Source organism: Homo sapiens, chromosome 18 (assembly GCF_000001405.40).
Source record: "Homo sapiens chromosome 18, GRCh38.p14 Primary Assembly".
Taxonomy (NCBI): domain Eukaryota; kingdom Metazoa; phylum Chordata; class Mammalia; order Primates; family Hominidae; genus Homo; species Homo sapiens.
Genome location: NC_000018.10, coordinates 76640726 through 76711490, shown reverse-complemented (window position 1 = coordinate 76711490; position 70765 = coordinate 76640726). Strand labels below are relative to the sequence as shown.

General features: G+C 45.9%; 3 long non-coding RNA genes and 1 pseudogene across 3 annotated transcripts, besides 3 other annotated features; 3 read left to right on the top strand and 1 right to left on the bottom strand.

Moving 5' to 3' along the window:
* On the top strand, positions 7237 to 7628 carry ARL2BPP1 (ARF like GTPase 2 binding protein pseudogene 1; annotated as a pseudogene).
* Positions 17855 to 21462, bottom strand: LINC01879 (long intergenic non-protein coding RNA 1879). Its single transcript, NR_122073.1, has 2 exons — positions 19518 to 21462; positions 17855 to 18247 (listed from the first exon to the last, which is right to left on the bottom strand). It is a non-coding gene; the product is annotated as a long intergenic non-protein coding RNA 1879 (long non-coding RNA).
* Positions 23079 to 24055: an enhancer, noted in NCBI's record as "H3K27ac-H3K4me1 hESC enhancer chr18:74399393-74400369 (GRCh37/hg19 assembly coordinates)". NCBI's record gives its function as "activates a minimal SCP1, AML or CMV promoter by ChIP-STARR-seq in naive and primed H9 embryonic stem cells {active_cell/tissue: H9 hESC(naive and primed)}" and the evidence as "EXISTENCE:reporter gene assay evidence [ECO:0000049][PMID:30033119]".
* Positions 24067 to 25023: an enhancer, noted in NCBI's record as "H3K27ac-H3K4me1 hESC enhancer chr18:74398425-74399381 (GRCh37/hg19 assembly coordinates)". NCBI's record gives its function as "activates a minimal SCP1, AML or CMV promoter by ChIP-STARR-seq in primed H9 embryonic stem cells {active_cell/tissue: H9 hESC(primed)}" and the evidence as "EXISTENCE:reporter gene assay evidence [ECO:0000049][PMID:30033119]".
* Positions 24068 to 27945, top strand: LOC105372212 (uncharacterized). The gene is made up of 3 exons (XR_935657.4): positions 24068 to 24622; positions 25012 to 25124; positions 26829 to 27945. It is a non-coding gene; the product is annotated as an uncharacterized LOC105372212 (long non-coding RNA).
* Positions 27946 to 50122: 22177 nt separating this feature from the next.
* LOC107985151 (uncharacterized) lies at positions 50123 to 55174 on the top strand. The gene is made up of 3 exons (XR_001753506.1): positions 50123 to 50527; positions 53700 to 53820; positions 55012 to 55174. It is a non-coding gene; the product is annotated as an uncharacterized LOC107985151 (long non-coding RNA).
* Positions 52283 to 52784: an enhancer, noted in NCBI's record as "NANOG hESC enhancer chr18:74370664-74371165 (GRCh37/hg19 assembly coordinates)". NCBI's record gives its function as "activates a minimal SCP1, AML or CMV promoter by ChIP-STARR-seq in primed H9 embryonic stem cells {active_cell/tissue: H9 hESC(primed)}" and the evidence as "EXISTENCE:reporter gene assay evidence [ECO:0000049][PMID:30033119]".
* Positions 55175 to 70765: the final 15591 nt, after the last annotated feature.

Sequence of the window (70765 nt, the reverse complement as noted above, 5' to 3'; positions counted from 1 at the left end):
TGTCAAGAGGAGGAGAGTCAAGAGGCAACCTCACAGAGCACGTCCTGTGTGCCAGCCATGGAGCCACGGGCAGGACGAGAAAAGTCAGTCTGCTGCCCTTCCCAGGGCACTGACCTGAGACAGAAAGATGATCTCGATGAACTCTCCTGGGCTGCGGAGGGCTGGGATGTTTGGGGAACTGTCGGGATAGGCAGAGCCTATAAATCTAATGCAGAGGCCTTACTTACACTGAGCCAGTTACAAGAAGCAACTCTTGCTAACTCCCAACTTAAAAGGCCAACAGTCTGGATTTCCCATGGCCGCACCTGCCCCACCCCACCCAGCTAGGCTGCTAGCATCAGGAATTGGCCAACATTTTGGGGAGTGAAATGACTCTGACAAGTGGGGCCCTCTGGAGAGCCTGAGGCCTTCAATAAGTCCTCAGAGTCCTGATTCTGGATGATCAAAGGAGTCCTGGGTCTGCCTGAAATCACCCAGGAAATGGTTGTTTGGTGTCGTTTCCTGCTGGCCAGGACAGGCCCTGCAGGCTGCCCAGAGCCGCTCCCCTGCCAAGAGCAGGCATCTGTCAGTGGCCCTGGGGTCATGGCTGGAGATGAACATTTTTGAACTTGTTTTAATGATGTTCAGAAGAGAGGAGCAAGAGAGCAGGTGGTGGCCCTGATGCACACACTCTCAAACCAGGTGGGACGGCCACCTGGTCACCCTGCCCAGGACACAGGCCCTCAGGTAGCCCCGCCTGGTGGGTTTCCTTCAGGGTATGTTCACCTGCTGGCACTCACCTGTTGGCGCCCTGCAGCTTGGCACCACCTCCCTCTAGTACCCCACACTGTACCCCACACTGTATTGCAAATGATGAGCGCTTGCTCTCGCTAGGGAGCTCAACTTCCATCTCTTTTTGCCAAAAAGGCAAATCAGTCACAAGTGCAGAACTCGCTCGTGATGAGGATACGCCAACATGCTGGACAGAGGTGTGGAGGATTATTTTCTGGAGGGGCCAGTATTATATTCTTTGCGGGTTCTACTCAAAGCCAGGGTCCCTTGGGTCTTGTCCAGGGCAAGGGCCGGGGGTTAAGTGTCGAATCCAGTCAGCAGCAGTTGTCTCAATTTCAGTTTAGACATCATTAAAAGGGTTCCTTGAAAGCAACTTGACATTCGAATGGAGAAAAAAAGAGTAAAGTAGACAATCCCAAATGTTAGATAATACAAATAATTGGTATTCTGTGTGTTTGGCATACGTGTGGTTCTTTCATTTTAGGTGGGCCTAATACTCTAGGAATTCAAAATCTTTCAAAGAAGTAAACATGCAGTTCTACAAAGACCCTGGAAATTGTCCACATTCCATATCCTGCCTGCTCCTCACCTATTTCCCTTCCCCTGTCATGTGTTTTGACTTTTCTTAACTTTTTCAGGCTCACGTGTTCAACTTTTAAAAGGGTTTTCCCTCATCCCTCAAAACAATAATAATTTAAAAAACCTAATAAACCCTGGAGCTGTAATTCGAGCGTAGGGCCACCAGATGGCAGCGGAGCATAAGTCACAGGCTCCGCGCTGCACCGGAAAGAAGCGCCTTGCTAGATCCTGCCGTGGGGAAGAAGGGCCCGGAGTCTATACACGCGGGTATAGACTGCACAACAGATTGAGGAGGAGGCTCAGCTCAGACGGCTAAGCCGTTTATTCTCAATCACGTGAGTCGTCAGTAGCAGGAGGCGGACCTGACTCAGGCCTGCTGAGCGCTCAGGCTACCTCCAGGGATGTGGAACCAGACAGCTCCTTGTTCCTGACCCAAAGACGGCTCATCTGGATGTTTAAATGTCAACAATATTGGCCTCTACCCAAAGCTTTAAGTGGAAAATCTCGAATATTTCTAACTGATTCCTCTTTCTTCTGCCGCCGGGCCCTAAGCCCGCAGGGCCCGTCCGCTGTCCTTGGAAATGCCTCTACAAAAATCCCCGCCGCCCTTTCTGTTCAATAACGTGACGTTAGCCACATGCTCGCTAGTCTCAGGGATTCAGAAATGTCAACTATTCTCTCCTCCTTTAAAGATTTTTTAAAGGGTAAACCAAGTCCCAGGTAAAATTTTATCTGAAGGAATTCTTAACTTACAGCAACTTCTAAAGCTGGTTTTATACCCAAGTTAGAGTTAGAAAGTTCCCTGGATGTCCTCCCTGTTTGACCTGGCAGGGGAGAAGTTTCTAGCACGCTTGTCTTTCCTTGCTTCTAGCCTAGCTGGGTTATTTTTAACTCAGGGACTGGCCCCGAGGCCCCAGCTGCTCGGAGTGGTCGAGGCCCCACAGGTGTGAGGGCTGGGGGCCTTGAGAGGCTCGGGCACCTGGCCCAGCAAGCACCTGGGCCTGGAGTCCACCCCAGGCCTTGGGGTTCTTTACAGACTCTTGCTCCGGGTTACCCCAGATTGCTTCATCCCGCCCCAGGGGAGGTGCAGAGGTGAGGCCTGTGAGACCTCCGCCACCCCCTCCTCTGCAGCTGTGACCCCGGAATCCGGTTTTCCTAAACTTGGTGTAACAAGGCCCTGGCAATGGCCTGGGCGCCAAGGCCTCAGTGTGGACTCCGTGGATCTAGGAGGGTACCTGGGCAGAGACAGCCATTTCCCCTTCACGTGACCATCACTTCCGGGTCACGTGACGACCGCTCTCTAAGCCACGTGACACTGCGGGGCATGGCAGGTAGGCGTGGCACGTGGAAACCAAGCTCTATCTCTTATGGGAGTCCCGAGTCGTCAGCCTTTGTTTCACAGAACGTTCCTGCGGCTTCCCGGAGCAGCCTCGCCAGAGTCCAGACCAACAGGATGCTGCCCGCCCTTCTTAGTGTGTTGGGGGTGCTAGGCCAGGAAAAGGGCCCACGCGAGATCTGCGTAGACAGTGATGACCCAGCCTTGCAGGGGGCTCCCGCAGCAGCTGAGGACAGGCCTCGGGGTGGTCGCCCACAGGCGGCCTAACCCTGCCTGCAGCCTCGGGAGCAGCCACGGTTGGATGGGGCAGTGGGAGGCCTGTGGGGATGCGGAGAGTGTGGTGGGGGTGAGAGCCCTTCTTTGATCCGCGCCGGCAGGGGAAAGGGATTTGGATCCCGGGTATGACAGTTGTAAAACAGGAGGCTCCTGAGGCCTGGGTGGCCCCGAGCAGAGGGCCAGGCCCGGCCCATCCCTGCTGTCTGAGCTGGTTCTCAGGCCACCTCCCGGAAGCCAGAGTCCCTGGCAGTTGGGAGCACAGACGCTGTGGCTCTTGCTGTTAAGGCCACGGCACCCTGAGAGAACTAACACTTGTGTTAGGAAGGCAGCGGGTTCACAGCCGCTTCCTGAGCAGAGCGCGTCAGGCCCACCTGTGTGGCTGTTGGGCTGCAGTTGGCTCCTGGAGACATGTCAGGGACAGGCGCCTCAGAGAAGGATGATCTGGAGTCAGGCACTCGTGTGAGGCACTGCTGGAGTGAGGGGTCGAAAGAGGGAATGGATTTGTGATTTTTTTCTAAAGTGAAATTTCTCCTGGGCATTTCCACTTTCCTCCGAATTTGCCTATACTTTAACCCTTTGCTAAGCCTTGCCTCAAGCACATCCCCACCGCCACCGTCTGCATTTCACTGTTCTCAGGGCCGTAAATGTCCGGTATTAGCCACAACCTTTTACTGGATTTGCCTTTGCCATCTTACATTGAAAACAATGCCTTAAAAGGGAGACCGAGATTTCTGCAAGACGAGTTTCAGCTCAAATTTCTCGCCCATGAGGAATAGGGAAAACAGGTCCCTCTCCCCCTTAATGGGCAGGAGCTGACAGTGTGACTTATTGAGTGAGTCCACAGTGTTCTTTACTAAAATGTTATATACATCCTCCTCCTCCTCCTCCAGCCTGGAGCACTGCTATCCTAAGACCACAGCTTGAGTTTTAGAAGGGAAGAGAAAAGAGAGACAGCTACAGTGAATGGCTGTGATAACTGGTGTTTTCTAAACATTTGTGCTCCTGTTCTTAGCAGCTCCAGACCTGGATTCACCGTGCTGCAGGGACTGTTCTTTAAACAGTTTAGCCTAGAGGATAGAATTTTCTTTGATGGCCCATTGAAGAGGACCCAGGCAGGGAAGGACATTGAAATTCCAGTCTACTAAGCAACCTTTTCCAAAGGAGCTCTCTTTCCCAGGCTGTCTTGTTTTCAGGAGCAGCCTCCTCAAATACTTTGAAAGCCAGCAAGGCCGTGATGGTGGTCGTAGGTCCCCCACAGGGGTCCCTTCCATGGCCCTGGGAGTCCCCTAACTGTGTTTTGAGGGTCACAAGCATTTGTAAAAGTTGTAAAAGTAAGGCTTTTTTTGGTGTTCTTTTTCTTAAAGAGTTTATTCTTCTCAGAAATTGTAAAAGTCCTATGCTCTACAAAACCTGGATCTGAGCCTGTTCTTGTTTTAAATGAGGCATATGAATCAGTGAATGCACCCCATAAATAACTGAGGTGCACGCAGGAAGAGCCAGTAAAACTTTATCTGGGCCGGCTGTGGTGGCTCACACCTGTAATCCCAGCACTTTGGGAGGCCGAGGCAGGCGGATGACGAAGTCAGGAGTTCGAGACCAGCCTGGCCAACATGGTGAAGCCCCATCTCTACTAAAAATACAAAACTTAGCCGGGTGTGGTGGCACACGCCTGTAGTCACAGCTACTCGGGAGGCTGAGGCAGAAGAATCACTTGAACCCGGGAGACAGAGGTTGCAGTGAGCCAAGATTGCACCACTGCACTCCAGCCTGGGCAACAGAGCGAGACTCTGTCTCAAAAAAAAACAAAACAAAAACCACAGAAAAACAACTTTATCTGTTCATTTTTTAAAATCAAATAAGAAAATCACGTTTTACGAATGTTACATAGACTGGTCTCTTATCCCCCAAATGCATGCATGTCAGAGGGGCACGGACATCCCTGAAGAGTGAATGAGGAGCCCCCACTGGAGGGCGGGGGCAGGGTGTGCTCACTGGCTCTTTCCTTTCAGCATTTGGTGTATGTATTCAACTGACATGGGAGCCGCATATTCAGTCTTGCTGCTTGCACTCAAAACACAAGTCGGAGTCACAGCAAAAACACTTTTAAAGTTAAGATAAAATATTGTTTATTTTTGTTATAACCTTTAAAGTGTGTGTGTTTATAACAAAGCATATTAGTGCAGTAGTTGTGCATATACGTGTAAAATCAGTAACTTACTTGGCGGGTGCTTTCTGAAAGTCTAATAGGGGTGCACCATTGGAAGTCTGGAAATTATAGTTTTAAAGTACTGCACAGGTTGAGCATCCCTAATCTGAAATCCAAAATGCTCCAAAATTTGAAACTTTGAGTTTCCAAATCCAAAAAGTTTGATATGATGCCACAAGTGGAAAATTTCATACCTGACCTTGTGACACATTGTGGCCAAAACTTTGTTTTATGTACAAAATTATTAAAAATATTATATAAAGTTATCTTCAGGCTATGTGTATAAGGTGTATATGAAACATAAATAAATTTCATGTTTTGACTTGGGTCTCATCCCCAAGATATCTCATTATGTGTATGCAAATATTTCAAAATCCAAAAAACATAATAGTTTTAGTTTTCTGGTCATGACAAGACAAGAGGTCAATTATACCTCAGTACACTTCTTTCTTCACTAACCTTCACGGGACCTTTTTTACTTAAGAAATAAGCAGAAACCAGTCCTGGAAAACAAAAAACCAAGACTCCTCTGCTGAATTCAAGCAACCTCCTGATGCTGCACCCAGACTCGCCTCTCCTTTCCCTGGTTTTGACGTGATAGCTGACCGGTTTACATGATCACAATCACAGACTGGTTCTGGCTGGTTTATGGAGGATGTGCACACAGCACCTTTGTGTTCTATCTTTCACCTTTTGACATAGAGCCTAATTTTACTGCATTTTAATATTACATCTTCATCCCAACTGAACATGGGACACATGTAACATATAAGTTTGCTTCCCACACAGGTGTATGACCTTTCTTCATGAATATTCATAGCTTCTCCTATAACCTGTTAAATATTTATATTTAGCTAACCTGTTTAACATAAAACTCCTATCCCACCCTCCTTCCCTCCAAGCACCTGCTTTCAGTCTCAACGGAAGGCTCCATTTCCCAGCCTGCAGGTTGCAGCCCTTCATAAAAAATAAAGTTCTCTAAACAAATTTACAAGAAAAAAAACCCCATCAAAAAGTGGGCAAAGGGTATGAACAAACACTTCTCAAAAGAAGACATTTATGCAGCCGACAGACATATGAAAAAATGCTCATCATCACTGGTCCTTAGAGAAATGCAAATCAAAACCACAATGAGATATTGTCTCATGCCAGTTATAATGGCGATTATTAAAAAGTCAGGAAACAACAGATGCTGGAGAGGATGTAGAGAAATAGGAATGCTTTTACACTGTTGGTGGGAGTGTAAGTTCAACCATTGTGGAAAACAGTGTGGCAATCCCTCAAGGATCTAGAACTAGAAATACCATTAGACCCATCAATCTCATTACTGGGTATATACCCAAAGGATTATAAATCATTCTACTATAAAGACACATGCACATGTACGTTAACTGCGGCACTATTCACAATAGCAAAGACTTGGAACCAACCCAAAAGTCCATCAATAATAGACTGGATAAACAAAATGTGGCACATATACACCACGGAATACTATGCAGCCATAAAAAAGGATGAGTTCATGTCCTTTGCAGGGACATGGATGAAGCTGGAAACCATCATTCTCAGCAAACTACCACAAGAACAGAAAACCAAACACCACAGGTTCTCACTCATAAGTGGCAGTCGAACAATGAGAATACATGGACATAGGGAGGGGAACATCACACACCAGGGCCTGTTGGGGGGCAGGGCAGGGATAGCATTAGGAGAAACACCTAATGTAGGTGACAGGTTGATGGGTGCAGCAAATCACCATGCCACGTGTATACCTATGTAACAAAACTGCACGTTGTGCACATGTACCCCAGAACTTAAAGTATAATAAAAAAAAAAGTAAATAAAGTTCTCAGTTGGGACCCACATGGGTGGTGGGCAGAGCGGCTGTGGCCACACCCGGGAGCCTGAGGCTGGCTTTCACCAGCAGGCACTGACCTGGTTGGGCAGCGAGTGGGCATGGCCTGGGAAGCGAGGCCTCCTCCCCACTGTGCCCTCCAAGCAGGTTGGTCCGCAAGCGGGCTAGGAGCCTTAGGGCTGCTGGCCTACTCTGGTGGGTAAGGCAGCAACAACAGATGCCTTAGAAGAAAAGAGCTTTATGCTGTCTCTCTCCTCCGCCTCTGATGCAGAATTTGAGGTTGTGGTGGGATATTTGGAGGACGCTATCATGGATGAGGAGTTCCAGCTACTACAGAGACGTTTCATGGACAGGTACTACCAGGAGTTTGAAGACACAGAAGCGGATAAGTTCACCTACATGCTATTTTTAATGAATTCATTTGATAGAAAAGTACATTGAAGAATCACTGCTGGAGTGGATTCCTGGATTTAACACGGCAGCTTTCACAGCAGCCTTGCAGCACCATAAAAATAAAGGCTGGTGACATATTTGACATGCTGCTCATATTTGTGGATTTTCTGGCTTTTGAATAAATGTTCCTGGACTGGAAAGCAGAAGAAGAAGGCTGGAAGCCGGGTGCGGTGGCTCACGCCTGTAATCCCAGCACTTTGGGAGGCCGAGGCGGGCGGATCATGAGATCAGGAGATCGAGACCATCCTGGCTAACACGGTGAAACCCCGTCTCTACTAAAAATACAAAAAGTTAGCCAGGCGTGGTGGCGGGCGCCTGTAGTCCCAGCTACTCGGGAGGCTGAGGCAGGAGAATGGCATGAACCTAGGAGGCGGCGCTTGCAGTGAGCCGAGATTGCACCATTGCATTCCAGCCTGGGCAACAGAAGTGAGACTCCGTCTCAAAAAAAAAAAGAAAGAAAGAAAAGAAAAAGAAAAAAAAAGGCTGGAGACTGAACCTGAGCAGAGGTTTAGTCGTGACTTTGTTGTGCAAATCATCTTCTATGCCGACTTCCCAAGACAGTCTGTGGCGCTAGGTTTCCAGGCAATGAATGGGATCGTTGTGGATGTTACTGACCCAGTAGACGAAAAGGCTCAGCTAATGGTGACAGAATAATACATCTTGGAGAGACAGACTCTGTTCTGTAACTCTTTATTCATGATAAGTATTGATAAGTCAAAAGCAAAATGACCTAACCCTCCTAGACTTATTTCTCCTGAAACACCTTTTTGTATTAAGTTAGTGCTTAATAACCCTGGAACTCCTCCCCTGCCCGTGTAGATCCAAATAGACCCCTCTCTCCTCTCTCGGTGCTTCCGAGGCAGACTTCTTGGGAGCAAGCCCATGCCAAGCATTCCACCCAGGGCTCCTACCCCCAGCATGCATGTTGGTGTGCCAACAGTGTGGAACAACCCTCCACCACGACCCTCCACCACGACCCTCCGTCCCGGCGTGGAACGACCCTCCACCACGACCCTCCGTCCCGGCGTGGAACGACCCTCCACCACGACCCTCCGTCCCGGCGTGGAACGACCCTCCACCACGACCCTCTGTCCCGGTGTGGAATAACCCTCCACCACGAACTTCTGTACCAGCAGGGTTTGCATAAATCTTTTTGTACACTCACAGCTCTTTCTCTCTCTTTTTTTTTTTTTTTAACATGGGTCAGAGTTTCAGTCCTTCAGCCTCAATGGGTTTTTTGATGTTTGTGTAGGGTGTTACTCAAGCCAGATGTCCATCTTGAGATTTCTGAATCTCCTGTGATCACAGCTTGTCTTGCCTGTAGGAATTAACTGAAAGAGATGTCCTTTACTTAAAAGCTACATGTGAAAATCAACTCCTTGTCTTAACATTTGCAGTCCTTATGTCACTGTCTTGTGCTTCTCCTGGTGTAGTCCTACTGTTTTCTAGAAATCTCTTTTAAGCATTATTTTTGAAAAAAATTTTTATAGGTGAATATTCATGCTAACCTAGTGGGTATGATCTTGGAACTTTCATGATTCCCCACTTGAAGATCAAAGTATGATATGCTGTGTGCTCTTTAGTTAGTACTATGAATGCAAAAATGCTCTCTACGCTGGTGTTTGTTACTATTTTGCTGAGCACTAATGAATGTATGCTGTGTGCTGGAAATCGACTAAAAGGTATCCTGTTCTTTGCATGTTTGTTGAAAACCCTTTCTGCAGAAATCAGTTAGGTTGTCTATCTGCTTTAGTTTAGTGCAATGTTTGGTAGAGTATTAGTTACCAGAAAGCATGTATGTCATTTCCAAAAAGAAGAAAAAACATAGTAGTTCAATTTCCAACATGTACTTTTGATTTTTTATTTAAGTAAAATTCTGTACTGATTTTTCATTTGGCTATTCTGGTTTTAAAGGATGAGCTACAAGTGACATGTTTTTTATACCGATGTGTCACTTATTAAATTCTTTTGTACCATGACTTAAAAAAAAGAAATCAAGTTATCTTTTCCAAATGTATAGATCTTGTGATTTTAAGTAGACTGTTGCCATGTTCATACCGTGACTTCTGCCTTTCAGACAGTTGGAAGCTTCTGGAAGCAGCACGGAGAGTTTACATTGCCCTGGCTTTGAGTTTCGAAGCAAGGGTGCTCCACTCTTGTTGGATTTTTGGAGCTTCTGATGAATGCACATGTTGAATCAGAGTGCTCCAGAGTATTAGAACCAGAAAGTCATTTAGAGAACACATGAAGCTTTATTTCACAGACAGGAAGCTGGGTCAGACACAGTGAGTGAGGATGCGCCTGGGGTGAGCCTGGAGTGGGGATTCCCATGCTATCCTTTATTGTTTATCAAAGACTCAGGTGGGATCTTTAGCTTCCCCAGACTCTGTTTCCCCACAGAATCCAGTTTCAGGATTATCTGTATTACTGGTGACAACTCGTGCAAATACCTGTCTTGGTATGTGCACATAATTATATTAGCATTGAATAAATACACCCCACCCCAAACATTTGACTCAGATCATGAGCTAATTGGGCATAATCCCAGCCCTAAAAGGAAGTGGAGAGGATCAGACCCTGTATATATGTTTATTTTATTTTATTTTATTTTTTGAGACGGAGTCTTGCTCTGTCCCCCAGGCTGGAGTGCAGTGGCGCGATCTCGGCTCACTGCAAGCTCTGCCTCCCAGGTTCACACCATTCTCGTACCTCAGCCTCCCAAGTAGCTGGGACTACAGGCACCTGCCACCACGCCTGGCTAATTTTTTTGTAGAGATGGGGTTACACCGTGTTAGCCAGGATGGTCTCGATCTCCTGATCTTGTGATCCACCTGCCTCCGCCTCCCAAAGTGCTGGGATTACAGTTGTGAGCCACCGCGCCCGGCATTTGTTTTTTATGTTTTTTTTTTTTTTAATGCCTTGCCCAGCTGCCTCCCACCTAAGAAGAGATTTGGGGAGACAAGATTTTTGTCCCGAAACGGCTATTTGGTTATGAGTGGGAGGATTAAGAGTCACATAGCAAATTAAAATTCGCCCTACCTCACCCCCTTGCTTTTTATTAGTGTTACTCCTAAACATTGCGGCTGCAAACATGCCCACACACAGATCTGTCTTGTGCATCTCTGATTATTTGCTCATGTAAATTCCTAGAATGAAATGTCTCAGTTTTAAAATGCAATTATAACTTTACCCTTTTGAAATACAAAATACAATTATTTTCTGACAGTTTCTACCAACTTATGTACCAATTAGCTACTTATTCCATTTCCCTTTTCTCAAAACACAGATTAAAACTGGATATTTTAATTTTTAAAATGTTTCGACAGTATATTTGTTATTTTAAAATAAATTTTTAAATGTTAGAATAGTTTTTTAATTTTTATTTATTTATTTATTTATTTTTATTTTTTTGAGATGGAGTCTCACTCTGTCACCCAGGCTGGAGCACAGTGGCACGATCTCGGCTCCCTGCAAGCTCTGCCTCCCGGGTTCATGCCATTCTCCTGCCTCAGCCTCCCGAGTAGCTGGAACTACAGGCTCCCGCCACCATCACGCCTGGCCGAGCCAAGGAACCAAGATCATGGTGTGGCATAGAAAACACAGCCTGTTGAACAAGATTCTGCAGACCGCCTGCCTCCGTGGATGGGAGGGCCTGACAGGTGTTTATTTCTCCATTTCACATTAACTGGGAAGCGACAGCAGCTCATGGCCACTGCACCCGGCTGCCGTGTGGTTCATCGGACATTTCAGCTGTCTTGAAAATTGATATTGATTACTTCAGAACGTGCCGTCCATGGAGCGATTCATCTTGGCAGTTAGAGTGGGCAGAATGATTAGATCCTCGCTCCACAGCTGCATTCCACACTTCTGCCTGGTCCTAGGCTTGGTTTCAGAGGCCTCATTAACACACGTCATCCAGTGATCTTGGAGAACATTATGCTAAGTGAAATAAGCCAGACACAGAAGGACAAATATGCCTGGTGCTGCTTGCATGATGAATCTAGTCAGGCTCAGGAGCAGAGAGTGGAACAGTGATTGTCAGGGGTGGGATGAGAGAGGGAGCGTGGGGGAGGGGGACGGGACGGGATGAGTCAGGGGGTGCAAAGTTTCAATTATACAAGATGAGTAAGTCCTAGCAATCTATTGTGTAGCGTGGACATATCATTAGCAACACTGTATTGTATACTTAAAATTGGCTGAAAGGATAGATCTTGTGTTTGTATCACAAAATAATAACAATAATTAATTCAGAGGGTGGAAAGAGACTTTTGGAGGTGATGGATATGCTTACGGCATAAATTATGGTGAGGTTTCACAGGTGAGTACTTATCTCCAAACTCATCAAGTTGTAGACATAAAATATGTACAGCTTTTTCTACGTCAATTAGACTTCAATAAAGTGGCTTTAAAAATAAATGGCAGCTTTTACTTAATTTAAGTTTAATTTTCTTCTTTTTCTTTTTCTTTTCTTTTCTTTTTTTTTTTTGAGACAGGGTTTGGTTTTGCCACCCAGGCTGGAGTGCAGTGGTGCGATCTCAGCTCACTGCACTGCAACCTCTACCTCCTGGGCTGAAGCAATCCTCCCACCTCAGCCTCCTAAGTAGCCGTTGCATGCCACCATATCAGGCTACTCTTTGTATTTTTTGTAGAGACAGGGTCTCGCCATGTTGCCCAGGCTGGTCTCGAACTCCTGAGCTCAAGCAATCTGCCTGCCTCGGCCTCCCAAAGTGCTGGGATTACAGGAATGAGCCACCATGCCTAGCCAGCTTTTACTTAATTTTAAATTGTGGGGATCCCACTCAACCAAAAAAGAATAGCATTGATAGCACCTTCAAATGTTCTAGTCGTTTTCCTGTACCATTAGATCTAGATAGCGAGTTCCTCGAGGGTTAGACGCACGCCTTAGTCAGGAGAATCCTCATAGCTGTAGCAAGCACGTGTGCGGCACCCGGGAACAGGCGGCTGCACGCCCTGCTTGCGGCATCCCATGGATCCTTGTAGCAATGCATAGGGGTGACACGATTCTTTGCATTTTCAGGTATAAAAAAGAGAGAGAGAGATGGAGAAAGAGAGAGAGACAGACAGACAGACACAGAAAGAGAGAGAGGGAGCGCGTGCAGGCAATGAAATCCAGCTAGAAAGGGTCAGAGCCAGGGTTTGGTTCTGAGTCTCGCTCCGCAGCCTGCATGCTTAACCACACCTCCTTAATGCTGACTATTAATTGGTGTGAGAGAGATCAGTCATGTCTTACCGTGGCAGCCCCAGTACCTAGAACAATCACTAGCTTAGGGGGCCGTCACGAAGCTTGGTGAATTAATAACCGAATGAATGCATGAGAAGATTGAGGGGATGAAGGTAGAGATGGGCCACAGGGGCTCGATACCCTGGCAGGCTTCACTTTTGGCTCATGTGAGAACTACACTTTAAGCCAGCAGGGGCCTAGGAATTTCTAGAACATTCTTTGGGTTTTTCTTCCTTTCAAGAGCTGAGCCAGAGAGTCACTGCACCAATTGTGTGTGTGTATGTGTGTATGTATGTGTGTGTGTACGTTTGTGTGTGTATGTGTGTACGTGTGTATGTGTGTGTACATATGCGTGTGTACGTGTTTAATTTCCTGCTTATTGCCCTGCAAGGAGGTCCCCTGCTCCTGAGAGGGAGTGGAGATTTTGTGAGATGATACCCATTAAGGCCTTTTATGCTCGCCATTTTGTAACAAACAGCATCTGGAGCTTGGGAGGAGTGGGGAGCCTGGCTGTCCAGGAGGACAGATTAAGTGTCCACCTTTATAAATCAAACTCCTGTGATGTGGGTTCAGAGGTCACCAACAGCAAATACACATCTTGTAGTTTGGGGTAAAGCAGGAAAAAATATTATTTTAAGATTTAGGATTAAATTGCAAATACCCAGAACACAATTCCTATATGTAAAACACATTCTATTTAAATGTTTTCATTTTTTAAAAAATCTCATTTCTAAGTGGCCAAAAATAATAATTGTGAACGATAACTTTGTCTTCTTATTTATATTCAAGGACCAACTCAGATTAAAGCGATCTTTTAAAAAGGCTTGAAAAGGAGAATAAATCAGTATCGGTGTCAGTTTGTCTCATTTTAACAATAGTCACTATGGAAACAAATCACCCACCTATTTCTTTTCCTACCTCCAAGTAAACAATAGGGTTTCCACTTTTCCTGGTATCCTGTTTCCTCTGCGCAGGAAGTTCTTGTACAGAACGTCTGTACAGTGCTTCTAATTGAACCTATGGTTTTCCCCACATGCCTGTTTCTGTTGTTTTAAACCTCCTCCGCCTCGTGGATTTTCACTCTGAAAGGCTGAGGATCCTCAACCCCATCCTCTGGAATCCTGAGCGTTTTGTCTGGGGCTCCTTGTCTTGCTCAGGGGTGGAGAATCCAGCTGTGGATGCAGAGCGGGGCCAGTGTGCCCCAGACGTCTACAACGTGCCCTGCCCGAGACTCAGCGGAGTCTCACGGAGTTTCCTTTCCTTCCACGCCCCACTTGGGTTAGACAAATGGGAGTGTCCCAGAGGGTCATTTTCCATACTAAGCTGCCGATTCAGGAAAGAACAAAACGCTAACGTGTGTGTGCTTTCTTCCTGTCCTGAACCCACACCCCAAATTCATTGTATATTTGGTTGAAGCCCAGAAGTTTCTGGACATAGAGATTGCTGTCTGCCCAGTGCACAGGAGTCCCTCAGAGGGGCTCTCTGTGCCCCATGGACGTCCGGGGCTCCTCACCTGCACCCCCACCTGCTCTCGTCTCCAAGGACACTCTTTTGTTGGAATATTAAAAGGAAGTGTACTATGTCTAACTTTGTTTATTGCCTGCTATTTTTATGACCTGCAGAGTACTCTTAGGTTTTTATTTTGTGAGATAGAAAATTACAGAAACATCCTAAGAAACACACACACACACACACACACAAAACCCCAGTTCTGTATAGCTGCAGTGTTCTCAAACAGAGCAGTAAAGAGGGCACACACCAGCGACTAATACAAAATGTATTAAAAATGAGAATAAAATGGCCATAGAATAATTTTTCTTATTTGAAAATCTATTTTTAAAAACAAAGAGGCTTGACCTAATATTCCAGTGCCCCAAATGTGCCTCAGGTACCTTGGGAAGACTTTTTGGGATTTTACCACTGATATTACTTTATGCTCTTACAGAGCCATGATTTTCCAAACAGCCACATCAACATGATACCAAAGCAATTGTTTGGAAATTAGGGGAAGAAATTAATGCACCTGGGCCGGGCGCAGTGGCTCACGCCTGTAATCCCAGCACTTTGGGAGGCCAAGGCGGGCGGATCACGAGGTCAGGAGATCGAGACCATCCTGGCTAACACGGTGAAACTCTGTCTCCACTAAAAATACAAAAAATTAGCCGGGCACGGTGGCAGGCGCCTGTAATCCCAGCAACTCAGGAGGCTGAGGCAGGAGATGGTGTGAACCTGGGAGGCCAAGCTTGCAGTGAGCCAAGATCGCACCACTGCACTCCAGCCTGGGGGACAGAGCAAGACTCCATCTCAAAAAAAAAAATTCATGCCCCTGAAAACATGGCATATAAATTGCAAACATGGTTTCCATTCTCCACCTTTTCCTGATCCATGCCCTCTGCAATGTGCCTTTGCTGTTCCTCTCATTAAGAAGTGGAGCCTATTTTATCACCCGTTGAATCTAGGCTCTCCTGTGACTCTCTTTAGCCATAGAATATGGCAGAAGTGATAACATATTAGCCCTGGGCTTAGGTCTCCAGAGGTCTTACACACTTGCACTCCTTTTCGGCATACTTCAGGATAAGAGAGCACAGAGAGACCAGGCGCGGTGGCTCACTCCTGTAATCCCAGCACTTTGGGAGGCCGAGGCGGGCGGATCACAAGGTCAGGAGATCGAGACCATCCTGGCTAACACGGTGAAACCCCACCTCTACTAAAAATAGAAAAAAATTAGCCAGGCATGGTGGCGGGCACCTGTAGTCCCAGCTACTTGGGAGGCTGAGGCAGAAGAATGGCGTGAACCCGGGAGGCAGAGCTTGCAGTGAGCCGAGATTGCGCCACCGCACTCCAGTCTGGGCGACACAGTGAGACTCCATCTCAAAAAAGAAAAGAAAAGAAAAGAAAAAAAAACAGAGAGCACAGAGAAAAACCAAGACCCCCAGCTGACCCACAGCTGACACATCCCCATGAGGGAACCCAACTCCAACCAAAAGATCCTCCTAGCAGAGCCCAGCCTAAGTTGCTGACCCATAGAATCACGAACTCAATAAATGCCTATCATTTTAAGCTATGATGTTTTGGGCTGGCTTGTTACACAGCAATAGATAACTGATACACACCTTTTCTTTCTCATTTCCCCAACTCTTCATTGCCCAGCAAAAGGTTATTGTTGTGCAAAAGGTTCTGTCAAAGAATCAGGATTTGGGCCGGGCATAGTGGCTCACACTTATAATCCCAGCACTTTGGGAAGCTAAGGTGGGCGGATCACCTGAGGTCAGGAGTTGGAGACCAGCCTGGCCAACGTGGTGAAACCCTGTCTCTACTAAAAATACAAAAATTAGCTGAGCATAATGGTACATGCTTGTAATTCCAGCTACTCAGGAGGCTGAGGCAGAAGGATTTCTTGGGAGGCAGAAGTTGCAGTGAGCCAAGATTGAGCCACTGCCCTCCAGCCTGGGTGACAAGAGCAAAATTCCATCTCAAAAAAAAAAAAAAAAAAAAAAAAATCAGGAGACCTAGTCCTAGTCCTGGTTCTGAAATATTTAGCTGTGACCTTGATCAGTCCTGTTCCTTTTCCGAGCATCAGCTGCTTTGTCTGCATGTCTACACACAAAGTATTTGTTATTTCTAGCTAGAATATCTGTGTGGAAGAAACTGACAGAGCAGCTTGAATTCTTCCCCACTTTGGTGTGAATGCCTTTAAGAATCATCTCAGACAAATCTATTCACTGGACTCAGCAAATATACCATTGGACAAATATACCACTGGACTCAGCAATCCCACTGCCTTGCCCTCATGCTATGAAAGCACACACGTGGATATGCAAACATGATGTTCTAGAGTGTCTGGAGCAGCAATCTTTGTGTGGCAAACATCAGGAAATAACCTGAATGCCCACTGAGGAAATTGGTTGCACAAATCGTGGTGTATTTATACTATAAAATATTGTACAGCTGTTTAAAAATTATCTGGAAGAGCTTTTATAATGTATTTTTTAAATGAGAGAAACAGGTTGCAGGGTATAATACTATTTTTGTAAAGGAAACAAAATAACAAAATCCTTTATATGTGTCCCTGGTTTCTGTGTGATTGGCCATGGAAAATGATTTGGAAGGAAGCCGACCAGGCTGCTGTCTGGGCTGGAGACAGAGGTAAGAGGTTTCCAACGGCAAATGTGTTGAAACGACCTCAGAGTTTGGGTATAGGGGGTTAGTTAATTTCATGATGGCACATCCATACAGTGAAATAATTTTCAGCTGTTAAAAATAGTGATAATGACAACTGGGCAAGGTGGCTCACGCCTGTAATCCCAGCGCTTTGGGACGCCAATGCAGGTGGATCGCTTGAGCCCAGGAGTTTGAGACCAGCCTGGCCAACGTGGCAAAACTCTGTCGCTACTAAAAATACAAAAATTAGCTTCACATGGTGGTGCGTTGTGCCTGTAATTCCAGCTTCTCAGGAGGCTGAGGCACGAAAATTGCTTGAACCAGGCGGCAAAGGTTGCAGTGAACCGAGATTGTGCCACTGCCCTCCTGCCTGAGTGACAGAGTGAGACTCAGTCACCAAAAAAAAAAAAGAAATAATAATGATACATAAAAATAATTACATATAGGCCAGGCGTGGTGGCTCACACCTGTAATCCCAGCACTTTGGGAGGCCAAGGCGGGCAGATCACGAGGTCAAGAGATCGAGACCATCCTGGCTAACACGGTGAAACCCCATCTCTACTAAAAAAATACAAAAAATTAGCCGGGCATGGTGGCAGGTGCCTGTAGTCCCAGCTATGCGGGAGGCTGAGGCAGAAGAATGGCGTGAACCCGGGAGGCAGAGCTTGCAGTGAGCGGAGATGGGCCACTGCACTCCAGCCTGGGCGACAGGGCAAGACTCATCTCAAAAAAAAAAAATTACATACAATATATTTAAAATAATGATATTAATGAACATAAAACAGCATTAAAGGAGGTAAAAATGCGTGAGCCTATGTATTTGGAAAATGTTCAGGATGGACACTCATCAAATATTCATGGTAATTATTAGTCATTGTGAGCTTATGAGTGGCTTTACTCTTATTTTTACATACTTACATTCTGTAATTTTGCTAAATTAATGTAGAAAAAAGGAAAGAGGTGGAGAGAGGCAGGAATGTTTAGTAATTCAAAGGTGTTTATTAATGCGGGGCAGAAAGAACCAAAAAGGACCGAGTCCTTCATAAACTCAACATCTCTGAATAATAAAGAGGTGAAAGTATTTTGAAATGTTAATGATTACGTGTGGAAGGTGGCTTTAGATACTTAGTGAAATGGGTGACTGGCCATCTATAATGTCTTCGGCTCTCACAAAGTGATGAGGATGAATGAGATAATTAATATTTATAAAGTCCTTTAATATCCTGCAGAAAAGGCTGTTGCGTCAGATAATAGAGTACACCACGGCTCAGTCTTCTGTCTCTCCTCGGACGGGACCCAAGCAGCCTCTTTCTGATGGTCTCTTGAAAGATCACCCATGTATCTCCTGAGGAGTAAGTGTGGTCTTTGTTTCTGTAAACAAGAACACATTGATCGGTGATATGGTTTTGCTGTGTCCACACCCATATCTCATCTTGAATTGCCACGTGTTGTGGGAGGTAATTGAATCATGGAGGCAGGTCTCTCCCGTGCTGTTCTCATGAGAGCGAGTAAGTCTCATGAGATCTGATGGTCATTAGAAGGGGGCATTTCCCTGCACAAGCTCTCTTTGCCTGCTGCCATCCATATAAGATGTGACTTGCTCCTGCCTGCCTTCGGCCACGATTGTGAGGCTTCCTAGCCACATGGAACTGTGAGTCCAATTAAACCTCTTTCTTTTGTAAATTGCCCAGTCTCGAGTATGTCTTTATCAGCAGCATAAAAATGGACTAATACAATTGGAGAAAGACATTACATCTTTTTTTCCCTTAAATTTTATAAATCCAAACAAGAACTATTTTTTACCTTCTGAAACTACATTTGTACTTGGATAGATGTTTTTATTGAACTATCAGCCTTGAATAAACTGTGTCTCAACCCGGCTTTACCAACCTTGACACAATAGGAATTTATAATTAAGCGGAAATAATTAGCATAGATTAAAATGGAAATTAACTTAGACCAGGTGGGTGTCATTAGAATCAAAAGGAAACAGGGATATTTCCACTATGTGGCTTCCATTCTCCTACTTCTAGGTGCCAACATCCAAGCAGCAATTCCCAGAGCCTGGAATTTATACAAAGATCCTAATCTATACCTAGACATGGAATTCACTGGTATTCTAGCTAAAGAACCAGCTAGAATGAAAAGAACACATTGTAATGAAAAGACCATGTCTGAGAATGGCTTTACCCTCTGGTGAAATGCACCCTGATCTTTGTGGGTGAGCACCTTCTTGTTCTTCAGTCTTTGGTGACTAAAGATTCTACAAGGCTTATAAGGTCTACAGGGGCTGGTGAGTGAATAACAGGCATCTACAGACCAACTTAGTGTGTTAGTATCATCTTTTTTTACCCTGGGAAAAGGAAAAGGAAAAACTTATTTTTTCCACTTAGACTCATCACAAGTCTTAGCACATTTGAAAACATTCCAACGACAAAAATGGTCGTTTCAGAGCATGAAGCCATTGGGTCCCAAGTTTGTCAGCTTCTCTGCTTCCTCATTATTCCAATGATCAAACAGCAACCGCTCTGCAAGCTTCTCTGTGCCCCTCCCCACCGCCGTTGTCCTGCAGATTCCCTTCTCCAAAATCACCAGTGTGTGATTTCCTTGGAATAAAAAGCAGATATATAAGGTTACTCACTTTTTCCTGATGTTGAAACTTGCCTCTCAGTCACGTCAGCCTGGCTTCATCCACTGTCAGTACTGTCTCTCCCGTTTTACTATTTTATGTGTATATTTTATGCTGTGAGAAAGGACACAACTATTTGTACCATAAGAAAGACTCTTGTCATGAGAAGAAAGCCCCCAAAATACTCTGTAAAACTGTACTTCTTATACTCCATTGTTGTTGTTGTGGGAGGGACGGTTTGTGACCAGGCTGAGAAATGTTTTCTCCAACGATTACATTCCCAAAACAATATAAACAATCTCAGAATTGAGGAGTGTTGCCTTCATTTAACATCAAGCACTCATGGTTTTCCAACTGTGGCTGTTCCACATCTCTGCAGGTAAAATCTAGGTCCATGAAAGATCTGGTTCTGGACTTCATTAGGGAAAGACATTTGTTATTAGATGGGGTCTCCTCCCTGGCAAGAGGCAAGTCTGAGAACCGGCAAGTCCCAAGCACTTCCTCACGACTGCTGGTGTTACAGTCTGTGTACAGGCGGTTGAAATTTTTAAAAAATCACTCAGGAAATATGCTTTTTGTTCTATCATGTCTTGATATCATCAGTGTAGGTAAAAGTACGCTTTTGAGCTGGGCACGGTGACATGCATCTATGTCCCAGCTAGTCTGGAGCTGAGGCAGAGGATTGCTTGAGCCCAGGAGTTCAAGTCCAGCCTGGGCAACATAATGAGACACCGTCTCAAAAAAAAAAAAAAAAAAAAAAAAAAAGAGTACGCGTTTGAAGAAGTCAAATTGTTAGCATAAGTGAGAAAATTACTCTTGCTGAGAAAGTCTGTGCCCAGGGCTGTGACGACTGATTGAACGTAGCTGCTTATGAGGCTGTGGCTGACCTAAGGAATGAGTAGATACGCTAAGCCCAGATCAGGTTAGAAGTAAACGACACAAGGTCATCTTTTGAGGGCAAACTGCTGAAAATAACTTGTCAATCAAATGTTTAAAATTGAAGCACTGGTTCCAGTCATTCAGGGCCAGCAGTAGGGCTGGCAAGACGTACTACTTCCCAATGTTTTGTTATTTGTGCCACAGCATCAGGGGCCCTTCATTCAGGAAACGTCTCTTGTGTGTTACATGCACAGAGTGAAGAAAGAATGACAAAAGCTCTGAGCTCCTGGAGTCAGGAAACTAGTGGAACAGGCCAACTTCACCCGGTGCAAATAATCCCACAAATCCGTGTCTCGCTGGAATGTGTGATGGGCACCATGAAGGAAAAGCCAAGGATGCTATAGAAGAGTAGGACAAGGGCACCCAGGTCCAACTGGGTGAGGGGAGCCAGGGAGGCCGCCCTGAGTCAGGAGCACCCCAGACATCACACTCTACCTGCCCATCCTTTCTTACTAGAGGTAACATCTGGTTCACTTGACGGCTGTCATCAAACAGGTGAAGTTTCCCCTGGAGTTAAACCTGCAGATCAGAGCACGGCCCAGGTGTAACTGGAGTGGAGGCAGCCAATGATTAAAGACAGAAATGAGAGACGAGATATTCCGTTTGCGTTGTTCATGTATTCCAACACCTCGTACAACGGGCTGATCACAGAGAGCGCTGTTGACATTCGGGACAAACAGTGTCACAGGCTGTGTTTTACTTGCTCTGAATAGAAATTCACTCATGGAAGAAAAACCTACTAAGGCCAACTTACATGAGCGGAGTGTCCTTGCGGTGCCTGAGCTGTGCTCAACTGAAGGTGTCCACGACATACTGAAGGAGCTCTTGTTGGTTTCTAAGGAAATGGAATTCAGAGCACCCATCTTCCATCCCTTTGTTTTATTTTCTGCTTTTTCCAACCTCTGTTTCCACCAAGCTTCGAGTTATCCAGTGTGGATATTCCAGGTAGCGGCAGCAGGTGGTGCTTTATGTGAATGAGCAGCTTTATCCAGCGTTTGTGTCTGATGCATCCGAAGCTGCAGTTAAGTCATCGTTTCCATCTGCATTCAGAGAGCATCCCATCAGGGTGGTGGTTGGGTAATTCCAACTTCTACCTTGAGAACTCCTGCTTAGCAGCTAGTTTTTGGAAGAGATTTGAGAGTCATTTTAACACAACCTTTCAAAATATTCCACTTTAAAGGTAGATTTTGTGGCACTAAACATGAATCAGCACTTTTGCATAATGACAGGATAAAAGTATGACTTCTGCAAGAAACACAAAACATTGACTTCCAGATTTAGCTGTTTATAACAAAACAGGCTCTCTTTGCTGTATGTCTTAGCTCCACTGCCGTTTCCACTTCTTCACAGGTGCCCATGTTCAATCCAGATTTCCTGAATTAGGTATTAGCACATTGCTAGATGCCCTCGGGTACAACATGCAGATCAGTGAAATAACACAGGGATTCCTAGATAGAACACGTTTCCTTTTCATGCGTGTTACTGCGAAGTGTGTTCTGGTTGAGATACATTTGGAATGCAATTCATCTCATTAGCATAAATCATAGCAGTTTTCGTTTCCTCAACTAGGTCTTTGTGCAATGTGAGCAAATGTGAAAATGACACGTGCACCTTAAAAAGTCTTTCAAAGATGAGCCCTTGGGGAGTGGCTTCACGTGGGGAGGAGGCGACCTGGAGAGGGTGGGCAGGAAGGCATTATTCAGCGTGTCAGTGGCGAGGGCTAATCTCCACACTGGGAAAACCACGAGGAGAGAGGGTTGGGTGGTGAGGAGCTCCGGAGTGCACGCACACACATGAATGGACAAGGCACCCAGGGAAGGGAACTATACCCTTGCTCATCATACCAGCCTGGGGCCCCAGCTGTCTCTGCTCACAGGGGCTAAGAGGTGGAACGGAGAGAAAGGAAGCAGACAGACAGGGACAGGAGCCTCAAGAAACCTTGACACCTTTGATTCCCAAATACGCCAGCCTCTCTCATTCACCCTCCGACCCACAGGCTTCACTCTCAGTCTCTTTTGGGAATTGTATTCCTCCCAGACATTGACCCCCTCCCTGAATATGGCTTCCCCTGGGCTTTGACAGGACCTTGCTGAATCTTTATGAAATGTCGGGTTTTCCATGCCATCCCTGCTGCAGGTGGACGGGTGCGGGGAGGTGGGGAGGAGTGGGGGCTCAGCAGCACCCCCGGCTGCTTCTGCTCCTCCTGCTGCCATGAGTGCAGCAGACACACTAGGAGGATGGCATTCTGGTTTTGGGGTGAGGGGAAGGCAGACAGACATTTCTATTCCCTGCTCTCTGTGAATGCAAACACAACACTGCATGGTTTTGCTCTCAGACCTCTAGGAGCTCAGGGAGCAGAATCCCCTCAGTAATGCCCCTTAAAACAGGGACTCAAGTAGATTATTCTCCCGGGGCTGCGGGACACTCCCACTCTTCACTTGACAAGAACACCAGCATTGGGCTGTGCCATGTGAGTCTTCCCTGAGAAATGTGCTGGACAGCTGGGGTCCTCACTTCCAGTCCAGTCCTTTTTCACGCCCATCAGCTCCTTCCTGCTTTGTTCAGCCATGGCTGCCCCAATTGAGTGCAGTGGCAGGCAGTATTTTCCTCCTGGGAATTGGCCAGTTCCCTTCTTAGGTAGCTGGTCTCTGGCACCTTCTAACCACTGAAAAGTCAGGAACGAAAGAGTTTCCGGACCTTGGTCATTTAGATAATGGTATGCTGTGCCCTCGGACAGGTCAGGGTACTGCTCATGATAAATCCCACCATGCTCACCCTGTCACCTGCTGGGCTGCTTTTTTTTGAGACAGGGTCTTGCTCTGTTGCCCAGGCTAGAGTGCAGTGGCATGATCTTGGCTCACTGCAGCCTCAATCTCCCGGGCTCAGGTGATCCTCCCACCTTAGCCTCCCAAGCAGCTGAGACTACAGGCACACATCCCCACACCTGGCTAATTTTTGTATTTTTTATAGAGACGGTGTTTTGCTATATTGCCCAGGCTCAGGTCTTCCGCCCCCCATGGCCTCCCAAAGTGCTGGGATTACAGGCGTGAGCCACCGCGCCCGGCCTGTTGGGCCGTTTGTGTAATGCCATCCGTGCCTCCTCCTGTGTGTCATGCGGGAACACCAATCATATTTTCTGATTGTATCTCTGAGCAGACATGGCATCAATGGCCAATAAAATAGGGCCTCCTGGAGACAGCCCCGGAGAGCTGTGCGAAGACAGCCAGCCACGCACCACGGTGGATGGAAGCTAATTAAAAATGACTTATTAAACACTGCAGACACCACAGCCCAAGGCTGCAGATGAACAAACACTCATGTTTCAACACTGGCTTTTCACAGGGAAGGCAGCCATGCTGTCGTTCTGGTAAGTCATTATTTACCTCCTGAAACTCACCAAAGGGTCTTCAGTCCTCCCCCAGGCCCCACCCCCTGCCCCTTCTGTGTGCCTGTTACAAACCCTGATATTGAAGTCATTCTGCTTCCCTTAAACTGAGGTGTTTAGAAAGGCAACAGATTGTACAATTTGATGTCAAGGACTTATTCTCAGAAAAATGACTCATCTTTATTTAAAGGGTCTATTCAAGTGAGAAATGAATCATTCTCACCTGATGGCCCTCACTGGGTGGGAGAGGGGGCGGAGGTTCCGGGAGAACCAAGTCTCTGGGCACTCTTTGCTGACTCTCCAGCTTAGAATCTCAAGCTTTGGGGCCTGAAAGGAAAGCTGTTTTTTAAGGCATTCGACCTAAACCAAGTTTTAAAAGTATCTTTAAGTATTTCCTTTTTTTTTTTTTTTTTTAGGATAATGAAACCATAGTTGCAACACCCAGAGCTTGGGCTTAGAAGCAACTTTGACAGGATCTGTAGCTGTGAAATTTGCATCCCTGTAACACAGTAACTTATCATGACAAAGATCTGTTGACGTCAATTCCTTTATTACTCTTATTTGTAGGCCAAGGGAGGGACCCAGGGCCCTGATATTGTTGCCTTGGTGCTGTAAGGATTGGATCTGGGTCACTCTGACCTACAAAATTGATACATGGCCCTGGAATAACCTGCACATTTTGAAGAGGAAGAAACAAAACAATCGGTTACTAAAGGCTTGGCTGACTCCAGATCGTGCAATTTCACGGGCTCCCAGGAGATGGCAGCCACTTTTTGGAAAACAGTCTTTAAAGGTACACAGAGCAACAGCGTGCTCACCCCTGGGGCCAGCCGTGGAAAAGTAGGAAGGGCCGGGTGCAGTGGCTCACGCGTGGAATCCCAGCACTTTGGGAGGCTGGGGCAGGAGGATCGCCTGAGGCCAGGCGTTTGAGACCAGCCTTGGTAATAGAGCAAGACCCTGTCTCTACAAAAAAATACAATTAACCGGCTGCGGCGGTGTGCGCCTGTGGTCCCAGCTACTGGAAGGCTGAGGTGGGAAGATCACTCGAGGCTCCAGCCTGGGTGCAGAGCAACACCCTCTCTCAAAAAAAAAAATAAATGAAAGAAAGAAAGAAAAAGAAAAAAGAAAAGTAGGAAGAAGGCAACACTTTGATTAATCTTCGTCTTTTTTTTTTGACAACAGAGCATTGCTGGGTGACCGGTCGAGGGGCAGGACATGCAGGATGATAGTCGCCTGCTGAAAAGGCACTTCTGACAGGCCAGGGTGCAGCACAGAGTCTGCCCAGAGAACCACGTGTGAGTCCTTAAAATGGTCATAAATATGTGTAGGGATCATCACCTTATTTTTAGGGATTGCATCCATCTTAGGGGACCATCTGAACTCTGGAGATCATAGCCAATGCTTGCTTGACATCCCAAAAGCAAAACAAAACCCAGCAACCCCAAGGACCAGATTCCAAAACTAAAAGCAAAAGGACAACAGCGGGATGGCTGAGAGGCCTGTGCAGCACTGGTGGCCACACCTGCGGGGGCAGAGGGAAGGAAGGGCCACACATTCCCCAGCACCTTGAGCCTGGGTGCCGGCGGGCAGTGTGGATGAGGACTGTGTCCCTGGAGTGGTCCCCATTCACAGGCAGAGAAACCAAGCCTCACGCAGTTTGTCTGTTGCGGGTGGTGGGGGTGAGTGGAGCTGGGTAGGGACCCCCCTGGCTCTTGGACACCAGCCCTCTGACAGGTGCTCCAAGCACCTCCACCAGTCTGCATGGGGACTCCCAGAGAGCAAGGGCACGGCTGTGCCCGTTTCTCCTTAAAGGTGATGCAGGTGTGCTCTTCTTCGCTGGCAAGAAAGCTCCATTTTGCTGTTTGCTGTCTCGGCACAAACATTTTCAAAATGGGATTGAAATCTCATTTTCTCCAGTTTTATTTTAAATACAGAAAATGACCCCATGATGAATTTCAAAGCCATAGTTGGGCTTGTCGGGCTCTCAGACTCATACAGGGGGTCTAACCCTGGAAAACCAAGTGTGCGCCACCTTTTGCAACTCTCCCACAGGGGCCTGGAGCCACTCCCTTCCTGGGAACGCTGATGCCTGGAAGGTCAAAGGCAGCGCAGTCAGGCGATCTCAGCGTGGTGCTTTGTGGATACAGATCTGGAGAGGGGATATGGGGACTTGAGTGATGGGGGTGGGGTCTGTAAATGCAGGGCTAAGGGATGTGTTCATTTATTCCAAACTGATGGGATGTCCTGGCAGAAAACCACAAACTCATAGAAAAAGAAAAGCTGGCCGGGTGCGGTGGCTCACGCCTGTAATCCCAGCACTTTGGGAGGCCGAGGCAGGCGGATCATGAGGTCAGGAGATTGAGACCATCCTGACTAGCACAGTGAAATCCCGTCTCTACTAAAAATACACACACACGAAAAAAATTAGCTGGGCATGGTGGTGGGCACCTGTAGTCCCAGCTACTCGGGAGGCTGAGGCAGAAGAACTGCTTGAACCCGGGAGGCAGAGGTTGCAGTGAGCCAAGATTGTGCCACTGCACTCCAGCCTGGGCGACAGAGCGATACTCCATCTCAAAATAAATAAATAAATAAATAAATAATAAAAAAGAAAAAGAAAAGCCTACCAGTTTGGCACACTTTCATGATTTGCTCACCTGTAGATTATTTTTAAAAGGACGACACCGGGAGGAATGATGAATACAGGACTCTGCCAATCACTGCTGAGTTGATGCAGCACAAATGCCTTGTCTTGATGTAAGTGGTTCAACAACATGCTGGGACTTGGCACTGATGGGGTCAAGGCTTTCTATGAATTAATACGCAGATGTGTAGCCTCCTCTCCCTCCTAACCTCTGTAAGGTGAGTTGCTGGGCTGTGAATGACAACACAGCCAAGTGCAGAGAGAAGGGGAGCTTGGAGGATCCACACATTCAGGGCCCCTCTTGAACCACTAGAAACATTTGAAGCTTCATTTAAAGCACTCCTTATCTATCTCCCAGGTGTTAGGAAGAGTGATGTCCAACCTTGGCAGCTGCTGTGTTCCCAGGAGTAAAACAGAGATTCTCGGCATCATCCTCAAAAGGACCCGTGGAGATCGCTGCACGGAGTCAATCACCTGACAAGTGCACCAAGAATGCCCTGTGCCTGGAACTGGCTGCCGTGGAACCCACAGACGCGCAGCATGGGGGATCTGCCAGGAGGAGCCGTGCGGCTGCCCAGCTCATCCCCACCCTCCAAGAGCCCACAGACGCGCAGCATGGGGGCCCTGCCAGGAGGAGCCGTGGGGCTGCCCAGCTCATCCCCACCCTCCAAGAGCCCACGTGCCTCTGCGCATCAGCCACAGTCTGAGCTGGGCACAGAATCGACTCGTGGCCTCTTCAGTTTCCTCAGTGGCTCTTTCTCGACCCCGCTTCTTAGAGCCAGGGTGGCAACTGAGAGCAATGGCGAAACAGGTGAAAATGGGGAGAAAGGGCAGCCAGCGCTGAGATCCACACCCACTGGGAGCCTCCCCTGCTCTCCAGGTCCTGATAATTCAGATGACAAAGCACTCAGCCAGTCAGCTCTAATCCTGTAGCTGCACTGACTCTCTGTTTGTGACTTTAAAATGAAAGCGATCCTGTGTGTATTGATAACACCAGTGAGCCACTTTCAGATTCTGAATCAAAATTGTCAGCTGTTTCTCATCAGACTGTCGATGGCACCTGCCGGTGATGACACTGGTCAGGGGGCAGCCGCAACCTGGGTGAGAACAAGCTCCTGGGGGATCCTCACGTGCAGCCCGGGATGGGGACCACTACCATATGGGAAAACAAAGCTCGATTAGTGCATATTCGACTTTACTTACATTTTGATTTATTGTATTTATAATTATAGAGACAGTTATCTGCTCCTTGGGAAGTAGATTGAAGGAGAGAGAAGTAGAAAAATAGTTACGCACAATCTCATTACCCAGATATGCCCACTGTTGATATTTTGTCATATTTCCTCCTGTGTTTTTATTACTGGTTTTTTTTAAAGCATAATTGAAATCATACAGTATATATGATTTCGGAAACTTGAAAAAATTTAACAACATAAAAATTTCCTCATGCATTAAACAATTTTGTAAACACAAAATGTAAACACCATTTTAAATAGCTGCATAAAACTGAAATATAGGCATGGACCACACTTTGAATTTTTTCCTCTTAAATTATGATGTTAATAATATTAATATTGGCTCCTTCTTACTGAGCCCTTGCTAATTGTAGACACTGTGTTTAAGCACCATACATAAATTATCTGGTTTTAGCTCTCAAATCAATGCTATGCAGTAGATACTGTTATTTTTCCAACGTTATAAATGAGGAAACCAGGGCTCACTAGGGGCTCCTTTTCCTGATTAAGGTGCCAGGGCAAAGGACCTGCACCGTGATCTATGTGAAAAGCCACTGGATTTTTCTCAGTATGTCTCCTTGGTCAAACGGAAACACTGAGGCCTCTCGCGACTATCCTTGAGAATTGTGAGAATTAAAAACGAGGCCGGGTGCGGTGGCTCAGGCCTGTAATCCCAGCACTTTGGGAGGCCAAGACAGGCAGATCGCTTGAGTCCAGGAGTTCAAGACCAGCCTGGGAAACATGATGAAACCCCATCTCTACTAAAAATAGAAAAAGAAAAATTAGTCGGGAGTGCTGGTGCCCGCCTGTAGTCCTAGCTACTTGGGAGGCTGAGGTGGGAGGATCGCTTGAGCCTAGGAGGTTGAGGCTGCAGTGAGCCAAGATCTAGACAGGGCACTCCAGCCTGGGCGACAGAAGGAGATCCTGTCTCAAAAAAATGGGCTGGAGCTGGGTGCAGTGGCTCAAGCCTGTAATCCCAATACTTTGGGAGGCTGAGGCAGGCGGATCACTTGAGGTCAGGAGTTCAAGACCAGCCTGCGCAACAGAGCAAAACCCCATCTCTACTAAAAATACAAAAGTTAGCTGGGTATGGTGGTGTGTGCCTGTAATCCCAGCTATTAGAGTGGCTGAGGCATAAGAATTGCTTGAATCTGGGAGGCGGTGGTTGCAGTGAGCTGAGATCACGCCACTGCACTCCACATTCCAGCCTGGGTGACAGAGTGAGACTGTCTCAAAAAAAAAAAAAAAAAAAAGGCACCCAGGTGCTTCTTCCCTCTCCATACCCTGTGCGGTAGCCTGGCAGCTGCTCCCAGGTAGGGAGAAGGAGAAGTAGGGAATGGGAGCAGCAGTTGAGGCCAGCTCTGTGCAGGGCTGGGACACAGACGGCTTCAGGGTCATGGCCGGCAGCAGTAGCCCTGTCCTCAGTGGTTTGCACACTTTGCTGTGTAAAAAAAACCTGAACGATGGCATCAAATTCAGCCTTGAAAGGAAGGAAATTTTGCTCCATGCTATGACACGGATGCACTGGAGGACACTGTGTTAAGTGCAGTGAGCCAGTCTCAGAGGGACACGTGCTGCTGAGCCACACAGGTGAGGAACACGGAGGAGTCAGGGCCAAGGAGATGGAAAGTGGAAGGGGCGCCAGGGGCTGGGGGAGGAGGAGTGAGGCCTCTGTGTTTCGTGGGGACAGGGTTTAAGTCTGGGAAGATGGAAAAGTTCTGGAGCTGGAGAGTGGTGATGGCTGCACAGCAGTGTGAACGTGTGTAGTGCCACAGAACTGCACACTTAAAAATGATGAAATGGCCGGGCACGGTGGTTCACACTCGTAATCCCAGCACTTTGGGAGGCTGGGAGAATTGCGTGAGTCCAGGGGTTCAAGACTAGCCTGGGCAAGATTGTGAGACCCCCATCTCTACAGAAAAAAAAATAGTGGGGCATGGTGGTGCACACCTATAGTCCTAGCTACCCGGGCGGCTGATGGGGAAGGGTCACATGAGCCCGGGAGGTCTAGGGTGCAGTTACCTATGTTCACGACGCTGCACTCCAGCCTGGGTGGCAGGAGACCCTGTCTCAAAAAACAAAACAAAACAAAACAAAAACGGTTAAAGGATAAATTTTACGTTATGTGTTTTACCACATTAAAAAAAATAAAAGCAGCAAAGTTACTCCCTATTGACTTGGGCTGTAGACCCTCCTTTGAAGAACTTGAAGCCGGGCCTCATTGCTAACCTGTCACAGCAGGTGGAGACTTAGAGGGCTGCTCAGCCGGACGCAGTGGCTCACGCCTGTAATCTCAGCACTTTGGGAGGCTGAGGCAGGTGGATCACGAGGTCAGGAGATCGAGACCATCCTGGCTAACACGGTGAACCCCCGTCTCTATTAAAAATACAAAAAAGGCCAGGCGTGGTGGCTCACGCCTGTAATCCCAGCACTTTGGGAGGCTGAGGTGGGAGGATCACGAGGTCAGGAGATCAAGACCAGCCTGGCTAACACGGTGAAACCCCATCTCTACTAAAAAATACAAAAAGCCGGGCGTGGTGGCGGGCGCCTGTAGTCCCAGCTACTCGGGAGGCTGAGGCAGGAGAATGGCGTGAACCCGGGAGGCGGAACTTGCAGTGAGCCGAGACTGTGCCACTGCACTCCAGCCTGGGTGACAGAGCGAGACTCCAGCTCAAAAACATAAAAAAATAGATGCCTGCTCAAGGAGAGGAAATGGGGGAAAGTGGGGGGGAGGCCAAGACAAGACCCAGGATCAATAAAAATCACTTGGGAGTAACATGACCTCTTTCAGAGGCCAAGCAGCAGAAGGTAGGCACTGCCACCTCAGGTGTATTCTCAACATGTGGGCTGAGCCCCAGAATCTGCCTCCTGCACTGGGCAGGTGCAGAGCCTGGGCTGCCCCCGCCTCTGTGACTCTGTGAGCCAGACCCTTAAGGACCTTTGAAGACCAGGTCCTCCGGCTTCATCTCAATACGGGATTCCAGAAATTTATGCTGATTGAAAACCACCGACCCAAAGGAACCTGCAGAATGCCAGGGAGACCCTTGGGAAAGGTGTGCAAGGTCTCACCCAGGCTTAGCTCCCTAGCGGGAGGGAAGAGTGGAGGGGAAGGCTGTGAGCTCCATGGCCCCAGAGCAGCTGGGGTGTGAGAGGTGAAACCAACCCAGCAGTCCCATAGACAGTTTTTTGGGATAAACACAGAAATTGACCCTTTTTGTCTTAAAGCTTGAAGCTTACCCAGCAGTCCCATAGACAGTTGTTGTTTTTTCGGGGGGGCGGGGATACACATAGAAATTGACCCTTTTTGTCTTAAAGCTTGAAACTTACATTTGTTTTATCTAAGTTCCTTCCTGGGAAAGGACTCCCCGAGGCCTCTGAAAAAGTATCAAAGAATTGAAACTCACCAGATCACTGCATCCACACAGTGAGAAGCCAGGCCCCTCATGCATCATGCCTGCTTCCTTACCCCTCCCGAGTTCCTGTTTTCCCATACATTGTTACATTTCTTCCTTGCGATACAAACCCCTAACTTTAGTCGGCCAGCAAGATGGCTTTGAGACTGATCTCCCGTCTCATCCACTGCAGCCGCCGCCCGATGAAAACCTTCTTCCTTGGCAAGCCTCATTGTCTCAGTCACTGGCTTTCTTTGCAGTGAACAGCAGGACTTAAACTGAACCCCTGGTGTTTCCGTAACAGAGGAAGGGCTGAGCTTCAGCACTTCACAGCCTCTGCAGCTGGGGCTGGAGTCAGGAATCAGCCCAGGCAGGTGCAGGGACAGCTCTCTGCACCAGGGGCAACAGGACCCAGAATCAGGAAGCAAATTCTAAAGACCTCTGAAGAGTCCATTTAAATATTAGAAAGTTCAGGTACTAAATCTTAACGCCTGTTGCTGATAATAGAGCCCTCAGGCTGTCACTTCCAACCTACTTACACCCAAAGACAATTCACACAAGCTTGGTTACATGAATTTTCAGCTCACAGTGTATTAGAAAGAGTATCTGGGGGAGGAACTGAGGGTGCTGCCCCAGCCAGGCAGGTGGAGAGGGCTCCGAGTCCCTCCCTGACTACAGAGCACCAGGTTTTATTTCTGCAAGGAGGAAAATATCAGCTCTGTGGCCTCAGCCATTCACAGAGGATAAACAATGTCAAGTACTGGGAATGGGGGCTCCAAGATGAAATTTCAGGCCCCATGGTGGAATAAATTTTCTTTGTTATTAGAACCATTGTGACAATAGGTTAAGGACATTTATTGCTGGGGGTAGCATTCTAGCAGAGCTGTGCCTTCCCTGGAAGGCGGTGGAGGGCGCCTGAGCACTGAGAGGTAGCGAGCTTGCAGCCCTCGGCTGTCACTGCCTGCTGGGAGCCCCTGTGGCTGCTTCTCCACTTGCGAGTGTCATGGGACTACCAGAACAAGTTACACAAACTACGGGGCTGAAAGCAACAGGATTTGATTCTCCCACAGTTCTAGAGGCCAGAAGTCTGACATCAACGTGTGGGAAGGCTGTGCTCCCTCTGAAATCTTTAGGGGAGGGTCCTTCCCTGTTTCCTCCAGCTCCTGGTGGCTCCCACAACCCTCAGCACTCCTCAGTTGGTGGATGTATCACTCCACTCTCCCCATGGTATTCTCTCATCTCCACGTTTCCCTCTTCTTTTAAGGCCACCAGCCGTCAGATTCAGGGCCCACTGTAATCCAGTATGACCTCCTCTTAACTTGATTATGTCTGCAAAGACCCTATTCCAAATAAGGTCACAGTCTCAGATGTTAGTGAGGTGGCCATGAACTGGGGTGGATGTTATTGAACCCAGCGCACTCATTCTTACCCCCTTCCACTCCCTTCCCACCTTCTCCAGCATTCTCCTGGCTTCTGAGACTTGATGTGGTTCAGCCAGCCAGAGCCCAGCCACTGCGGGAAGGAACGTTCCCTGTCCTGGGCTGAGGATGAGGAGCAGGCAACACCGTGGAAGCCAGCCTGAGGACGGCAGGCACTGGTGGGAACAGAGCCACTGGGCTCCCAGAATCACCCTCAGAGCTGCCTTCAGTTTGTACCCGGCACCCATGTTATTGCTGCATTTATTGACGTAGCCAAAAAAAATCCCCTTCCCTCTGTTAGCTGGCCTGATTGGGGTACCCCTTACAACCCAAAGTGTCTCGAGGGATGTCTCCCCAGGCACACTGCGGAGAAGCTGCCCCCTTTTTTTCCCCAAATGAGACAAAAGGAACTTTTCTGCTTTGGGAAAAAGTAACTGAAAAGGAACTTGGTTTTGTGGCCAGTCTATCTGCCATTGGTCGCCTCGCTCCATGGCACAGGGCCAACTCTGGAACCGAGGACCTTTTGGACAATTGAGGAGCTGTAGCCCCACGCAGTGAACTGAAAGCAGTATTGGTCATAAACCAGTTCTGGCGGGGACGGGAGACATGTGACACCTCTTGGCAGGTCCCAGTCCTGGGAGTCTTGGAATAGACACCAAAATGAGAAGAATCCAAATAAGGTCTGATGTAGACAGAGGAGACATTGCTAATTTGGGCAGATCCTAAAGCAAGTCTTCAGTAGTTCCTGTGATCGTGTGTGGAAATCACATGGTAATAGACATTAGCAATTGTAGCAAATCGTTAGAAATCACTAGAGGTAATGTGCCTCTCGAAGACAAATGTCTATTTGTTATTTTAATGAAAAAATGGTAAATATTTTAAAAGATGAAGACTTCAACTACCTGATAAACGTATTCTTAGGACACTCTTGACTATGTCAGATAAAATATAAGTCTCTCTGTGGCACTGCTATAAATGCATACATTTGCTCAGAGCGAGGAAGGACCCATTTGTGCTGTTTATAATAAAGGAAAACACATGAACTGAGATCTTTATTCAATACTTGCTGGGCACGGTGCCTCACGCCTATAATCCCGGCACTTTGGGAGGCTGAGACAGGCAGATCACTTGAGGTCAGGAGTTTGACAACAGCCTGGTCAACATGGTGAAACCCTGTTTCTACTTAAAAAAAAAAAAAAATTAGCCAGGCATGGTGGCAGACACCTGTAATGCCAGCTACTTGGAGGCTGAGGCAGGAGAATCGCTTGAGCCCAGGAAGCGGAGCTTGCAGTGAGCCGAGATGGTGTCACTGCACTCCAGCCTGGGTGTCGCTGCGAGACTCTGACTCAAAAGCAAACACACAAAAAACTCAAGTGCCAATTTATTTTTCTCCTTTTATAAAGAATCAAGAATTATATGAAAAATGAAATGTCACTTACTGCTAATATGCAAGTTTGCATGGCTGATTAGATGAAGATTTTTCTCAGTAAATATAAATCTTTACTGCTAGGTATATATGCAAGAAAAATGAAAACACGTTTCCACAAAAACCTGCACGTGAATGTTCATAACAGGATTAATCAAAATAGCCAAAATGTAGAAACAACCCAACAGTCAACTGATGAAGAGATAAACATAATTGTGGTATATTTGTGAAATGGAATATTACCCAGCAATAAAAAGGAATGAGGTACTGACATGCTGCAACATGGATGAACTCTGAAATACTGAGCCACATGACAGGAGCCAGTCACAAGCCACCACATGCTGCATGAGCCCATTCACCCAGAAGGCACAGAACAGGCAAATCCATAGCGGCAGAAAGTGGAGTGGTGGGGATGGGAGTGGGTTAGGGACTGCAGCATGGCTGCTAATGTGTACAGGATTTCTTTTAGGAGGTCAAAAATGTTCTTTTTAAAATGGTTTGTTCTTATTTATTTATTTATTTATTCATTTATTTATTGAGATGGAGTCTCGCTCTGTCACCCAGGCTGGAGTGCAGTGGCCCGATCTCGGCTCACTGCAAGCTCCGCCTCCCAGGTTTACGCCATTGTCCTGCCTCAGCCTCCCAAATAGCTGGGACTACAGGCGCCCGCCACCACGCCTGGCTAATTTTTTTGTATTTTTAGTAGAGATGGGGTTTCACCGTGTTAGCCAGGATGGGCTCGATTTCCTGACCTCATGATCCGCCTGCCTCAGCCTCCCAAAGTGCTGGGATTACAGGCGTGAGCCACTGTGCCTGGCCGACAATTTAGGATTTGTTTTTCTTTTTTGACAAATTTGGACAGCAACTTCTGCTGTTAAATTGAAAAACAATCTTGCTTAATGTCTTCTTGAGATATGAAACCTTAAATGGCAGCTTGCTTCATTCTCTTTCACTTCTTTCTCCAGATTTCTAATCCCTACCCACAGTTATAAAAATTATGCTACTACACTGACAACTCTTTTTTTTTTTTTTTTTGAGTCGGAGTCTTGCTCTTGTTGCCCAGGCTGGAGTGCAATGGCACGATCTTGGCTCACTGCAACCTCTGCCTCCCAGATTCAAGCAATTCTCCTGCCTCAGCTTCCCGAGTAGCTGTGCCACCACGCCCGGCTAATTTTGTTTTTTTTTTTTTTTCAGTAAAGATGGGGTTTCTCCACGTTGGTCAGGCTGGTCTTGAACTCTTGACCTCAGGTGATCCACCTTCCTCAACCTCCCAAAGTGCTGGGATTACAGGTGTGAGCCACTGCGCCCAGCCAACAACTCTTTTTAAAAATCTCCCGTGTTCGGAAAATTACGTATGGCACTGTGGGAGTATGATGTTGACATTGTTAAATGGATGTTGATGGGTAGGTGAAGATGGGAATTGTGAAAAGTTTAGATGTCAGGTTAGAAACCCTTTGCTTTTAAACTTCATAAATGCAAAATTTGCTTTATCTTTGAGCAATTTGGACACTAATTATAAAAATAAGGGTGGAAAATATCTCCATTATGTCGAAAGTCACATTACCACATCAGGACAATTGCTTCTTTGAACTATTTATGGGGGAAAAAAATCCCACATTTTGTTGCATTGAACACAGAAATGAGCTGTCCAAGAAGACAAAAGTATAGGGTTCCCAGTTCCGGTCACAGAGCTCTCGGGCACAAGAGTCAAACGCTTGTTTCAGAGCAACCCCTGCAATCTCCACCGCCACACCCAGAGACGAGGCAGCCTGCTTTATGGGGCCGTTTAGAGAAATAAGGGAGCTAATATCCGTGAGTGGCTCAGGACAGTGGGTGGGACCCAAAAACACTTAGTATACACCAGCTATCACTGTTGCTGTTGTCATGAGGACTGTCACCTGCTCGGGGTAGCTCTTAGCAGAGTCCTGGGACTGAGCTTCCGGGGCTGTAACTGGCTTGGCCTGCATGGGAAAGGAATTGTCTCCTTTGCTAGTTGGGGTTCCATGCCCCACTGGAGCCTGGGGAGCCAGTTGTACAGGGGCCAGGAGGCAGAGTGGGGAAGATATGGCCCCAGGTGGAGCGGGACAGTGATCAGGATTGGGCAAATGATGCTGGAGGGTCCATTCAAAGAACACCTGCAGGATGGGCGTAGGGGCAGCAGTGTGGGGCGGGGGCTGGCAATGGGACACTGTATCCCGGGAGAGCAGACCCGAGGCAGCACAGGCTGGGAGCTGAGTGTGACATGGCAGCTGGGATGATGGAGCAGAAGTCCTTGCTGTGTGGGCTGTTCTGCCGGCTCCTGTCTGAGGCCATCTCTGCGTGCCCTGAGCCCTCCTGCATTCAGGCACCTTTCCAGGCTCTGGGGACACTGTGGGGAATCCCACGAGGCTCTGCTTTTATTAGGCAAGAAACCAACAGGGAAGCTGTGTAGACTTCCCAGGAAGGAAAGACATCCAGGAAAGGAAGCAGACAAGGCTGGGGAGTGAGGAAGGGAGGGCCTTTAGACAGAGTGGTTGGGGGCTCATGAGGGAGAACGTTGAAGCTGAGACCTGAAGCAGGAGGAGATGAAGACAGCCCTGAGCAGTTCTCATGGGAAAGAGTTCCAGACAGTGACACTCAGGGTCAAAGATCCTAAGACAGGACCAGGAGCAACCTCATTAGGGAAAACAGAGACCAGTGGGGGACACACGTGCTGTGAGAGGCTCAGGTCCACAGGTACGGGGTCCCAGCGACCTTGAGAGCCTGTGGCTCCTCCTGCCTGGAGCCCCAGGAGGGACCCTGTGATGGCCTCCTGCAGGGGTCCTGCACCCAGGGCCCACTTCCCCTCCAGCCTGCAGATGCAGCCAGCAGGGATTCAGACCTGGTGTGGGGACCTGCGACCCTGCTCTCAGCACTCCCTTCCTTTTCGCCCCAGGAAGAAATGCTGTTCCTCCCAAGCCGTTTACACCCTGGTCAGGTGGGGTCATTTGTGATAGAAGGAAAGTCACAAGTTGGTTGCTTGGGAGCTGTATTAGTCCGTTTTCACACTGCTATAAGGAACTGCCGAAGACCGGGTAATTTATAAAGGAAAGAGGTTTAACTGACTCACAGTTCACCATGGCTGGGGAGGTCTCAGGAAACTTACACCATGGTTGAAGGGGAAGCAAGGCACCTTCTTCACAAGGCAGCAGTAAGGAAAATGAACGCAGGAGAAACAACCAAACACTTAAAAACCGTCAGATCTCGTGAGAACTCGCTCACTATCATGAGAACAGCTTGGGGGAAACCGCCCCTATGATTCAATTACCTGCACCTGGACTCTCCCTTGACCCATGTGGATTATGGGGACTACAAGACGAGATTTTGGGTGGGGATACAGCCAAATCACATCAGGAGTGAACTGGGGCTTCTCAGCTTCTCCTTTAGATTCACAAAAGCGGAGTCCGTTGTGAAGTGGGGAACTTGGCGTCTCTCACACTACTCAGAAGGCAACCCTTAAGGAAAACGCAGCTGTAAATCCATCACCCAATTATATTTCAATCAGTTACATTTTTTTTCTGGCGTCCTTAGGCTCTCACCATGCCCTTTGGCCCTTGGCAATTTGCTTTGCCTGGTTTGCCTGGTTTCCTATAATAAATGAGCTGAGAACACACAACACTTCCTCTCTTGGTGTAAGGACGGTTGCCACCAGCAAGTCAAGCCGTGTGATGATACATGGGGCAGGCGGTGACCGGGGTGGGTGGTGACTGGGGTGGGCTTCCTTTGGATTTGCTCTCTGCTTTAGGAAAGTCTGATGGATCTTTCGGGAGCCTCCTGTTAGCTTCTGACAAATGGCTGCCCGCTCATCACCTCCACACTGAGGCGACTACAGGACACTATTGTGGGGTGAGTGGGGTCCCCCCAAAAGACACATTTAAGTCTTAACCCCTGACCCTGTGAATGTGACCATATTTGGAAATAGAGTGTCTGCAAACGAAATCGAGTTAAGATGAGGCTGTCCTACAGTAGGAGGCCCTGACCCAGGGACATACAGGGAGGACAGCACGTGACGCCAGCAGCAGAGAGCATGATGACAAGTTCACAGCCAGGGAACGTGAACACCGAGGATTTCTGGGGCCACCAGACCCAGAAGGATCCTCCCCGGAACCTTCAGAAGGAGATGGGCCTGCTGACACCTTGACTTCAGACTGGCAGCCTCCAAAACTGGAAGGGAATACATTTCTGTCATTCTCGGCCACCCAGTGTGTGGTGATTTTTTATGGTAACCTGGGAAATGAATACAGGCAGCGTTGACGGTTGTTCCTCCAACTCATCATGGTGAGACTATAAAATATTGATGCATCTGCACAGATTAGACAATAAAATGCAAAACGGTAAGAAAAACTTCTAGATTTGTAGAATTATTAATGCTCTTAAACTTGTCTTTTCAGTAAATGTTTATACATTGTCATAAAATTTAAAAAGAAAAGCAGCTACTAATCAGAAAGTAGAGTCACAGTTGGGGTAAAAACCCACATAGGAAGGCTGAGCAGCACCAGGTTACGGTAAGATTAGGGAGCAGGGGTGATGCCCATGTTATGGTTTTCTGGATAAGTGAGTTGCATATCTCTTGCTAGAAGAGGGAGTCTTGCTCCATTTTCTGCTGCTGAAACAGAATACCACAGACTGAGTCACCTATAGAAAAAAATTAGTTTATTTGCTCATGGTTCTGGAGGCTGGGAAGTCTGAGATCCAGAGGCCACATCTGGTGAGGGCCTTCATGCTGCGTCAGCACATGGTGGAAGGACTAGTGAGCACGGTGAGATAAAGAGAGGCACGTGGCCCAGTGTATCCTCTTATGCTGGCATTAGCCCATGCAGAAGGACACAGCCCTGTGGCCTGATTGCCTGCTAAAGGCCTCACCTCTAATACTCTTACAATGGCAATTACATTTCAACATGAGTTTGGGGAGGGACATTTAAATAACAACAAGGGGACAGAACTTTATTTCAAGTTCAACAGATTCTGAGGTCATAACTTGCTTAAAAGTAACTCATCGCCATATTGTTACAGGAAAGGGGTCCCAATCCAGACCCCAAGAGAGGGTTCTTGGATCTGGCGCAAGAAAGAATTCAGGGCAAGTCCATACAGTAAAGTGAAAGCAAGTTTATTAAGAAAGTAAAGGAATAAAAGACAAAAAAAGATACACACACAAAAAAAAGACAGGGAGAGGTGGGACCCCTTAGGCGTAGGTAACCCTTTTTTTTGTCCTTTATCTCCATAGACAAAGGAGACCCAAGGGCTTCTAGTTGCCAATTGTTATGATTATTTCTGGATGACATGCTAAACAAGGGTTGGATTATTCATGCCTTCCCCTTTTAGACCATATCGGGGAACTTCCTGATGCTGCCATGGCATTCGTAAACTGTCATGGCATGGGAGTGTAGCAGTGAGGACGATGACCAGCGGTCCCTCTCGTCGCCATCTTGGTTACGTGGGTTTTAGCTTCTTTACTGCAATCTGTTTTTATCAGTAAGGTCTTTATGACCTGTATCTTGTGCTGACCTCCTATCTCATCCTGTGACTTAGAATACCTTAACCATCTGGGAATGCCGCCCAGTAGGGCTCAGCCTCATTTTACCCAGCTCCTATTCAAGATGGAGTTGCTCTGGTTCACACACCTCTGACAATATGAGGATTTGAGACAAGACAGGAACAGCCCAGAGAGATGCATCTGAAAAGACCTGGGTTCTGCATTCCCTGAGCCCGAGTCTGGGCAGATCTCTCGCCCTGAGCTTCAGCTCTTCGTGTCCTCAGTGGAGCTCTTTGTAGCACTTTGCCAACTTCCCAGGACTGTTGCAATGGGGAGTGAAATGAAGTATGGAGATTCTTTGAAGACCAAAAAAGACAACTCAAAAAATTCACATGTCATTTACAACATTAACAAGGAGGGGAGCCACAGGACATGAGAAACTTATTTACCTTAAAATAGTAAAAACAAAGAAAAGTGCTTTTCAGGATTTATAATTAGTGTGGTTTTACTATCTGTCTTGCAGCACACATTTTAATTGAATCTAAGTGTGTCATCAGCTGTTTGAAACCTACAGACTCTCCAAGTATGGATACATCCTACACAGGATCACAGTTTCACCTGTTCTGGCATTCAATTGTAAATTTAATCACAAACCGAGAACGGGATGACCAGGGCCTGTTTTTGGACTGATCATCCCTGTAGCACATATGGTTAATTTTAGTCATTGGTAGGAGGATTGTTTTTCTTTCAACTTGGATTACTTGGATCTTTAAAATTTAAGTACATATGTTTTCAAAGTTAATAAAAAGATTTTACATTTCAGTTGAGAGCTTAGTGATACCAAGAGCAGGTCCAAGCTGAAGGGAAGTTCAATGAGATGTTCCCTCCCCTCCCTGGGGGGTAGGACGGGAAGGAAACTGTGGAAACCCCATCTCAGCTCCAGAACCACTCCAAGTCATGAGGAGAGGCCAAGAAATCCGAGGCAATTTTGGTAAAACGAGTGGGAAACGTTCCTTTGAACACACAGCCTTTCCAAACAGTGTAGTTTCCTCCCTGTTGCCACCCGCTCTGCTTTTGGCATTAACCTTTTTGTAATTGGAAATTCTGATAATGAACAACACTTATAATGACATTCAAAGGCTAGAAAAATTTATCATTGAGACGAAGCCATGGACAGATAAATTATAATGCCTCTCCGTGTTTCCTAATTGCGTTTCATCAAAGTTTAGACAAGAGGGCCTCAGAGAAAACATCAAAAGAAGATTGTTTTGTCTGGAGAGGACAGCGGCTTAGGAAATGACCGCTATTTTCTAGAATGTGAAGCGCTATTATTAGGGCAGAGGCCGTCTATGATTTCCTCATCTATCCCATGGGCAGAACAGGAGAGCAGTTGTTTGGGCTGGTTTCTGGTTACCTGCCCCTAAGGGGTCCCACCTCTCCCTCTTTTTTTTTTTTTTTTTTTGAGACAGGATCTTGCTCTGTAGCCCAGGCTAGAGTGCAGTAGCAAGATCTCACCTCAGTGTAGCCTCCACCTCCCAGGTTTAAGCGAGTCTCCCGCCTCAGCCTCCTTAGTAACTGGGATTACAGGCACCTGCCACCACGCCCAGCTATTTTTTTGTATTTTTAGTAGAGATGGGGTTTCACCACGTTGGCCAGGATGGTCTTAATCTCCTGACCTCATGATCCGCCCACCTCGGTCTCCCAAAGTGTTGGGATTACAGGTGTGAGCCACCGTGCCCAGCCCCTGAGGGAATTTTAAAAGTTATATAATCATTTTTGCATGGTACGTCATGAAGAAGTAATTTTTTAAAGAGGTGTTTTTTGGTCAGTATGTCATTGAAGATTGTACTATACCTTCCATCTTAACACAAACACTGATGATTTGTATAATCTATAGAGACACATTTTGACTTTTCCCATGGAAACAGTGATGTTCTCCATTTAATTATTTTTTATTGTTCTACTTATTTTAAAATTATGTGATAAAAGCATGAATTGTTGACAAATAATGTTTTAATGTAAGATACTGCTTGGTTTTGACACATTACATACACTAAAATGTGGCAGGACATTTAGCTTCACGCAGTGTTAAAAGCAGACAAAAGTGTGGTCATAGTCTATTTGGAGTTCTTGCATTTTGTTCTTTAAAAGCCAACAGACTTGTGTTTGTATTTCTATATGATCATAAGTGTTGCGTATGTTTAGTTAATATTGCTCGTCTAAAATTTAGAAAAACTCTGTCTTAAATTAATGATTTAAATCATATCTAACTTTTATGAAAAATGAGATGTTATCACTTTAACAATATGAACGCCCTTGAATACTTTTTTTTTTTTTTAATAGAGTCTTGCTCTGTCACCCAGGACGGAGTGCAGTGCTGCGATCTCAGCTCACTGTAACCTCTGCCTCCTGGATTCAAGCAATTCTTGTGCCTCAGCCTCCTGAGTAGCTGAGATTACAGGCATGCACTACCATTCCCGGCTGATTTTTGTATTTTTAGTAGAGATGGGGTTTCACCATATTTCCCAGGCTGGTCTTGAACTCCTGGCCTTAAGTGATCCACCTGTCCCGGCCCCTCAACGTGCTAGCATTACCGGCGTGAGCCACCATCTTGGCCTTGAATACTTTCATATTCCGATGAATTGCTAAGCCATAGGAAACTACAACTAAAAAGGATCACGGGATATTACCAGGACTAGCTTCTTGTCCTTAGGTAAATTTCTAGCTTGTACGGAACAAAAAATAGTATATTATTTGTGTTTAAAGATTTCTCAGGAGCAGAAATTCCACATCTGTCCTCATTAGTCACGCCAAAGCTGTATTTCTTCACACAGCTTTGGAAAGCTACATCCAAGTCATTGGCAGGAATCCTCTGTCATGAAGACCACTTTCTAGGATGTCCAGGCTCTGCCCTCTTCTGGGCACTGGAAAAAATAAAATCAATAAAGACAAAGTGTGAGGATGAATTGAGAAAAGGGCTAAAATAAACGTCAGAAATTCAATACAAAACACAAAATTTACTTTAACAAAATACGAAACTTAGCCTTGAGTCCTTTGGCAACTGTGGGAAAAAGGGAAACATGATGATTGACAAAAGTAATATGCCAATTGTAGGAGGCTTTTCTCAACAACACCCTCATGATTGAGTTAGCACAGGGATGTCACTCTGTCAGCACCAGCAGCACTCCCGGAAGCATGTTCTGTGAAGACCCTGTGGCTCAGTGCCTCTATTCCTCCCCTGGAATCTCTTTCACTCCCCTGAAGTTAGGACAGGCCTCAAAGAGCTGGCTTTCCCCAGCTTTGTTCAAATATCTTGACTCCTTCTCGGGTTGCAGGGCTGCCTAGTGGCCTTCTCAATGGCATTGCATTTCTTGTTTCCTCAGTCATGCTCCTGAAGGACCCACGGTTGCAGTGGAACTTGCTTCCAGCGGGACGTCCTGTGTTCCTTGGTGGGAAGTCCATCTCTCTCTCTGCACACCTGTTCCAGCCTTAATGGGTCAGAATTGCTCACCAGAGCAGAAAAAAAGTTCAGGAAGAGGCAGCTTAGAGGAAGAGCAGGCAGTGACCACGCTCGGCTCGGGGAGGAGGTTGGAGGCTCCTTGGCTGAGAGGTTTGTGGCCCAAGGACACAGCAAATCCAGCAGTCCTCCTTCTCATCAGTGAGAGCGCCTTGTTCCCAGAGCAGGTGGAAACATGGTGATGTCTACCAGAGTACTGTATTTATTGACTGATTGAGACAGAGTCTTGCTCTGTCACCCAGGCTGGAGTGCAGTGGCACAATCATGACTCACTGCAACCTCCACCTCCCGGGTACAAGAGATTCTTATGCCCCAGCCTCTGGAGTACTGGGACTACAGGTACGTGTCACCACACCTGGCTAATTTTTTGTATTTTTTAGTAGAGGCGGGGTTTCACCATGTTACCCAGGATGGTCTCGATCTCCTGACCTCGTGATCTGCCTGCCTCAGCCTCCCAAAGTGCTGGGATTACAGGTGTGGGCCACTGTGCCCGGCCTATTTTTTATATATACATATATGTGTATATGCAAATATAGACATAGATATGTATGTACACATGTGCGTGTGAGCGGGCACACACACACACACAGCCCCAAATACCCTTCCCCATCCTACCACATGCATCAGCAAATGCTTTCACCGAGAGCCTGTGAGGCCCCGGGAGCAGTGAAGCAGCTTTAGGGCCGCTGAGCTGAGGGCGTTTCCCACTCTCTGCGTGAAGTCCAGCACCACAGGGGTTATTGTGACCACTCGGCACAGCCACAACAGGGGGCAGGGAGTTTGGTCAGTCTGGGCACTGTCTTGGCGGCAGCGTGAGGAGGAGCTGTCTTAGAAGCCAGATAGATGGTAGCTGGAGCCAGCTGACCCGGAGTAAACCCGGAGCACTTCCTCAGAGATGCTGAGAAGTCTTTGGGAGGAAACTTCAGGTGAATTGCTGGCCATGCTGGGTGGGCAAAGGTGGGTGAACCCGGGACCGTCAAGTTAATGACTTCATTGAATATACAAGCAGGCGATTCCTGGTCATGTCTGAGTTGCATAAAAGTTATGGAACTGTCTGGGTGCCGTGGCTCACACCTGTAATCCCAGCACTTTGGGAGGCCAAGGAGGGCAGATCACGACGTCAGGAGTTTGAGACCAGCCTAGCCAACATGGTGAAACACCGTCTCTACTAAAAATACAAAAATTAGCTGGGCGTGGTGGTGCACCCCTGTAGTCCCAGCTACTCAGGAGGCTGAGGCAGGAGAATTGCTTGAACCCAGGAGGCAGAGGTTGCAGTGAGCTGAGATTGTGCCATTGCACTCCAGCCTAGGCAACAAGAGCGAGAGTCCATCTCAAAAAAATAAAAAGTTATGGAACTGCAGAGTATTGCATAATATTGTGCAAGATTCTAAAGTTAAATGAGAATTTTATGAAAGTACCTTGATATGGTTAGGCTTTTTGTCCCCACCCAAAGCTCATCTTGAATTCTAACCCCCAGGTGTTGAGAGAGAGACCTGGTGGGAGGTGATTGGATCATGGCGGCAGTCTCTCCCATGCTGTTCTCGTGATACTGAGTGAGTTCTCATGAGATCTGATGGTTTTAAAAGTCTTTGGAAGTTCCTCCTTTGTTCACTAGTCTCTCTCCTGCCACCTTGGAAAAAGATTCCTGCTTCCCCTTCCGCCATGATTGTAAGTTTCCCGAGACCTTCTCAGCCATGCAGAACTGTGAGTCAATTAAACCTCTTTCCTTTATAAATTACCCAGTCTTGGGAAGTTCTTTATAGCAGTGTGAGAACGGTGCTATACATACCTCTTAAAGCTCTTGCTTTAATTGTTTATTATTACAGATGCATGAAAACTAATCAGTACTCCTTTTTATAAATTCATCTTTAATTTGAAGAAACAATCAAGCATTCTCTGCCATCTTATTATTAAATTCCCCCTTAATTTATTTAGCCTTCTTATACCACTTATTAATTATTTTTTATCTTAGACTAATAGAGCAACATCTTTTTAAAAGTATAAAATCAAAAGCTGTACACATTTTTAACAAAAGTCTGAGTAATGCCAAAGAAAGAAACAAGCATCGTTCTTCATGCTGTGCCTGTCGGACTCTCTGAAGACCGTTGCTGGGTCATGGCAGGTTTTCCAGGGCTGAGCTCGATTGCTGGCTGCGTTCAGCTCAGTCAGTTACTCTTTCTATGCTAAATCAGTATGTCTTTTATACTCAGCCAGGACAGCTTAATCTTGTCAGAATATTTACTTTTTTCTTTACTTTGTACTTTTTCCTGGTAAGACTTCTGCTGTTTAATTTTAACTTTTTATTTTGAAATATAGATTCACAGGAAGTTGCAAAGACAATACAGAGACATCTCACATAACCTTCACCCAGTTTCTCCCAATTGTTACATCTATAGTACAATATCAGAACCAAGAATCTGGCATTGCTACAGTGTGTGTGTATAGTTCCATCCCATTTTAAGACAGGCGTGGATTTGTGTAACCTCCACCATATTCAAGATACAGAGCTGTTCCATCAACTCAAAGACCTCCCCTTTGGTACTCTTTTACAGTGAAAGCCACTTCCCTCCCTATCCCCACCATCCCTAACCCCTGACAACCAGTAATTTTTTTTTTTTTTTTTTTTTTTTTTTTGAGATGGAGTCTTGTTCTCTCACCCAAGCTGGAGTGCAGAGGCGTGATCTCAGCTCATTGTAATCTCCGCCTCTTGGGTTTAAGGGATTCTCCTACCTCAGCCTCCGGAGTAGCTGGAATTACAGGCATGCGCCACCACACCTGGCTAATTTTTGTACTTTTAGTAGAGATGGGTTTTTGCCATGTTGGCCAGGCTGGTCTCAAACTCCTGACCTCGGGTGATCCACTCGCCTCGGCCTCCCAAAGTGCTGGCATTACAGGCGTGAGCCACCGTGCCTGGCCATAACCCATTTAAATTTAATGTAATTATGAATATGTTAGGGCTTATGTCTGTCATTTTATTTAGTTATTTTTTGTTGTTTTCTGTTTGTTTCCTATTTTTCTTTTCCTTCTTTTTTTTTTCCCTGCCTGCCTATGGGTTACTTGAATATTGTATAGATTTCCATTTTAATTGATCTATAAATTTTTGAGTACACCTCTTTGTCTCCATTGTTTTTTGGTTGCTGTACGTATTATATTACATATACGTAACTCAGCGCCGTCTTCCGGTGCAAATGTCAGCACAGTTTGAGTGAAGTGTAGAAATCGTCACTTTTTAAAGTCCCTTTATCCTCCCTTAATTGACTTAAATATTCCTTCTACTTGCATTAAGAACCACATCAGACAGTGATAATGTTTTGCTTCAACTGTTAAATGTAATTTAGAAAACTCAAGAGGAAGAAATGCTGTTGTCTTTTTTTTTTTTTTTTTTTTTTTTGAGTTGGAGCCTCACTCTGTGGCCCAGGCTGGAGTGCAGTGGCACGATGTGAAGGACCTCTTCAAGGAGAACTACAAACCACTGCTCAAGGAAATAAGAGAAGACACAAACAAATGAAAAAACATTCCATGCTCATGGATAGGAAGAATCAATATCATGAAAATGGCCATACTGGCCAAAGTAATTTATAGATTCAATGCTATCCCCATCAAGCTACCATTGACTTTCTTCACAGAATTAGAAAAAATTACTTTAAATTTTATATGGAACCAAAAAAGAGTCCATAAAGCCAAGACAATCCTGAGCAAAAAGAACAAAGCTGGAGGCATCACGCTACCTGACTTAAAACTATACTACAAGGCTACAGTAACCAAAAGAGCATGGTACTGGTACCAAAACAGATATATAGACCATGGAACAGAATAGAGTCCTCAGAAATAATGCCACACATCTACAACCATCTGATCTTTGACAAACCTGACAAAAACAAGCAATGGGGAAAGGATTCCCTATTTAATAAATAGTGTTGGAAAAACTGGCTAGCCATATGCAGAAAACTGAAACTGGACCCCTTCCTTACACCTTATACAAAAATTAACTCAAGGCTGGGTGCAGTGGCTCATGCCTGTAATCCCAGCACTTTGGGAGGCTGAGGTGGGCAGATTACGAGGTCAGGAAATCAAGACCATCCGGGCTAACATGGTGAAACCCCGTCTCTACTAAAAATACAAAAAATTAGCCGGGCGTGGTGGTGGACGCCTGTAGTCCCAGCTACTCCGGAGGCTGAGGCAGGAGAATGGCATGAACCCGGGAGGCAGAGCTTGCAGTGAGCCGAGATTGTGCCACTGCACTCCAGCCTGGGCAACAGAGTGAGACTCCGTCTCAAAAAAAATAAATAAATAAAGTCAAGATGGATCAAAGGCTTAAATGTAAGACCTAACACCATAAAAACCCTAGAAGAAAACCTAGGCAATACCATTCAGGACATAGGCATGGGCAAAGACTTCATGACTAAAACACAAAAAGGAATGGCAACCAAAGCCAAGATTACCAAATAGGATTTAATTAAACTAAAGAGCTTCTGCACGGCAAAAGAGACTCTCATCAGAGTGAACAGGCAACCTACAGAACGGGTGAAAATTTTTGCAATCTATTCATCTGACAAAGGGCTAATATCCAGAATCTACAAGCAACTTAAACAAATTTACAAGAAAAAAGCAAACAACCCCATCAAAAAGTAGGTGAAGGATGTGAACAAACACTTCTCAAAAGAAGACATTTATGCAGCCAACAAACATGAAAAAAAGCTCATCATCACTGGTTATCAGAGAAATGCAAATCAAAACCACAATGAGAAACCATCTCATGCCAGTCAGAATGGAGATCATTAAAAAATCAGGAAACAACAGATGCTGGAGAAGGTGTGGAGAAATAGGAACTCTTTTACACTGTTGGTGGGAGTGTGAATTAGTTCAACCATTGTGGAAGACAGTGTGGCGATTCCTCAAGGATCTAGAACCAGAAATACCATTTGACCCAGCAATCCCATTACTGGGTATATACCCAAAGGATTATAAATCATTCTACTATAAAGACACATGCACTCATACGTTTATTGCAGCACTGTTCACAATAGCAAAGACTTGGAACCAACCCAAATGCCCATCAATGATAGACTGGATAAAGAAAATGTGGCACATATACACCATGGAATACTATGCAGCCATAAAAAAGGATGAGTTCATGGCCTTTGCAGGGACATGGATGAAGCTGGAAACCATCAACCTCAGCAAACTAACACAGGAACAGAAAACCAAACACTGCATGTTCTCACTCATAAGTGGGAGTTGAACAATGAGAACACATGGACACAGGGAGGGGAACATCACACACAAGGGCCTGTCAGGGGGTGGGGGCTAGGGGAGGGATAGCATTAGGAGATATACCTAATGTAGATGACGGGTTGATGGGTGCAGCAAACCACCATGGCACATGTATACCTGTGTAACAAACCTGCACATTCTGCACATGTACCCCAGGACTTAAAGTATAATAAAAAAATTTAAAAATGCTTTTTAATTTTCTCTAATACCTGTTGCTTTTTATACTTGAAATGAGTAAAAGCAAATGTACTATTTGATCTAGCACAAAATGTTACATTTAATTATATTTAGCGGGATATCTTTATCAGTTCATCATGCCATGTGAGTGAGTTTGAGGAACATTAAAGCATGAAAGTTTCCTTGTGTTCTTTGGTTTTGGCGAACTATGTTGTTTTCTCTTCTGAGCTGTGTGGTCTTGGACGAGCTGCTCTACTTCTCAGGGCCCCAGCTGGATCATTTGTAAAACGCGGATAATAAGAGTTCACCTTCAGAGGGTTGTTATACTGATTATGTGGGTTAAAAGATTAAAGTGCTTAGGACATTTTTTGGCAGATTAGCAAGCTCAAATAACGTTAGCCCTTGTTTTTGTTGTGACTGTTATTAAACAGAATAATACAAATGCTAGGAGTAATTCTTCTCCGGCATTCACTTTGCAACTTGCCTTCCCTTCTCTTGGTTGATATGGTTGGATTAGTATTTGCAAACCTCTCTGGAATTGGGTAAGGAACAGATAGTTTTATGTCAGGAAACTGGTTACCCCTGTGTGGCCCTCGAATTCTTTGCTCTAGCTGCTCAGGTGCAGTCTTGCTAGGGTTTTGCTCTTCAGCCCTTATACCCTATTGTATATGTGTTACATTTTATCTTTCATGTTTAGAAAGATTTGTATCTAAATACACTATTTATAGGTGCTTAAGAGATGTATCACAATACCCTACAATACTTCTTACCTTAGCAAGTTTGTTGGCAACTGCAGTGCTCGACCTCCAGGGGTCCTTGGCACCCTGTATTCTTTTTTGCTTTGTTTTGTTTTTTGATACAGGGTCTTACTCTGTTGCCCAGGCTGGAGTGCAGTGGGACCATCATAGTTCACCACAGCCTCAAATTCCTGGGCTTAAGCGATCCTCCTATCTCAGCCTCCCAAAGTGCTGGGACCACAGGGGCACACCACCATTCCTGGCTAATTTAAAAAAATTGTAAAGATGGGATCTGGCTGTTTCCCAGACTGGTCTTGAACTGCTGGGCTCAAGGGATCCTCCTACCTCAGCCTCCCAAAGTGCTGGGATCACAGGGGCACACCACCATTCCTGGCTAATTAAAAAAAAAAATTGTAAAGATGGGATCTGACTATGTTTCACAGACTGGTCTTGAACTCCTGGGCTCAAGAGATCCTCCCACCTCTGCCTCCCTAAGTGCTGAGATTACAGGTTTGAGCCACGGCCTCTGGTTCCCTGTGTTCTTAAGCTTTGAAGTGGGGCCTTGGGTTACACGACTCCATTTGCCCTTCAGGAACATTTGCCGGTTCCTTCCTAGCATCTTCCACCCTTCTAGTTGATGGCCAATTGAGTATCTGATTATTTGTTCCAGGATCTTTCCAAGTATTGATTCAAAGGTGAAGAGTCTGTAACTGGGTACTAGGTCATCTCTTTTAAACAATGGCCACAGTGTCTCCTTTGAAAATCCTCCGGAGACTCTCTTTGTCCTCTGGGACTTCTCCTGTGACTGCCTGTGTCCCACAGTGACTGATGTGTGCCAATGTGTAAAATGGCCAGGAGTGTAAAACATCAGACTTCCCCAGAGCAAACGCACCCTTTGCAAAGTGATTATTTGGTTATTCGTCTTCCTCTATTAATTTGCTTTTCCACCCGTGCATCTATATGGAGGTTATGCAAGTTTGATGTTCACAGAAGCATTCTTCAGCAAAGATAATTAATTCAAACATTAAAAATATATACATTCTGTTGTTTTGCTTTCCTCTTTCAGAAAGGGAGTTTTAAAAACCTTTTTCCTTCACCTAGTAGACCTGGCAGTATATGAGTGTTTGTTATTTCTCCTGTGCTGTGGAGTCCTCATACGCTTTGCCACCTTACAGCTGCACCACTCGCGAAGACCCTGTTTTTGTGATCTAGCTGAATTGTGACTTCAGGAAGATGAAGTTTGGATGTTGCCGTTCTTGTGGCAAACACAGGTGACACACCAATACAGGGGGCTGGATGCTGGTCCCCCCTGGGCATGGCGTGAATTCTTCAGAGTATGGATGTACGCAGTGTACGGGTGAGGGGTGTCCCTGTTCGTGTCCCTAAAGAGGTAAGCTGACTCCAGATGGCCTGTTCCAACTCTGTCCCCAGCCCCTCCAGGGCGGGGCCCCACCTGCCTGAGGCTGTTCACCCCCAGCCTCTTGCTGCAACAAGCCCCTCGTGCTGCCAGGCCTTCTTGGAAGAGGCACCAACCATTCCTGGCTACTTCCCAAGGAGGCCAACTGGTGAAGGAAAATGAACCATCCTCACAGTGGAGACAGTGATGGCAGCTGGTACAGACATCCTCTGCCTGCTCCTCCTCCCCATTCTGGTCTCTCCCTCCAAATACAACTGGATTGGCTGGGCCAGCATCTCCCTGGGGATTGGGACCCCTCTCTCCTATGAAAACAGCTCTAATCACTGTGAGTCCCCATTTGGTGTGCACCCCATGAACTTGGTTTTGGGAGAGACACCTGATTGGGAGCCATAGCTGTGTCTACTGCACCTAGGACCCACAGCCCCATCCCTTTGCCTTATCTTCGCCCCTCTTTGTGTTCTTGTAGACAGATGGGAAGGGAGATGGGGCGGGGGGCAGATGGAGTGTTTGGAGGGGCAGATCAGCCTGGACTGATCGCTCCCTGGACCTGATGAGCAGCTGAAGTCACTCCTGGACCCTCCCACTGTTACTGTTATCTGTGGGACCCTGTTTCCCAGGGTTGGGGCCTTCCTCTTCTCCTCCAGAAGGTAGGCATCCTTCAGTAGCATCCTAAGAAGGGTGCAGAGGGGCACGGTTCTGAGGGCCCGGCAGGACTACACGTCTTTATTTTACCTTCATGTTTTATGGTTTGATATAAAACTACAGTTTTACTATAGCTTTCCACTTAGCATTTCCCTATTTACTTTTTATTTTTATCAAAGAAAATGTCCAATAGAGCCAGACCCTCCTCCAGGCCGTTCTTTTGGTGTTGACCACTGACCCGATCCATTTACGTCATCTGTGTGTACCGGCAACGCTGGCTTCATTCACTTTCTCCTATTGTTGCCTTGTTGTTTTTGGCTGGTTTTCACAGTAGGTCCTAAAATTTCTATTTTTGAAACTCTAAACATATATAAAAAAAAGAGAGAGTAGCATAATGGACCCCTGTGAACACGCACCATGCAGCCTCAACAAAGATCAACTCCTGGGCAGCTGTGTCTCCCAGGCTGCAATACAGGCCACAGTGACCATATTGAAGGCACTGCGGCATCTTCCAGCCTCCCTGCGACTGAGCAACTCACTTCCATTCTAATGCCTTTTCACCTGGGAGCTGCTTGTTTGTTGTTCCCATTTTAAAGCCCTCAAGATCATCTATTGAATGATGGCGTCTTGGAATTCCATGACGACAGACCTGTGATCATGTCTCCTTTCATTCTGCTGGTCCTTGGCAGGTCTCTTACATTTGGGCACTTGTTAGTTCTGTGAACTTTTACTTGACTTCATCCTTCAGACCTTCTACAGAATTTTTTTTTTTTGAGACGGAGTCTCGCTCTGTCGCCATGCTGGAGTGCAGTGTCGCGATCTCAGCTCACTGCAACCTCTGCCCCCTGGGTTCAAGCTATTCTCCTGTCTCAGCCTCCTGAGTAGCTGGGACTACAGGTGCCCGCCACCACGCCCAGCTAATTTTTGTATTTTTAGTAGAGATGGGGTTTCCCCATGTTGGCCAGGATGATCTCGATCTCTTGACCTTGTAATCCACCCGCCTCAGCCTCCCAAAGTGCTGGGATTACAGGCGTGAGCCACTGCGCCTGGCCAGAAATTTTGTTTTATTTTAGTTGTCATTCCTACAAATTCCAGGAGCTGTGATTTAGTCTCTGTCTGCGTGCACGTGTGCGTTCATCTTGCTGTTTTATGAATGCAGCATTTGCCTAAGGATGTTAATATAGATTTTTTAAAAGTTTTTTTCTGCTCTCTTTATAGACTGCTTCCTCTATGTTAATTTTTGTAACTTTCATTATTTTTTTTAAATCAAATCTTTTGTGGTGCTAGACTGTCCTTTCACATTGACGACCAAGGTACTAAAAACCAGACTGAGTCACGGCAGGGCCTGTGGGCTAGGGGCATCATTCATTTCCCCTGTCGGGGGAAGGCCGCCCACCCATGGCTTCTGATTGTCTGGGAGCAGGTGGTCAGGGGCTCCTGCACTGAGGAAACTCTTCCTGGGCCCCCTGCATGGAGCGCCCCCACCCCTGTGAGATGGAGAAGGAGGGCAAGAGCTCCCCCTGTGGCCCAGCTATGGAAGGAGACCCTTTTTGTTGGGCTCCTTGTGGTAAACGACCTCTTCCTGTCCACATCTTCAGCTGTAGACACGTTCCCTGTACTTTACCACCTCTCATCTGTTCCTGCTTTCTGTACCTTGTTGAAATATCTCACTGGCTGCTGTTTTTCCTCTCATTTTCTTTGTTATTATGAATAATATCTTTAAAACTATTATGCAGAGCTTTAGGTAAAAGAGAAGATAAAATCCATCTGGTCAATCCACTGTGTTAAATAGAACATATATTTCTGAAAGTTCTTTTTCTTTCTTTTTCTGATTTCAGTTTTCTTCCCTTTATATATTGTGTCTTTTTTTTTTTGCCACTCATTCCTCTAACCCATCTACCTCCAAGAGACTGATTTCTAAATCTCTCATGATCTCTTCCCTGTTAGAGATCAGATGAGCAACAGACCTTGTTCTGTCTGATTCCTCCAACGTTCTAAGGGAGGAAGTTCTCTCCAGTGTAGACCAAAAATCGACTTGGTGGTCTGTGGTCAGCTGAATTGTTTTTCCAGAATGTAACAGGAGTTTCATGCCCCATCATAACCAGATGTAGCTGAAAGCTTTGGTGAGTTGACCAGAAAAGGTTTCCTCGAGCTCTTCATCATGTGGGCATCTATATATAGACTCTACTGCGATGTCGCCCTCGATCTTAATCCGCCTTGCACAGTCTAGTGAGTGGCTTCAGGTTTCCTGAGAGATTTTATTCAGCGGATCATGGTGTTTCTCCACACGGATGCAGTGTTCCCTGCCATGATACAATGTGAGAATGTGAGAGATTTTTTGCCCTGCAAGGAAAGAACTGAATTTCTCATTAAGTTGAAGAAATTTTTATGATCATTGAATTATTAAGCTCTGGTCTTTTCAGAAAGCTACCAAGGGAAGGGAAGGAAAAAAATAAATAATAAATGGTGTTTTTTGTGCAAAGTTTACATTTTTTTTTTCCAGGGAACAAGAAGGACGCTGATAAAACTCCAGATGGTTTGCTCATCCACGTCTACTCCACACATTTCTCCTAGATGGCGGCACCTCCTTTCCATCCTGACTTGGAGGGGCTTCATTTCAGACGGTCCGTGATTCACATTTTCTTACAGTACTTTGAGCTCTTGAAAGCCCTGGTAGAGATCATTATCATTTCCTGCTTTAGCCTGGCTCCTGAGCTGTGGTGGCTGCATTTCTTTGGTCCTGTTTTTTTATGAGCCTCACCCTTTGAGTACCAATAAAGGCTGCAGTAAAGGGACTGATCCAGACCCAGATAACTGCATGGCCAGAACAAAGTGCCCCAGCCTAAGCACCATGACAATAAATGGAGCTACATTGAAGCAAAAAGTTCCAGAGAAATGGGAAGAGAGGTGCCACAAGAGAGAGCAGGACTCTTAATCTTTTGCAACTAAAAGTTAACTGTTACTTCCACTACTTCAATTTGGAGCCTATTTGAAGGAGCCGTTGACATATGCTTTTATACAAATTTGTTGATCTGTATTTTCCTATATTTACCTTATGCACTCCTCAGTCATAACACTGCTAGAATGTCCTTTGTGTAATTTAAAAAGCGACAATGGAATTTTTTGAAGTATGCAGGGGGAGAAGTGAAAAGAAGATGTCCACAGAGCAGGATGCTCCTTATCCTGGCCCCCATCTGTCATCAGGGGCACTGGGAACAGTCTCTGTTTTTCCTAGGAGCAGCGATCACTTAAACTAATTTACAAAGTAAGCTGATTTATGCCTCTTAACAGTTACTGAGTGCTTAACATTATAGGAAATACAGTCTAGGTCTAAATTACTTACAAGGGATGTTTCAAAAAGTAGTCCTAAAAATTATTCAATCACCAAGAAATTATCCTTCATATAAATGTGTCAGGAGCAGTATGCATTGACATTTTGAGTAAATATTTCAGTTTTATGTCGAATGTATACTCAGTTGCTTCTGAAAAATAGATTGTAAGCAAGCAGATGGGGAAAATATTTCAAAATGGAATTTAAGAGGATCAATTGTATTTAGAATCAGTTGTATTAGAAATACAGCATAATAAGAGGTATCTTTCTCGGAGCTGTAGGTATTGTTATAACCTGGGATTTGTTTCCTGTACATCTGGATATAGATCATTATGTAAATAAAAGAAATGCCTTTTCAATATTCAAAAGTGTTTTTTTTCTTTTTGAAGCACAGCTAGTTATGTTTTGTTAATAAGGGAACATTAAATCTTTAATTTATTCCAAATTTTACTCACGATACTCAAACTGCTCTCACTCATTTTAGGTTGAGACTTTTCCAAGCCAGGATTGGGCTGATGCAGGGGACCTCCTCCGAGCAAGAGGGTGCATGCCATGGATGACAAAGGCAGGAGCTGCTCAGTCCAAACCCGGGTCCCCCAACCACCGTCTAGTGGACGTGTAACATCGGGCAAGTGATGCAGCTTTCCTCTCGCATTTTCCTATAAAATGGAGCTAAATATAGTCCCTACCTTATAGGGTTCTTATGAGGATTAAGTGAGTTAATGTGGAAAAATCTCTCACGACAGCAATTGGTTATTGGTGTCATATAAGGGGAAACATGGACTTCCTCAGATAATGCCAACGATTGACCCTTTCCTGCTGGGTATGTCCAGACAGTAAAACTCCTCTGTGCTTCAGAAAGTAAAGAACTGGTTCCATAGATGTGGGACATGAGCAGGGGTGGTGCTGTTGGAAATTTTGCTTTTTTGTTTAATGTGAACAATACCATTTGTTCTTGAGTGGTTTTGCCCAGGTATTATAGGCAAGGGGTCTTTGAAAAATGAATTTATGGCCAGAAGTGGCTGTATCTTCTCAAGCAAAGCCCTCGGTGTTTACTGATACCATCAGTAACTGAAGGCTATTCTGGTTAGGGCTGAAATTCTTTTCCTTTTACAGAAGTTGGAGACACCAGATAAAAGACACTAAAAAGTTATAAAGTAGATTTAGTGTTGAGTACGTTCCAGCATTCTCCATTAATTGTGTGGTTTCAAATAGCAAAGGGCTACCTCCTCTTGAAGACAACTCATGAGAGGATCATGGGGAGGAGATGGGTCCTGGAGGACCAGGAGCAGGGAGACACAGCCATTTCTGGGAAGAGCCCGTGGAAAGGGCATCCAGCCAGACTCCAGATCCCTCGTTTTTCCTTTGGCCAACTTCATTGCATCAACTTGTAGTTGATGTACTACTAGCAAATTGTAACAGTGTGTAGACTACTTAATAGGCGATCAAGTGGACCAAGAGGAAAAGTCGGACCTTCCTGGGGCACACATGCAGGTAACATGGAAACTGTAGTCACTTCCTGGTGCCACCTCTTAGCCAGGCGGTGTCCTTAGTGATATTGCTTATGCCTTATTCTCGCCCTGTGTGGTTACGATCCTCCACTGCACAGGTAATGAACATGAGGCACTGAAGGTAACCTGCCCAGTGTCCCACAAGGCTGTGGTGTGAATGTTTACATCACCCAAAGCATTGAAATCCTAACTCCCAAGGTGGTGGTATTTGGAGATGGGGCATTTGGGAGCAGATAAGGTCATGAGGCTGAAGCTCTCATAGATGGAATTAGTGCCTTATAAAAGAGGCCCCAAGAGAGACTGCTTGTCTGTCCCTTCCACTGCGTGAGAACACAGCAATAAGGTACCATCCACGAACCAGAAAATGGGTCTTCAACAGACCCCAAATCTGCCTTGACTGTGGACTTGCCAGCCTCTAGAACTGTGAGAAATACAGTTTTGTTGCTAATGAGCCACCCAGCCTATGGTACTTTGCTATAACAGCCCAAACAGACTGAGACACAGTGAGTGGACCCTGTGACGCCAGAGTCTGTCCCTTGGCCACCACTGTTGAAGGCCAAAAGGGTGAGGGTCGTGATCAACTCAGTGCACCACTGGAGGCCATATGGGTAAACAGCAAACTGTTCTCATGAAAGCAGGATGTTGGCAAACTGACAAACTGCATCTGCAGCCCAGAAGGAATGCTGAGGGCAGTCACAACCCAGGCACAAGTGTTGCTTGGGATTAGACGCATCTGGAGCCTGTTAGCAATAATGTGAACCTGTGATCAATTAAGCAGCTGACCAGTCTCACCTCCTCCTCCCTGTTCTTTCTACCCAATAAATACAAAGGGCTGGAGAAGCTCAGGGCTGCTGCCTTTGCTCACTAGAAGCGGGGAGCTCTCTTCTTCCCCTGGCCCTTTCCTTTAAAACAGTTTCTTTTGTCTTAAGTTTTCATTTCTATGTTCATCCCCCTTCATTCAGTCTCATAATGACGGTCTCAAGTAGTAACAGTAGTAATTGTCATAATGATGGTCTCAAGTAGTAAGAGTAGCAATTGTCATAATGACAGTCTCAAGTAGTAACAGTAGTAACTGTGGTAATGACAGTCTCAAGTGGTAACCGTGGCAGTCTGTCACACACCACCTGTCTTTCTTCCTAACTGCTCAGTACCTGGCTCCCTGGTGCACTCATGAGACCTGCTCTTCCCTTCTTTCTCACCCCTTCCACTCAGTCTGGAAGTTCTCAAGCACCACTGCTGAATCAGCAAAAAGTGAATGTGACAGACACAGTCACTGCCTTTTGAGAAAATTAATTCCCAGACAGACAACACTGCTATGGGCAGAATGTATAAAGGATCCCTCAAATAAGACACAAATGCTACACCTCACCTTCAGGAACTGTTGTGGTTTGGATATAGTTTGTTTGGCTCTGCCAAGTCACATGTTGAAGTTGGTTCCCTAGTGTTGGAGATGGGGCCTGGTGGGAGGTGTTTAGGTCTTGGGGACAGATCTCTCATAAATGGCTTGGTGACAGTCTCACTTGTGCGAATTGTCACTCTTAGTTTGCATGAGAACTGATGGTAATAAAAAGCCTGGTGGCCAGGTGCGGTGGCTTATGTCTGTAATCCCAGCGCTTTGGGAGGCTGAGGAGGTGGAGTCTGCAGTGAGCCGAGATCACGCCACTGCACTCTAGCCTGGTGACACAGCAAGACTCTGTCTCAAAAAAACAAAACAGAAATAAAGATAATAAAGATCAGAGGCCGGGCGCGGTGGCTCACGCCTGTAATCCCAGCACTTTGGGAGGCCGAGGCGGGCGGATCACGAGGTCAGGAGATCGAGACCATCCCGGCTAAAACGGTGAAACCCCGTCTCTACTAAAAATACAAAAAATTAGCCGGGCGTAGTGGCGGGCGCCTGTAGTCCCAGCTACTTGGGAGGCTGAGGCAGGAGAATGGCGTGAACCCGGGAGGCGGAGCTTGCAGTGAGCCGAGATCCCGCCACTGCACTCCAGCCTGGGCGACAGAGCGAGACTCCGTCTCAAAAAAAAAAAAAAAAAAGATCAGAGCAGAAAGAAATGAAACTTAAATGAAAACAGTACAATCAATGAAATCAAAAGTTGTTTTTTTGAAAAGGTCAACAAAATAGACAAATTTTGCCAGACTCAATAAGAAAAAAATGAGAGAACACCCAAATAAATAAAATCAGAGATGAAAAAGGAGGCGTTATAACTGATGCCACAGAAATTGAAACAATTATTAAAGGCTACCATGGGCAACCATATGGCAAGAAATTGGAAAACCTAGAAGAAATGGATAAATTCCTAGACATATACAGCCTACCCAGGTTGCACCTTGAAGAAATCCAAAATAACAAATAACAACATTGAAGCCATAATAAAAAGTCTCCCAGCAAAGAAAAGCCCCAGACCGAATGGTTTTACTGCCTAATTTTACTAAACATTTAAAGAAGAACTAACACCAATTCTACTCAAACAATTCTGAAAAATAGAGTACAAACTCATTCTATAAGGCCAGTATTACCCTGATACCTACACCAACAAATACAAATCTAAAAAAGAAAACTACAGGCCAATATCCCTAATAAACATTGATTAAAAAAATCCTGATGAATATTGATGCAAAAATACTAGCAAACCAAAGTCAATAATACATTAGAAAGATCATTCATCATGACCAAGTGGAATTTATCCTAGGGATGAAAGGATGGTTCAACGTATGCAAATCAAATCAATCAATGCGATACATCTTATCAACAGAATGAAGAACAAAAATAATATGTTCGTTTCAGTTTACACAGAAAAAGTATTTGAAAAAATTCAACATCCCTTTGTAACTTAAAACCCTCAAAAAAAAAAAACTGGGTATAGAAGGGACATACCTCAACATAATAAAAGCCCTATATGACAGACCCACAACTAGTATCATACTGAATGGGAAGTAACTGAAATCCTTTTCTCTAAGATCTGGAACAAGACAAGGATGCCAACTTTCATCACTATGTTATTCAATCAGCACTATGTTATTCAACACAGTCCTTGAAAGTCCTAGCTAAAGCAATCAGACAAGAGAAAGAAATAAAGGACATCCAAATCACAAAGGAGAAAGTCAAATTATCCTCGTTTGTGGATGATATGAACTTATATTTGGAAAAGCCTGAAGACTCCACCAAAAAATGATTAGAACTGATAAACAAATTTAGTAAAGTTGCAGGATAAAAAATCAACAAATAATTGTAGCACTTCTATATACCAACAGTGAAAAATCTGAAAAAAAGATCACATCTATAATATTAATAACTACAACTAAAATTAAATACCTAGAAATTAACCAAAGGAGTAAAAGATCTCTACAATGAAAACTATAAAACATTGATGAAGGAAATTGAAGAGGATACTGTTGGGAATCCTATTTATAGATAGCAAACTCACTCTTTCACCCCAAATTCTGCATCAATAATAATTATTAAGATAAATGTTGGGATTTTTATTTGCATCATCCTAGTAATTTTTTTTGAGACAGAGTCTCCCTCTGTCACCAGGTTGGAGTGCAGTGGCACGATCTCGGCTCAGTGCAACCTCCTCCTCCCAGGTTCAAGCGATTCTCCTGCCTCAGCCTCCTGAGTAGCTGGGACTACAGGTGCCTGCCACCACGCCCAGCCATTTTTTTTTCTTTTGCATTTTTAGCAGAGACGGGGTTTCACCATGTTGGCCAGGATGGTCTTGATCTCTCGACCTCGTGATCTGCTCACCTCAGCCTCCCAAAGTGCTGGGATTACAGGCATGGGCACCGCGCCCAGCCTGCTGGCCAACTTTCTATTTTTCCTTCTTTGCTAATAGATTCTTGATTTATTCAGGTCTTGAGAACCCAGTAAGTGGATGCTGGTTATTGTAAGTCAATCTTGGCAATTCTACTTCCCTTGCTACTGATTGTTTTATGTGTGGTTAGTCAATGCAATGCTGTCTCATAATGTTTAAGAAGAAGTTGGTTGAAGGTTTTATTAGAGGGGTTCACCCCTAATAAAAAGGGGTCCAATGAGGACTTCAAGTCCAGGCTCTTATGGGAAGGATGCTGTTTTCCCTGCTCCTTCTACTAAGTAAAACTATAGACCCTGAACATAATACAAGAGACAACCAAAGGAGACCGCTAGAAGATGGAAAGAAGAAGGCAAGCTGGTTAGAGGTCCCAGGACTGGAGAAACAAAATAATAGCAGGGCATCTTACAACCCACCATCCAGCAGAGAAAGAAAATCCACTCTGACCCACAACCTAGCCACAGAAGGTGGCTCAGGTAGCTTCATTCCTCCCCCAGATTTGTGGAATCCCACCACCAACACCAGGTAAGCCCAGCAGCACCAAGAAGAAGGATCACTCAGAAGCCCCACTAGTAAGTGACCAGAGGAATCACTTCCCCGAGGACCTGAGCCTCCCCTCCCCTAACCAGGGACATGGGAGACACAGGCAAGAAGGACTTACTGCAACAAGCACCTAGCCTAGGAAGTTTTTTCATCCCCACTGTCTGCAGACTCCTTTCCCCAACCTGTGGGCACCAGGGACCTAGCATGGGGAAACTATCTGCCTATTTAGGCAGCACCAGTAGGGACCATTGGGAGATCAAGCAGTACAAAAAAAATGAGCAGCCCAAAATAACTCCACAAAAGCTCTGAAGATTAAATTGTCGTTGGAACCACAGCATACGAAAAAAGGCGAAGATCTGTGTGCCTAAACCTAATCAGGATGGCTATCTGCTAAAACAAAAGAATTAAATAGGGCCCATAGTTCCCTAACATAATAGTTAAAATGTCCAAGATACAGTGGAAGATCACCTGTCATACCAAGACTCTGGAAAACCACGACTTGAATAAGAAATTACAGTCACCTGACATTGACATGGAGCTGAATCAGAGGTTAAATTGCCTGAAAAGAATTTTCAAACAGCCATCGTCAAACTGCTTCAACAAGCATTACAGGCTCTCTTAAAACAAATAAAAAATTAGAAAATCTGATCCAGAAAATAAAAGTTACAAAAAAGAACAAAATGGAAATTGCAGAAGTTAAAAAATAGTAACAAGCTTTGCTCACTAGTAGAGTTAAGATGGCAGAAGATAAAATAGAGCAAACTTGAGGATTGAGCAAAACAACGTGCCCAAAATAAACAACAGAAAATAGAGTGAAAAAGATGAACAGAGTTGCAGGCACTCGTGGGAGAATAACAAAAGATGCAACATTTGTATTATTAGATTTCAAGAAGGAAAGAAGAAAGAAGACAAAAGGATGTTGAAGAAAATTATGGGTGAAAACTTCCAAATTTTGGTGAAAGACATAAACCAACAGATTAAAGAGGCTGAGAAAACCCCAAAGGGAATAAATCCAAATAAATTCATGCCAGGGAACCATATATGTCTGAAAACTAAAGACAAGGAAAAAAATCTTGAAAAGTTCCAGGAAGAAATAACACATTCACAGTAAGTGAGCACCATTCTGAATGACAGCAGATTTCTCATCAGAAACCATAGAGACCAGAAAGAAGTGGCACAACACTTTTCCAGAGATGAAAGAAAAAAACTGTCTGCTGCTAATTCTATATGTGGTGAAACCATCCTTCAGGAATAAAGGGGAAATAAAGACATCCTCAGATGAAGGAAAACTAAAAGAATTTGTCACCAGATATTTACCTTTAACCCTCTTCCCATTTGCCCCAAGAATACTCGCCAGCAGTGCTTGCAGCGGCAGCGTTTACCCCGATATAATTTTGCCACAAGTTATCTTTTTTTTTTTTTGAGACATAGTCTCGCTGTGCCGCCCAGGCTGGAGTGCAGTGGCGTGATCTCTGCTCACTGCAAGCTCTGCCTCCCGGGTTCACACCATTCTCCTGCCTCAGCCTCCGGAGTAGCTGGGACTACAGGCACCAGCCACCGCACCTGGCTAACTTTTTGTATTTTTAGTAGAGACGGGGTTTCACCGTGTTAGCCAGGATGGTCTCGATCTCCTGATCTCATGATCTGCCCACCTTGGCCTCCCAAAGTGCTGGGATTACAGGCGTGAGCCACCATGCCCGGCTGAAATATCTTGCTTTTATTATTATTTTTGCATCACTGTAAAATGATGTCTTTTGGAAACAAAAGACATCATTCTATTTAGGGCATTCTGGATTTAGTTAGTGGTATTCCCATTTACAAAATATAGTAATTTTCAACTGCTGAAAATGTCAAATCCTAGAAAACGTAGCATTCCTACATGTGATGTTAACATCATTCCCAAAGAAGATTCTTTTGATGAATCCTATTTTTCCGAAATACATGAATCTGATGATTCAGGCAATTCTGAAGTTAGTTCTGTTTAGAAACAACTCCAACAACAGCATTTATATTTTATTTTCACATTGAAAGTCAGTCAGGTTTGGCCGGGCACGGTGGCCCAGCACTTTGGGAGGCTGAGGCGGGCAGATCACGAGGTCAGGAGTTCGAGACCAGCCTGGCCAACATGGTGAAACCCCGTCTCTACTAAAAATACAAAAATTAGCTGGGCATGGTGGTGCATGCCTGTAATCCCAGCTACTGGGGCAGCTGAGCCAGGAGAATGGCTTGAACCCAGGAGGCGGAGGTTGCAGTGAGCCAAGATCGAGCCACTGCACTCCAACCTGGGTGACAGAGCAAGATTCTGTCTCAAAAAAAAAAAAAAAAGAAAGAAAGAGAGTCAGTCAGATTTGCTTCAGACTCCAAGAGCGTGTTTATGTAAAACTAAATGAGATCTGGAAGTGAACTGCACTTTTTTTGGTTTTCTAAATGGGAAAAGGGTTAAGAATGGCTAAAGGAAGTTTTTCAAACAGAAAGAAAATGATAAAAGTAAAAATCTTGGTGCATAAGGAAGTAAGAAAGGACAATTGAAAGAGTAGAAATGTACACATCCCAAAGATTATCCTTCCCCTCCTGTGTTGTATAAATCATGTTGATTATTTTTTAAGTGACGAAGGTAACACAAACTAATGGGAGGGAGATATCCACACTTCACTTGAAGTAATAAAATGTTAACACCAATATCTGGGGAGATGGGCCAAGATGACTGGCTAGAAGCAGCTAGTGTGCGTGGCTCTCACAGAGAGGAACAGAAGGGGCGAGTAAATACAACTCCTGCAGCTGAAACATTCAGGTCCTTGCATTGGGATTCATCAAGGAAACAACTTGACCCTACAGAGAATGAAGAGAAGGAAGACTGGACAACGGCTCCCCGGGGAGCAACATGGAGCCAGGACATCCTCCCTCGCCCAGGGAAGCAGGGAGTGAATGAGCTGCCCAGGAAAGCAAGCTTCTCCCACAGATCTTTGCAACCCTTGGCTCAGGAGATCTCCTTGTGAACCCCCTCACCAGGGCCTTGGGTCTTCAGTCTGACACAGAGCTGCCTGGAGCCTGGGCAGAGCAGCTGCTCAGGCATGCATGGAGACCCTGGAGCCTTAGATCCTTGGGCTTTCTGGCAAAAGTAGCTGCAGCTCTGGCAAAGAGGGAGATTAGACTCCCATACATACCCCTAGGAAAGAGGCTGAATCCAGAGGGCTGAGCAGCAGCAGCCTGCAGACCCCACTTCCACAGCACCCCACAAGATAAAGGCCCCCCGGCTTGGAATTCCAGCCAGCTACCAGCACTGCCCTGCACCTCCCTAAGAAGGAGCTCCCGGGGTGAGGGGTGGGCCACCGTCTTTGCTGTTCAGGTGATTTAGCCCTTCCAGCCTCCAGGCTCTGGAGAGTCTGAGCCAACCTGGGGCGGAAGAGATCCCTTAGCACAGCACAGCTGCCCTACCAAAACACGGCCAGACTGCTGCTTAGCAGGTACCTGACGCCATTCCTGCTCACTGGGCCAGACCTCCCAGCCAGGGCCTCTAGCCACCCCTGCCGGAGATCTCCAGCTGACAGAGATCTGAAGTCCCCCTCGGATGGCGTGCCCAGATGGACAGGCGGGCTGCCAGCTCCTTGCTTTTTGGGTGACTTTGCCGTTCCAGCCTTTGGACTAGGGAGTATCCGAGGCGGCAGGGGGCTGAAGTGGACCCCAGCACAGCACAGGTGCTCTACCAGAACGTGGCCAGACTCTGCTTTTTGTTTTGTTTTGTTTTGTTTTTTTGTTTTTTTTTTTTGAAAAGTTCAGATCCTCTTTATTTCTCCCATCCCAATCCCATTGTTTGTCTCTAGTCTTCCTTTCCTAACCATTGGTGACAAGTATCATGAATATGTTTATTTCTTGCTTTTAATTATTTTTATGTAAATTTGATATACAATTATTTCATTTTTACGTAAAGGACAGTGACATATTTACAGCTAATTTTTTCACTCAACATCGCTTTTAATACATACAACTCATACTAGATTGTTTTTTACTTGAGTTAAAAACACCATATCATAGAATCACAACTTAAAGCAAGTTTCTCTACATACATTTAGAAGTAAAGTTAAGATAGTATACATGCATTAAATTTACTGGAAGTTGTCAATTTGCTTACTAAAGTGGTGTTTCAGTTTATAGCCCTACTTCTTACTTAAAATTATGGTCATTGAGAAATACCCATCTTATTTTGCATTTTCCTGGTTATTAGTGAGCTTGAGCCCCTTTTCCTATAGTTATTTGTCTGTTGTATTTTTATAACTGTGAATTGACTGTTTATATCTTAATCTTTAAATTTCTTTTTTTTTTTTTCTTTTTCTTTTCTTTGGGACAGGGTCTCACTCTGTTGCCCAGGCTGGTTGCAGCAGCGTGATCACAGCTCACCACAGCCTCAACCGCCTAGGCTCAAGTGATCCTCCCACCTCAGCCTTCAGAGTAGCTGGAACTACAGGCATGCGCCACCATGCCGGGCTAATTTTTTTTTTTTTAATCTTGGTGGTATTCTCTTTTTATTTATTTTGTCTTTATTCAGTAATCTGCTTTGATATCCTGAATCAGTATTTCCTTAGGTGGAGAGAGTTTTCTTATATTGAATATTAGATTCTTTCTCCAATTTTTTTTTTTTTTTTTTTTTTTATTGATCATTCTTGGGTGTTTCTTGCAGAGGGGGATTTGGCAGGGTCACAGGACAATAGTGGAGGGAAGGTCAGCAGATAAACAAGTGAACAAAGGTCTCTGGTTTTCCTAGGCAGAGGACCCTGTGGCCTTCCGCAGTGTTTGTGTCCCTGGGTACTTGAGATTAGGGAGTGGTGATGACTCTTAAGGACCATGCTGCCTTCAAGCATCTGTTTAACAAAGCACATCTTGCACTGCCCTTAATCCATTCAACCCTGAGTGGATACAGCACATGTTTCAGAGAGCACAGGGTTGGGGGTAAGGTCACCGATCAACAGGATCCCAAGGCAGAAGAATTTTTCTTAGTACAGAACAAAATGAAAAGTCTCCCATGTCTACCTCTTTCTACACAGACACGGCAACCATCCGATTTCTCAATCTTTTCCCCACCTTTCCCCCCTTTCTATTCCACAAAACCGCCATTGTCATCATGGCCCGTTCTCAATGAGCTGTTGGGTACACCTCCCAGACGGGGTGGTGGCCGGGCAGAGGGGCTCCTCACTTCCCAGTAGGGGCGGCCGGGCAGAGGCGCCCCTCACCTCCCGGACGGGGCGGCTGGCCGGGCGGAGACGCTCCTCACTTCCCAGACTGGGTGGCTGCCGGGTGGAGGGTCTCCTCACTTCTCAGACAATGGGCGGCCGGGCAGAGACGCTCCTCACTTCCTAGATGGGATGGCGGCCGGGAAGAGACGCTCCTCACTTTCCAGACTGGGCAGCCAGGCAGAGGGGCTCCCCACATCCCAGACGATGGGCGGCCGGGCAGAGACGCTCCTCACTTCCCAGATGTGATGGCGGCCGGGAAGAGACGCTCCTCACTTCCCAGATGTGATGGCGGCCGGGAAGAGACGCTCCTCACTTTCCAGACTGGGCAGCCAGGCAGAGGGGCTCCCCACATCCCAGACGATGGGCGGCCGGGCAGAGACGCTCCTCACTTCCCAGATGTGATGGCGGCCGGGAAGAGACGCTCCTCACTTTCCAGACTGGGCAGCCAGGCAGAGGGGCTCCTCACGTCCCAGACGATAGGCGGCCAGGCAGAGACGCTCCTCACTTCCCAGACGGGGTGGCGGCCGGGCAGAGGCTGCAATCTCGGCACTTTGGGAGGCCAAGGCAGGCTGCTGGGAGGTGGAGGTTGTAGCGAGCCGAGATCACACCACTGCACTCCAGCCTGGGCACCATTGAGCACTGAGTGAACCAGACTCCGTCTGCAATCCCGGCACCTCGGGATGCCGAGGCTGGCGGATCACTCTCAGCTAGGAGCTGGAGACCAGCCCGGCCAACACAGCGAAACCCCGTCTCCACCAAAAAAATACGAAAACCAGTCAGGCGTGGCGGCACGCGCCTGCAATCGCAGGCACTCGGCAGGCTGAGGCAGGAGAATCAGGCAGGGGGGTTGCAGTGAGCTGAGATGGCAGCAGTACAGTCCAGCTTCGGCTCGGCATCAGAGGGAGACCGTGGAAAGAGAGGGAGAGGGAGATCGTGGGGAGAGAGAGGGAGACCAGGGAGAGGGAGAGGGGGAGGGGGAGGGGGAGGGGGAGGGAGAGGGAGCCAGACTCTGCTTTTTTAAGCGGGTCCTGATCCCGTTCGTTTCCGCTGGGCCGGGCTTCTCAACCGGGGTCTCCAGCCACTTCCTACAGATGCCTTTCAGCAGGCAACAAGTCCATTCCTCCCTGGGACAAAGCTCCCAGAGGGAGGGACAGGCTGTCATCTTTGCTGTTTCTCAGCCTTCCCTAGTGACACGCCCAGGTTCTGGAAAATCCGAGGTGACTAGAGACTGAAGCGGGCCCCAGGCATAGCACGGCAGCCCTGCAGAAAAGTGGCCAGATTGTTATGTGGGTGCCCGTTCCCATATCTCCTCACTGGGCAGGTCCTCCAGGCCTGGGCCTCCAGCCACCGCCCGCCAGAGCTATTGAGCCAGCACCAACTCAGCATCTCCCTGGACAGCCTCCAGGGGCAACTGAAAGTCTCTCTGTCACGGGGCAAAGACCCGAAGTGCCTTATCCACATCCCCAACAAGCGGCAGCCAACCCTAGGAGAGGAGGCCAGTCCATTCCCCACGGGTCTCAAACAACTCCTCCTTTAATTAAAAGAGGACTGCCCAGGGTTGGGTCGCATCCATTAAGATGTGCTGTGAGAGGACGTGATGTTGGAGCTGCATCTGACCCGTGATGGAAACTGAGAACACTGTAGAAGGGATGACCAGGAACGTGTTTAACCAACAGGGGAACCACCCTCTTCTCAATGTCTTATTCTGTGGGAAAATGCCAATTACTCATCGGTTATGAGATGTGTAATCTGTTATTTGCAACCAAAATACTCTACTTGATCTAGGCTTGAAAACTCAAGCTACCTCCAATAGAAGAATTATTGGAATAGTTTCCAGACAAAATATAAAACATCCAGTTACATTTAAATTTCAGATAAACAGTGAATACATTTTTATTTATTTATTTTTTTAATTTTATTATTATTATACTCTAAGTTTTAGGGTACATGTGCACAATGTGCAGGTTTGTTACATATGTATACATGTGCCATGTTGGTGTGCTGCACCCATTAACTCTCCATTTAACATTAGGTATATCTCCTAATGCTATCCCTCCCCCCTCCCCCCACCCCACAACAGGCCCCGGTGTGTGATGTTCCCCTTCCTGTGTCCAAGTGTTCTCATTGTTCAATTCCCACCTATGAGTGAGAACATGCAGTGTTTGGTTTTTTGTCCTTTCGAAAGTTTGCTGAGAATGATGGTTTCCAGCTTCATCCGTGTCCCTACAAAGGATATGAACTCATCATTTTTTATGGCTGCATAGTATAGTGAATACACTTTTAGTATAAGTATGCCCCATATATGGGAGAGGATTGAGTCTTATAAAAAATTACTTGTGTTTATTTGGTATTCAAATGTGACTACATTTCTCACATTTTTATTTGCTAAATCTTGTAACCCAGTATTGGAATAGGTATGGATGTATATGGTAACTGAAAATTAGTGTTTGTACAGGCTGCATTAGATTCGACTCCCAATACGTGAGTGAAACTGAGGATCTGTCATTTCAGATTTGTCATTTTGAGAGTAATAATGTCACATTTGTTTTACACATATAAGTATTAAAACTGGGATTTTTCTTTTTGGCTATGACCACAAAAGCACAGACAACAAAAGCAAAAGTAGACAAAGGGGAGTGCATCAAACTCAAAATGCTTCTCCACAACAAGAAAACAATCAGCAGATCAAAGAGACAACCTACAAAACAGGGGAAAATATTTGAAAATTATACATCTAATAAGAGGTTAATATCCAAACTATATAAGAAACTCAAGGCCGGGCGCGGGAGCTCACGCCTGCAATCCCAGCACTTTGGGAGGCCAAGGCGGGTGGATCATGAGGTCAGGAGATCGAGACCATCCTGGCTAACACAATGAAACCCCATCTCTACTAAAAATACAAAAAATTAGCTGGGCATGGTGGCGGGCACCTGTAGTCCCAGCTACTCGGGAGGCTGAGGCAGGAGAATGGCGTGAACCCAGGAGGCAGAGCTTGCAGTGAGCCAAGATTGCGCCACTGCACTCCAGCCTGGGCAACAGAGCAAGACTCCATCTCAAAATAATAATAATAATAATAATAATAATAATAATAATAAAATAAAATAAACTCAAACAATTCCACTCCCGGAAAACAAATAACCAGATTTTAATATGAGCTAGGGACCTGAATAGACATTTCTCAAAAGAAGACATACAAATGGCCAACAGGTATATGAAAAAAATGTTCAGCCTCACTAATCAGTCGGGAAATGCAAATGAAAACCACAATGAAGTATCATCTCACACCTGTCAGAATGGCTATTAGGAAAAAAAAAAAAAAAAGATAACTGTTGGTCGGGATGTGGAGAAAAGGGAACCCCTGTACACTGTTGATGGGAAGGTAAGTTAGTATTGCCATTATAGAAAACAGATGAAGTTTCCTCAAAAAATAAAAATAGCCCGGTGTGGTGGCTCACGCCTGTAATCTCAGCACTTTGGGAGGCCAAGGTGGGAGGATTGCTTGAGACCAGGAGTCTGAGGCCAGGTTGGGCAATATAGTGAGACCTTGTCTTTACAAAATAAAAAAATTAGCTGGGTATGGTGGCACACACCTGTAGTCCTAGCTACCTGAGAGGCTGAGGCAGGATTGCTTGAGCCCAGGAGGTTGTGGCTGCAGTGAGCCATGATCATGCCATTGCACTCCAGCCTGGGTGAAAAAAAAACAAACCTAAACTAAACAGGACCACCATTGTGGCCCAGCAATCCCAGTTCTGGGTGTATATGTAAAGAAAATGAAATCAGCATGTCGAAGAGATGTCACACCCGTGTTCATTGTGGCAATCTTCACAACAGCCAAGACTTGTAACTCACCTGAGTCCATCTATGAATAAAAGGATAAAGAAAATGTGGTATTGCCAGACGCGGTGGCTAATGCCTATAATCCCAGAACTTTGGGAGGCCAAGGAGGATAGCTTGAGTCCAGGAGTTTGAGACCAACCTGGGAAATATGGTGAGGGCTGGTCTCGACAAAATATTTTTAAAAATTAGCCAAGCGTGGTGCTGCATGCCTGCAGTCCCAGCTACTGGGGAGGCTGAGGTGGGAGGATCGCTTGAGCCTGGGAGAAGGAGGTTGCAGTGAGCCGAGATTGAGCCACTGTACTCCAGCCTGGGTGACAGAGTGAGACCCTGTCTCAAAAACAAACAAACAAACAAACCAGAAAACGTGGTATGTATGTGTATATATAGACTTATATATACACATATACAATGCAACACTATTCGGCCTTAAAAAAATAAGAACATCCTATCATTTGTGATAATATGGAAAAACCTGGAAGCCACTATGCTAAGTGAAAGAAGCCAGGCACAGAAAGACAAGTACTGCAGGATCTCACTTAAGTGTAGAAACTAAAATAGTGGAACTCATAGCAGAGGGTAGAATGGTGAGGGCTGGCTGGGTGGGGAGATGCTGGTAAAAGGGCACAGACTTTCATTAGGCAGTTTGGGAGCTCTATAGCGCACAGCACAGTGACCACAGATAATAGTAATGTATTACGTACTGGAGCATTGCTAAGAGAGTGGATCTTCAATGTTTTCATCTGTGTGTCTGTGTGTGTGTATGGTGATATATATATGTGTGTGTGTGTGTATATATATATGGTGTTATATGAGTTAATTAGCTTCATTGAGCCCTTTCACAGTGCATACATATGTCACAGCATCATACTGTACACTATAAATATATACAATTTTTATTTTTCAATGATATCTTAATGAAGCTGGGGGTTGGGGAATGGGATTCTTTTTCTCCCAGTTTCAGCCCAGGCCTCAGGATAATGAGTGTCAGCTACAACCACATTCCACGCAAGGTGCAGGGCCTATGAGGGACTTTTAAAGGAAGTGGTAAAAAATCAATTCCATGACTCTTGCCCCTCCATCAACCTTCTTAGCAAAAGCTACAAATTCAAATATACCCTTAGGCCAGCGTAAACTGGGGGAAGAGAAACATGCGATGAAGTTTAGTACTTTCTCATGTGGGACTAGGCATGTTAATCTCTGAAATAAGGTCATTACTACTTCAAGAAGTGACCAGAGGACTTTGTACCATTCAGGAGTGATTGTGAAAATTATGAGGACCAGCAGAAGATTTCATCCAAGGTGGCAGG